The sequence below is a fragment of the Lycium barbarum genome, chromosome 4 (assembly GCF_019175385.1).
Source record: "Lycium barbarum isolate Lr01 chromosome 4, ASM1917538v2, whole genome shotgun sequence".
NCBI classification, from domain to species: domain Eukaryota; kingdom Viridiplantae; phylum Streptophyta; class Magnoliopsida; order Solanales; family Solanaceae; genus Lycium; species Lycium barbarum.
In genome coordinates, this window is record NC_083340.1 from 109,301,908 (window position 1) to 109,373,996 (window position 72,089).

Sequence of the window (72,089 nt, forward strand, 5' to 3'; positions counted from 1 at the left end):
CGGAGCTATAATATCTGGCTGTGCCGGTGCTGCTGCAAACTCTGCCGCCACGTCTGGAACAACCTGAGGCTCAGGGACTCAGCGCGTTGCTGACCCGCAGCAGGAGCCCCGCCCCTAGCAAGTGCTGCTGCTCCCCTGCCTCTACCATGACCACGGGCTCGAGCTTGGCGTCCTCTACAAACTGTGACCCCAATGGATTTTCCTCCACCGCGAGGTCCGACCACAGCGACCGACGCGGGTACCTCATTAGCTGCTGCTGCCGTACGAGTCCTCACCATCAGTGAGATAATAGAAGGAAAAGTCAGATACCAATTTGAATCATCCATATACCAATTAGAATCAAGTAGCACGAAAGAAAGAAAGAAATCGAATTTTTCAAGTGTCTCATAGCCTCTCGAAGATAAGTATAGACGTCTCCGTACCAATCCAAAAGACTCAACTAGACATGTCTATGTACAATGAGATCGACAAAACTAAAGCTCTTATACCAACTTTACCACAACCCAAACAGCCGTGAGTGGCACCCACACAAATTCGCTAGCGGGCGAACCATCTACTTAACCAACCATCCAAACGATTACCACATTACTTAGCCAATTTTAAAACATTCAAGGATATACCAGATATCAAAACCTCCAAATGCCTAGTCATGCCATAAATAAATAAAATCTGCAGAAGTCTAACTATTACAACCCCAAAATCATAAAGTCATCGTATAAGGACTCTAAAACATAACTGTCTAAAGAATGAATAACTGTCTAAAAATAACATATATACTTGAAATGAAATAGACATCTAAAATAGGAAGGATCTTCAGGCAGCCTGGCATGGATAAGAGCTCACCCTCGAATCTGGCAGAAACTAGCCTCACTCTAAATATAAAGTCTCTTAGATGTTTTTGGATCACAATATGCACTCAAAAGAATGCAGCAAGGTAGTATCAATACAAGTACTATGCATTGGTAGATATCATAGGCCGACAAAGATTAGTATCATGAATACAATCACAAAGTCAATAAGATAGACAAATAGGCATAATAGCAAATAACTTAAAGAAACTATGGACAGAAATCATCCAACACCGAAATATCAGCCATCACAGGGATAAGGTAAATCCACACAAGTAGAAATCAACTAGAGTTACTCAAACCATGTAATCACCAAACACAATCATAAATCACAAATTGTCTCAACTCTCACATATCCGTACGCACATGCTAAATGGTAGTGTTTGACCTATTAGCCAGGACCTGCAGCAGACCCATGGTTTCCATGTATCACTCGCTCCGGAACTGACCTCGGATCACGAGCCCATAATTAGGCCACATCCTCACCCCCATCAAATGGGCCTACTTATAATATCTTTCTCATCACAATGTATTTTCGTTCCACCATCATTAAGGAATCTGAACAATTAATAAATCAATATCAGGGAACATAAGTCACCATGTCACAAGTCATATAAAGACTCAAGAATCAATTCATCAATAACATGAATAAGGGATTTCACCAAGTCAACAAGAAAAGTATTTACGAACTCATTCTTTATCATTTCATATCAGTTCTTCACATAATTAAACAATCAATATCAAAATGCAGGAATTACCAACCACACTTTATGTCCGAAGCCGTAATCATGCTTCTCCTATCAATTTCGTATCACATACAATCAACTAATCAAAGTATAACTCAAGTAAACTATAACCTACCTTAATGTCGAACTTTAATAAAGCAGTCACTCCGCAATAGCATTCCCCTTTCGCAAAGCTTCCGCACGTTCAAAGTCTTGAAATATAGCGCTATATGAGTATTCAAATCATCTACTGAAACAATACAACAATTGGGGAAAATAAGCCAACTACATTCTACCCTTTTCAATTGGGTGAACTACCATTAAGTGTGAATTCATCATAAATCAACCCCAAACCATTGTACTATTCCCATTCATAAGTATTATAATCAATACGACCCCTTTACAAGCAGTTTTTGTGCTATAGTTATCATCTTTATGAAACCGTAGGTCTCATTCAACAAGTTCCACAATTAATAGACAAGTTCTCATCCTAGGAAGTGATAATCTATACTTCTAGATAATTAAACAACAATAAAATCAACAACACATTCATTAATCAAGGGTTTCATAAGTTCTAGGTTTTTAGCCTTTTCATTCACCATTAACGAACCTTTAACTAATCCTAGAATCTAACATGATGATGGAATTAACAAAGTCAAGGGTTGAGACTTACCTTTCAAGAGTACTCTAGCCCTAGTTTTAGAATTTCGCCACAACAGTTTCTTGGAAACTATTTTGGGTGTTGTGGGGAATGGGTTCGGAATAAAGAATATAAAATGCGGATTCTGCCTTGTGTCGACTTCTACAGCGGTCAAAGCCTCGTCGCAGCCGTCTCGCAATAGCAGGACAGCTCCCGTTATAGTGGACCTCATTAATGTCCCACTTCCCCGCGACGGTGACCCTTTTCTCGCTGCGACAGACCTATTACCGAGGCCCATCACCCGCTGCAGCGGTTCATTTTAACCAGTAGCTTGGATTTTTGCATCAGTTTTCACCCGAAAATTCCAATGCCAATCCAAGGCCCTATAGACGCTAAACAAACATGCACAGATACAGAAAAACACACTATGGACTCACCCTTAGCCTCGAAATTCCCAACGGAGATCTAATTTTTTAAGCCATCCCCCATAAAAAGTTACAATAGAATAACGTAAGTCTTACGATAATAACATAAAGAAATGCGGAAGTAATGAAAATCAAACCCCGGTATTTGGTCTGGTCATACAAGAGCTCTACCAAATACTACAAGTTTGAATAATACATAAGTCTCAAATGATATCTCCAATAGAAATAAGACATGATAAATTAGAAGAGTCTTCAGGCAGCGATCTCTATCATGCTCACCCTAAATAGACTCTGCAACAACTTCGATAATCAGCCACAAGCGGTAGAAGTAGATCCTACATGGTACTCTACATTCAAAAAAGAATACAACAAGTGTAGGTCTGTACAAACAAAAAGTATTGGTAGATATCATAGGTAGACTAAGACTAGCTAACGTATATAAAGACAATAAAACAAGAAAACAAGTAAATAATAGAGTACAAGTCACCAATATCAATGTATCAACGAAGAAAGTCTCAGCCTAGGTTATAGCATCTAAACCCAACTGTGCCAAGTTCCAAGAGTACAATCCGAGAACACCTCATAACCATAGCATAAAGTCACAATTCAGCCAAACACAAGTATCCAATCACAATCCAAACCACACATAACCAAGAGATACAATCCGATGCAATAATGTATGACGTATGAATGCTATGCATTTTCTCATACACATGTACTCTGATGATGGAGCATCACATCATTGGCAGCACAACCCATGGGGGACCCGCGAAGTGCATGCACTAGTCACTCCGCACACAGCTCAGAGATGACTCAATATCCAATATGTCTCAGAAGATAAGTGTTTCATATCTATCACCCCACACACAGCCCAGAGATGACTCAATATCCAATATGTCCTAGGTAACGGTCACTTCGCACACAGTGCAGAGATGACTCATATCAATATGTCTCAAACATCTGTATTTCATTCTCATTTTCCATCATCAGTACCGTATCAAGGCAATATCAATATATCATGGAAGTGAGTATGAATACAATGCAAATGTAATATCAATAAACCAAGTCAATTTCAAACAGTATCGCACATAGGCACACAAGTAACATCATCAATAAGGCTATACAATATGCCACAACAGATTCACTATCCTTATCTCAATAACAACAAAGTAAGATACCACAATATTATAATCACGATATATAACTAATCACAAATATCCAATATCTCAACATGGCGACGAACCAACAAGTACATAGAACAAATAGGACAACAAAGATAGGGGTGGCTAGCCCCCAAATCATACAACAGGGCCCTACCTAAGGAAATATTCATCCCAACTTCATATCCGAAGGCTTACATGCATTCTCCGACTATATCATCTAAACATATGCTTCGCTAATCGAAGTCTCACCATAAGTTAAACAATAACCTACCTGGAAAGCCGAACAACAAATTTCCAACAGTCAAACCTTAGTCTTTCCCTTCCTTTGTGCTCAAAGTAATGAAAGTCTAGTCATATTTGAATATGGAATTCGAATAAAGAAGAATCATCATTCAAACCTTACTTCTATTCAAGACCCAAATCCCAACCTATGGAATGGGGTTTATGAACTAGAAAGAGAAAATTAAGGATCTATAAGTCTTAACATGAAATTAATACTCTAGGTGATTAATTTCCATCAATTATAAGCTAGAAGAACTCATAAATTACCTAAATTCGGATTCTAGGCAAAACCCCCAATTTTGGGTATAAACCCTACGCCCAATTCCATAAATTAGCCATTAATTAGGAAGGAATCATGCAATAATAGTTTCTAATCAACAATTCCGCGCTAAATGAAGCTAACCTAATCAATAAATAAAAGTTTTATAGTCTATAGCAAAGAACCCATAAATCCTATTTTAATCCTCAAGTTCTTAATGAAACTAGAATGATTTGAGATTTCCTATGATGATTAATGGAATACCGAATAACAATGAAGATGGAAGGACTTACCACAATGATTTTCCCCCAAGAAATGCCTTGAAATGCTCCCAATGGCTCTATTTTCGGAGTGGTATTGACTGAAAGACTTAGGGCTTTTAACACATATTTAATGAACTCAACTGCCCGTCACTCGTTTCCGTGCTCACTCTTAATGAAACGGTTTCAATTACCTACAGCTAAACAAAAGCATTTCCAAACAATAGAGGCAATTGTACTGCACAAAAATATGATCAATGGACTCCGCAGACGAGTTTTGCCACAGCCCCAGCATTTTGATGGAATGTTATAGCCTGTTTTCATTAAGCAATCATCAGTTGAAAGCTTAGAACGTCATAAGCAACACATAAAGAAAGAAATTTTTGAAGACATTCCTTTAACCAAATAGCATATTTATATTGAGATAGTTGAAGATTGCAACATTAAGTGGAGAGTGAAAAACATCCATATGTTGCATCTCAAAAGAATTAATCTAAGGGCCATATTTATCCATTTCATAAAAAATATAAGTTCATTTTTATAAAGAATTTGAGGTTAATATATGTTTACTTTAATTCCACAATCATGAGTGCCGTTGCAATAGAATTGGTCTATAACGATGGGATTTTTAACGTTTGTGAGATTGATATTTTAAAAATTTATAAATCTAGAAAGCCCCATACCACCCTGAAAAGGCATCACCAGACATTTTGGAATAAGTGATAGGTTAATGTTAGATTAAATATAAAATGGTGAATTTTATTTTTCCCTCTTTTTTTGGTTTATTAGTAATCGTTTAAAAGTAAAAAAAACTCTTTCGACTTACGTGTCATGTTTTGTTTCTTACACCATTTTGTGTTCCTTGGAGGGTACAATGTGCTACATTGATATTGTTCACAGTAGCAAAAGTCCCATTAACTCCTAGGCTTTCTACACTGCATTAACAAAGGTGTATAAATTAAAAAGTATTTTTTCAAGCCAATAGTGTGCAATGAAGGAAAACTAAAGCAAAAGAAACTATAAAGGGGAAATGAAATTTATTAAGTGTTACCTTATACCACGTCCCGATCCACATGAAATACCAGTAATATTGATATTACAACATCCCAAATTGATCACAATGCAATCATCACCTATTCTCACATATTTTTTGTTACAAGAATTAATCAACTTAAATCTTACCCAAATTAAAGAATAAAACAAAAGCACACCCTTAAGATATTGCTAACAATTTAAGGAAGTGATTTTTAAAATTAAAATGTTATAATATAGGAAAATTACTTGTTTGAATGGTGGAATCCAAAATGTGAACTTGATGAGAAGTAGAGATGTTAATACCATCAGTGTTGGGACTATCTTCAAGTGCACTTACAGTGATATGGGAGATAGTTACTTTTTTGCTAAATGTGATGCTAGTATGATTTCTTGGACTATCAACAAGGTTTACTCCATTCAATTCAAGATCGTTACAAAAATTAAAGCGTATCACCTACAATTGTCAGTACACCATGAATATAATTAATATGTGGTCGAAGTAAAAAACAAAATGAGTGTTGAAGGTCTTGGCATGAATTTTACTTTTTAAAAAAATCTGAAGCTTGTGAGTGAAAATAATTATTTCACGAGAAAATATTTTATTAGTTTATGAAATGTTGAAACATTATTTATAATTAATTAACCGCCTCAATTATCAATAAGAGAAAAATATAAAAATCGAACTTCGACAGAAGTAAATTAAGTACGAAAATTATTTACTAGAGGTGAGCTAAATCATGTGAGCAATGATCATTTTCAATAATTAAGCAAGGGTTTAAGAAATTGGTCAACCATGATAACCACAGTATAACCTTACAACTTGGAAAAATAAAAATAGACTCACCGTTGGCCTGTCGCAATTCCCATTGACCTAGTAGAATGCAAAAAAGAAAATAAATGTCAAATTCCTTAATATATTTAACTTAAGAAATCTTTTGTTCTCTGTTTTTCTTCTCATAATAATTAGCACTATCATTATTCAATATTAACTATGAAAAGATATTAGAATACAGATTCTTGATATTTTACAATTTGAAACGTGGCCTCTTAATCAATAGATTGCCGTTGTAATATACGAAAATTTTCACCAGTTGTTCTTTTTTTCACATTTATTTAGTAAATGACCCTCTTTTTTTTTTTTTTGAACTTATACAATTTTTAGACCACGATCTAAAGAATCCATTTTGAGCAAACTGAAAATCGTATGAGAAAATAGTATACCATGGTCTAAAATTTTTCAAGAGATATATCTACACATTTAATAAAAGGAATAAAATTTAAATGATAGTCCAAAAAAAAAAGAACATTTGTGTAAATCAGTCTGTAATACTTGGAATAAAACAACCTTATAAAGAGGATTGCGATGTTCCACCAGGAAGCACCTTGGCCGTTCATGTATCTAGTGCCGCAGATGGTGAGACCAGATACGCCACTAAAATAAAGACAACAATTATTTGCACACCCTACCCATTTGGTTTAATTTGTGTATGTCGTTATATTACCTGAAACTAGTTAAAAAAATTGAAACAACATTATTACATTATTTAGTTTAGAAAATAATTATATCAGTTTGATCTCTCACCAATACCTTTCAAAAGAATATTAAAATAAATTCCCCCCACTAGTTATAAGAATATTTATTTCTCCCATTTGTTCAATTTTAGTTTTTCCTAGAATATCTTTAAAAAATTCAAGCTTTTCCTAAAAAACCAAAACAAACAATTTTTTTTTTTGAGAATTTAATTTTTTATTAACAAATATTTTTGTAACGACATGCCCAGTCGTTATTTAATACTTTGCGAACCCGTACTCAATCTAGGCCTACAATCTTAAATAGTAAGCCCCATGGGGTGTTTAAATGACTACTAGTGGAAAAGATCAGTTTCGGAAAGAGTTAAAAATCGTGGGTCCGGGCAGAAGTTGGTCCGCTGTAGTGGTGTCACGACCTAACCCGCCTTGACTGGCACCCACATTAACTCCTAGTGGGTGTACCAACACATAAGTCATATATTCATTCAAGTCCATTTTTATACTAGCAAATTTCATCAATTATTACTCATTCAAGCACAAGATAATCAGAATAAATCATGCCATAAAAATAATGAAGTAAATGCAGAAGTTCTAACTATTAGAAATCCCTAAAATTTGAAAGTCACCGTACAAGGACACTAATCTAAAACATTTTTAAAGAATGAAGTCTGTCTAACAAATAACCACAATGTCTGGAATAGAAATAGACATCAAAAAAGAAGATCTTCGGGCAGCCTGACATGGATAGAAGCTCACCCTAAATCTGTTAGCAGTGGCCTCAAGGTTATATATGAGGACGGTTAGCAGTCTCTGGATCACAATCTGCACTTAAAAGGATGCAGCAAGGTAGTATCAGTACAAACACTATGTACCAGTAGATATCATAGGCCGACTAAGATTAGTATCATGCATATATAATAAATTCAATAAAATAGACAAGTCAGCCAACAACACGAAATCAATTGTTACATCCGGCATCTTCGCATATTCGAAAAATTTGAAGTAACTTGACTTGAAATGAATAAGGCCATATTTGGACCTTACTTGGTATGAATGCGTTGGTGTGGAATTGCGAAAGGAGGCCAAGGGAAAAATTCGAATTTTGGAAACTTGCCTCATGAATTACGAAATGTAGCCTATTGGACTCAAAAAAAAAATAAGAAAAATGAGGCCCAAAGGGAAGGCCCAACCGGCCAACATGGCCCAAGTCCATGGATTCATTAATTTCCATGTGACAATTACAAAATGGATTATATTATATAAGTCATACTTATCCTATAGAAGGTTCAAGAAAACAAATGAAATTGAGAGGAAAAGAAGAAGAGGGTTTCGGGTAAGGGAGAAAGAAAGGAAAGAAAGAAAAGAAAAAAATTCTAGTCCTTCAATCTTGAACAAAAAAATTGAAATTGTTGTGTAATACTACTAAGTGCAAGATTCTCTACAAGGTGGTATAATTACTTTGGCAAGAAAGTAGCTTGGGTGACAAGTGAAGGAGTTGAGAAAAGGTAAGAATTCTACCATTTTTATATCATGGAATATATGTATATATGTTGTAGTGTGTGGGAATGAATGAAAAGCATGAAAATTTTGTGTGTTGGGATGAAGTGCATGTGGCCGTGGGTATGCATATGTTGCATGTATATGATGAGTTGAATTTTTGTTGAAATCTAGTCATTGTTATGGTAGGAATTTTATTAGAAATGAAAGTCGAATGAATTGGTGTAACTTGGAAATTTTAGTGTGTGGCCGTGTGGTGCTATGTCTAGGAGGGAAGGTGAATTAAATTTCACTAGTATGTTAATTGTGATATTGTGAAACGAATGGAAGAATAATGGCTCTTGTTATTATGCAAAAATGGTTGTTAAAGGAAATTATGCAACTTAATTATGGTTTGTGTAAATGTGGAAATGAAAGTATTAAGAGGCAAATTATGGTTGTCATTGATGTAGTTGAAAGATAGACACATATCATGAACATGTTGCTAAAAGATTGGAAGTTGTGGGTGAAATATGCCCTTAGTAGGAAACTTGTATATTGTGTATACTTTACGAATATTGGGTGAAAACGATATGATATGCCTCCGAAGTATGTTGTAATGACCTTGATAAGTGACGAATATGAAAATGGTAAGATTAGTTTGGAAATGTAAGGTCGGAATGAAAGATGTTACGCTATGTCGGAAAGATGGCTAGTTACGCCATATTGTGTGTTGTGTGATGCTTGTTGTTGTTGTGAATGTTGTTGTTGGGTTGCTGTGTTGATACTTTAAGCAGAGCTAAGTCTCGGGGATGTTATGTTTATAGGGGAGGTGCTGCCGAAATTTCGGTAGGCAAATCCTAAATCAAAGTTGGGACTTCAAGCCTTATGAATAGTAACTGGTAAATGTGACCATTTGTAGGTTTTGACGAAACGGGATTTGAGCCTTGGCGATCGTAAAAGGCAAGAAAGGTATGTAAAGCTGTCCCTTTCCTTCCTTTGGCATGTCCTAGTTGTGCTAGGTTTTGATTTGAGCCTCGGGGATCATTCCGTTCATAGGAATCCGAGTTAGATTTTTGGCACTATTTATTCAGTAGAATTGAGCCTTAAAGAGCACACTTGTTGGAAAAAGGGTTAAACCTCCATAACTTGCATAAATGTAACCCGATCGCCCCGAAACTTTCACGGATGACTTCACTAGACCTAATGCACGTAATTTTTGTGCGTCACCCCAACTTGACCCAAGGTGGGCCCACAAGGCCCGAGACCTCTCGTATTGCTCCATTTGACCTAGTTCTGTACGATTGTTAGTCTTTCATGCTAAATTGGATTCATTGAAACTTTGTTGTGGGTTGCTAATGATTTCAACCAAGAATTATTATTTAAACTTACTAATTGTCGGTCTCAAGCTAAAGGGAATATGAATTAGACTTCACAACCACTCCGAAGGGGGGTGCGATATTTTATTATTTAGACTGTTCAAAACCACTCCGAAGGGGGTGCGATATTTTATTATTTAGACTGTTCAAAACCACTCCGAAGGGGGTGCGATATTTTATTATCTAGCCTTTTCCAAAACCACTCCGAAGGGGGTGCGATGGCCTCAGTTCATGTCTGAGCGAGCTATGGCCTCAGCTTATGTCCGAGTGAGCGATGGCCTCAGCTGATCACTGAGTGAGCTATGGCCTCGGCTTATGCCTGAGCGAGCTATGGCCTCAGCTTATGGCTGAGTATGCTAATTTCAAAAAAAAAAAAAAAAAAACCACTCCGAAAGGGGTGCGAGGTTTTGCCACTGCTTTTCATCTACAATCTATTTTAATTTATATATTATATTATATTATTATTATGCCGGACGCGGCTGCCCGATGGGGCTATTATATTATTATTGTGCCGGAAGCAGCTGCCCGATGGGGCTACTATAGTATATTATTGAGCTGGAAGCGGCACGTACGTTACGTCGTATTATTTGCTTGAAAGAAAGTGTTAGACTACATTGCTTATTTGAATGTGTTGGATGGATTGTGTTAATTACTTAAGGACTGTTGAGACCTTGCGTACACGTTTCTGCTTCTATTAGCGAAGACTGCAGGTATTGGGCTGGTTACGACCACTTCTTCCCTAAACTATGTGCTAGTTATGATTTATTATCGCTTTACATACTCAGTACATATCTCGTACTGACCCGCTTTTTACGGGGGCTGCGTTTCATGCCACGCAGGTCTAGGGACGCGACCCGGCGATCCAGCTATTTAGGGGGAGACAGCTTTGGGAAGTCAGACAGCTCCACTAGTTCCGGAGGCTGTTCTTATTTCGGTATAATTTTGTATATATGTCTTGTAAGTCATACTCTTTAGGAGTCTGCGAACAGCGTGGGTGTCATGAGTACTGTTTGGTTTTGTCGGTCGTCATTTTGTCGTACAGAATTGGTGTAAGGTTTTTTGGCTCGCCTGGCCCTATGTCAGGCGCATGCATGTATGTATGTGTGTAACACGCCTTGAGACGTTCTGAATAACGTGTTGACTTTGGTATCGTGTTTACAACTTTCCAAAAAAAATAAAAACGCCATATTGTGGATCAAGTGACGTAAGTTGGGACATCGGGCAGGGTAAGCTCGATCGCTTGTCATGGCCCTAGTTCGGGTCGTGACAGAAGTGGTATCAGAGCAGTTCAGTCCTCGGCATTTTGGCAGACGGTGTCTAGTAGAGTCTTGATTATCGGTGTGTTGTGCACCACACCTATAAGCAGGAGGCTACGAGACATTAATAGGGTGTCATCCTTTCTTTCTTGGAAAAGATCGTGCAGATAGGGCTGTGTCGTAAGTAAAGTCCCTAATCCAATTGTTTGTATAATTTCAGCAATGGCTAGGAAGGGTAAAGCGACGGCAGCACAGAAGGGCAAGGCGGTTGCAGATGAGGCAGCCAGCCAAGCCCCCAGACTTACCAGGGCTCGGACTTACACTGGAATACATATTCGGTCCCAGAGTTCTCCTACTTCCCTATCTCCGGAAGGGCCCAGGGGGGCATCTGATCCAGCCCCAGCTCCAGCACCAGTACCGGTACCTCCAGTTCATCAGCCGGATGCACAGAATCAGGAGATAAGAGAGATGAAGGATGCCATACAATTGCTAACTCAGATACTTATTTCCCAAGCTGGGCGACAGAATAGGGGCCATGAGTATTCGGATAGGGCCGCTAGTGCCAGGGCCTGAGACTTCCTTGCCCTAAACCCCTCAGAATTCAAGGGCACAGACCCCAATGCCGACCCTCAGGAGTTCATAAATGGCATGCAGCGTACTCTGGATATAATGAGGGCATCAGCTACAGAGTCTGTTCAGCTAGCTTCCTACAGGTTACAGGGCATAGCAATTAATTGGTTTCAGTCATGGAAGCTATCGAGAGGCAGGGACACCCCTCCGCCGACTTGGCAGGAATTCTCGGATGCCTTCTTGCGTCATCACATGCCACCTGAGTTAAGGCGGGCAAGAGTTGACAGATTCCTTAACCTACGACAGGGTAACATGTCCATTAGAGAGTACAGTGTGGAGTTTGATTCTCTAGCTAGATATGCCCCTGCTATTGTGCAGAACATGGAAGATAGAATTCACCGGTATGTGATGGGATTAGAACCGGAGTGGCAGGAGGCTTGTATGGCCGTGGCAATGCAGCCGGGAATGGATATAGCTCGTGTTCAGGCCTATCCTCAGGGGTCAGAAGATCGAAAGCGTCAGCGAGAGGCCACCTCAGAGCGGAGCGGTGGCCAGCCCAAGAGGGCCAGGGCAGAGCATCATAGTACAGGCCCCACCAGAGGCAGCAGACCCCAGCACAGCGCACCCTCGCAGTTTCATGGGTCTCAGCGGGGTAAGGAGGCCTTCCCTAGACAGAGACAAAATCCTCCTTATGCGTCAAGTTCTCAGTGGCCTGCGGGGTCAGGGCAGGAGGTGATTCCCCCTCCTCGATGCGCGCGTTGCGGGAGGCGTCACGTAGGACGATGTCGACTAGGTGTATGCTATACTTGCGGGGACCCGAGCCACTATGCTAGAGACTGCCCGCGGGGCAGTGCCATTCCTGGGAATTCGGTAGCAGCATCGTCACCAGCAGTAAGAGCTCCTGAAACGGGACCCAGACATCTTCTGGCCGAGGTAGGGGCAGGGGTGGAGCGCCTAGTTCCAATGCAGGGCCACATCGTATTTATGCTTTAGGTGGGAGGCCGACTCCAGAGACATCGCAGGATGCACCACCAGGTATCTTGTTCTTCAGATAGCCTATTTGTAAATTTAACCTATATATGAGTTGTTTCCTATCACTATGACATGAGGTATTTCGACACCAGTAGAGCATGAGCCTAGCGGCTAATAGAGTGAGTCGAGACGAGAGATTTCGTGGGACCCTTAGCTGAAACCTTAAGGGTGGGAGAGCCCATAGCATAACAAGATCATGGCTATAAATCTGAACAAAGGAAGCAGATAGAGGGGATACCTTGGATGGGATCATAAGAGGACAAACCCAACATTCGAGGACGAATGTTTTAAAGGGGGGGAGGATGTTACATCCGACATCTTCGCATATTCAAAAAATTTGAAGTAACTTGACTTGAAATGAATAAGGCCATATTTGGACCTTACTTGGTATGAATGCGTTGGTGTGGAATTGCGAAAGGAGGCCAAGGGCAAAATTGGAATTTTGGAAACTTGCCTCATGAATTACGAAATGTAGCCTATTGGAGTAATCCAATTGTTTGTATAATTTCAGCAATGGCTAGGAAGGGTAAAGCGACGGCAGCACAGAAGGGCAAGGCGGTTGCAGATGAGGCAGCCAGCCAAGCCCCCAGACTTACCAGGGCTCGGACTTACACTGGAATACATATTCGGTCCCAGAGTTCTCCTACTTCCCTATCTCCGGAAGGGCCCAGGGGGGCATCTGATCCATCCCCAGCTCCAGCACCAGTACCAGTACCTCCAGTTCATCAGCCGGATGCGCAGAATCAGGAGATAAGAGAGATGAAGGATGCCATACAATTGCTAACTCAGATACTTGCTGCCCAAGCTGGGCGACAGGATAGGGGCCATGAGTATTCGGATAGGGCCGCTAGTGCCAGGGCCCGAGACTTCCTTGCCCTAAACCCCCCAGAATTCAAGAGTTGACAGATTCCTTAACCTACGACAGGGTAACATGTCCATTAGAGAGTAAAGTGTGGAGTTTGATTCTCTAGCTAGATATGCCCCTTCTATTGTGCAAAACATGGAAGATAGAATTCACCGGTATGTGATGGGATTAGAACCGGAGTGGCAGGAGGCTTGTATGGCCGTGGCAATGCAGCCGGGAATGGATATAGCTCGTGTTCAGGCCTATCCTCAGGGGTCAGAAGATCGAAAGCGTCAGCGAGAGGCCACCTCAGAGCGGAGCGGTGGCCAGCCCAAGAGGGCCAGGGCAGAGCATCAGAGTACAGGCCCCACCAGAGGCAGCAGACCCCAGCACAGCGCACCCTCGCAGTTTCATGGGTCTCAGCGGGGTAAGGAGGCCTTCCCTAGACAGAGACAAAATCCTCCTTATGCGTCAAGTTCTCAGTGGCCTGCGGGGTCAGGGCAGGAGGTGATGCCCCCTCCTCGATGCGCGAGTTGCGGGAGGCGTCATGTAGGACGATGTCGACTAGGTGTATGCTATACTTGCGGGGACCCGAGCCACTATGCTAGAGACTGCCCGCGGGGCAGTGCCATTCCTGGGAATTCGGTAGCAGCGTCGTCACCTGCAGTAAGAGCCCCTGAGACGGGACCCCAGACATCTTCTGGCCGAGGTAGGGGCAGGGGTGGAGCGCCTAGTTCCAGTGCAGGGCCACATCGTATTGATGCTTAAGGGTGGGAGAGCCCATAGCATAACAAGATCATGGCTATAAATCTGAACAAAGGAAGCAGATAAAGGGGATACCTTGGATGGGATCCTAAGAGGACAAACCCAACATTCGAGGACGAATGTTTTAAAGTGGGGGGAGGATGTTACATCCGACATCTTCGCATATTCAAAAAATTTGAAGTAACTTGACTTGAAATGAATAAGGCCATATTTGGACCTTACTTGGTATGAATGCGTTGGTGTGGAATTGCGAAAGGAGGCCAAGGGCAAAATTGGAATTTTGGAAACTTGCCTCATGAATTACGAAATGTAGCCTATTGGACTAAAAAAACAAATACGAAAAATGAGGCCCAAAGGGAAGGCCCAACCGGCCAACATGACCCAAGTCCATGGATTCATTAATTTCCATGTGACAATTACAAAATGGATTATATTATATAAGTCATACTTATCCTATAGAAGGTTCAAGAAAACAAAAGAAATTGAGAGGAAAAGAAGAAGAGGGTTTCGGGTAAGGAAGAAAGAAAGGAAAGAAAGAAAAGAAAAAAATTCTAGTCCTTCAATCTTGAACAAAAAAATTGAAATTGTTGTGTAATACTACTAAGTGCAAGATTCTCTACAAGGTGGTATAATTACTTTGGCAAGAAAGTAGCTTGGGTGACAATTGAAGGAGTTGAGAAAAGGTAAGAATTCTACCATTTTTATATCATGGAATATATGTATATATGTTGTAGTGTGTGGGAATGAATGAAAAGCATGAAAATTTTGTGTGTTGGGATAAAGTGCATGTGGCCGTGGGTATGCATATGTTGCATGTATATGATGAGTTGAATTTTTGTTGAAATCTAGTCATTGTTATGGTAGGAATTTTATTAGAAATGAAAGTCGAATGAATTGGTGTAAGTTGGAAATTTTAGTGTGTGGCCGTGTGGTGCTATGTCTAGGAGGGAAGGTGAATTAAATTTCACTAGTATGTTAATTGTGATATTGTGAAACGAATGGAAGAATAATGGCTCTTGTTATTATCTAAAAATGATTGTTAAAGGAAATTATGCAACTTAATTATGGTTTGTGTAAATGTGGAAATGAAAGTATTAAGAGGCAAATTATGGTTGTCATTGATGTAGTTGAAAGATAGACACATATCATGAACATGTTGCTAAAAGATTGGAAGTTGTGGGTGAAATATGCCCTTAGTAGGAAACTTGTATATTGTGTATACTTTACGAATATTCGGTGAAAACGATATGATATGCCTCCGAAGTATGTTGTAATGACCGTGATAAGTGACGAATATGAAAATGGTAAGATTAGTTTGGAAATGTAAGGTCGGAATGAAAGATGTTACGCTATGTCGGAAAGATGGCTAGTTACGCCATATTGTGTGTTGTGTGATGCTTGTTGTTGTTGTGAATGTTGTTGTTGGGTTGCTGTGTTGATACTTTAAGCAGAGCTAAGTCTCGGGGATGTTATGTTTATAGGGGAGGTGCTGCCGAAATTTCGGTAGGCAAATCCTAAATCAAAGTTTGGACTTCAAGCCTTATGAATAGTAACTGGTAAATGTGACCATTTGTAGGTTTTGACGAAACGGGATTTGAGCCTTGGCGATCGTAAAAGGCAAGAAAGGTATGTAAAGCTGTCCCTTTCCTTCCTTTGGCATGTCCTAGTTGTGCTAGGTCTTGATTTGAGCCTCGGGGATCATTCCGTTCATAGGAATCCGAGTTAGATTTTTGGCACTATTCATTCAGTAGAATTGAGCCTTAAAGAGCACACTTGTTGGAAAAAGGGTTAAACCTCCATAACTTGCATAAATGTAACCCGATCGCCCCGAAACTTTCACGGATGACTTCACTAGACCTAATGCACGTAATTTTTGTGCGTCACCCCGACTTGACCCAAGGTGGGCCCACAAGGCCCGAGACCTCTCGTATTGCTCCATTTGACCTAGTTCTGTACGATTGTTAGTCTTTCATGCAAAATTGGATTCATTGAAACTTTGTTGTGGGTTGCTAATGATTTCAACCAAGAATTATTATTTAAACTTACTAATTGTCGGTCTCAAGCTAAAGGGAATATGAATTAGACTTCACAACCACTCCGAAGGGGGGTGCGATATTTTATTATTTAGACTGTTCAAAACCACTCCGAAGGGGGTGCGATATTTTATTATCTAGCCTTTTCCAAAACCACTCCGAAGGGGGTGCGATGGCCTCAGTTCATGTCTGAGCGAGCTATGGCCTCAGCTTATGTCCGAGTGAGCGATGGCCTCAGCTGATCACTGAGTGAGCTATGGCCTCAGCTTATGGCTGAGTATGCTAATTTCAAAAAAAAAAAAAAACCACTCCGAAAGGGGTGCGAGGTTTTGCCACTGCTTTTCATCTACAATCTATTTTAATTTATATATTATATTATATTATTATTATGCCGGACGCGGCTGCCCGATGGGGCTATTATATTATTAATATGCCAGAAGCGGCTGCCCGATGGGGCTACTATAGTATATTATTGAACCGGAAGCGGCACGTACGTTACGTCGTATTATTTGCTTGAAAGAAAGTGTTAGACTACATTGCTTATTTCAATGTGTTGGATGGATTGTGTTAATTACTTAAGGACTGTTGAGACCTTGCGTACACGTTTCTGCTTCTATCAGCGAAGACTGCAGGTATTGGGCTGGTTACGACCACTTCTTCCCTAAACTATGTGCTAGTTATGATTTATTATCGCTTTACATACTCAGTACATATCTCGTACTGACCCCCTTTTTACGGGGGCTGCGTTTCATGCCATGCAGGTCCAGGGACGCGACCCGGCGATCCAGCTATTTAGGGGGAGACAGCTTTGGGAAGTCAGACAGCTCCACTAGTTCCGGAGGCTGTTCTTATTTCGGTATAATTTTGTATATATGTCTTGTAAGTCATACTCTTTAGGAGTCTGCAAACAGCGTGGGTGTCATGAGTACTGTTTGGTTTTGTCGGTCGTCATTTTGTCGTACAGAATTGGTGTAAGGTTTTTTGGCTCGCCTGGACCTATGTCAGGCGCATGTATGTATGTATGTGTGTAACACGCCTTGAGACGTTCTGAATAACGTGTTGACTTTGGTATCGTGTTTACAACTTTCCAAAAAAAAAAAAAACGCCATATTGTGGATCAAGTGACGTAAGTTGGGACATCGGGCAGGGTAAGCTCGATCGCTTGTCATGGCGCTAGTTCGGGTCGTGACAGAAGTGGTATCAGAGCAGTTCAGTCCTCGGCATGTTCGCAGACGGTGTCTAGTAGAGTCTTGATTATCGGTGTGTTGTGCACCACACCTATAAGCAGGAGGCTACGAGACATTAATAGGGTGTCATCCTTTCTTTCTTGGTAAAGATCGTGCGGATAGGGCTGTGTCGTAAGTAAAGTCCCTAATCCAATTGTTTGTATAATTTCAGCAATGGCTAGGAAGGGTAAAGTGACGGCAACACTGAAAGGCAAGGCGGTTGCAGATGAGGCAGCCAGCCAAGCCCCCAGACTTACCAGGGCTCGGACTTACACTGGAATACATATTCGGTCCCAGAGTTCTCCTACTTCCCTATCTCCGGAAGGGCCCAGGGGGGCATCTGATCCATCCCCAGCTCCAGCACCAGTACCAGTACCTCCAGTTTATCAGCCGGATGCGCAGAATCAGGAGATAAGAGAGATGAAGGATGCCATACAATTGCTAACTCAGATACTTGCTGCCCAAGCTGGGCGACAGGATAGGGGCCATGAGTATTCGGATAGGGCCGCTAGTGCCAGGGCCCGAGACTTCCTTGCCCTAAACCCCCCAGAATTCAAGGGCACAGACCCCAATGCCGACCCTCAGGAGTTCATAGATGGCATGCAGCGTACTCTGGATATAATGAGGGCATCAGCTACAGAGTCTGTTCAGCTAGCTTCCTACAGGTTACAGGGCATAGCAATTAATTGGTTTCAGTCATGGAAGCTATCGAGAGGTAGGGACACCCCTCCGCCGACTTGGCAGGAATTCTCGGATGCCTTCTTGCGTCATCACATGCCACCTGAGTTAAGGCGGGAAGAGTTGACAGATTCCTTAACCTACGACAGGGTAACATGTCCATTAGAGAGTAAAGTGTGGAGTTTGATTCTCTAGCTAGATATGCCCCTTCTATTGTGCAAAACATGGAAGATAGAATTCACCGGTATGTGATGGGATTAGAGCCGGAGTGGCAGGAGGCTTGTATGGCCGTGGCAATGCAGCCGGGAATGGATATAGCTCGTGTTCAGGCCTATCCTCAGGGGTCAGAAGATCGAAAGCGTCAGCGAGAGGCCACCTCAGAGCGGAGCGGTGGCCAGCCCAAGAGGGCCAGGGCAGAGCATCAGAGTACAGGCCCCACCAGAGGCAGCAGACCCCAGCACAGCGCACCCTCGCAGTTTCATGGGTCTCAGCGGGGTAAGGAGGCCTTCCCTAGACAGAGACAAAATCCTCCTTATGCGTCAAGTTCTCAGTGGCCTGCGGGGTCAGGGCAGGAGGTGATGCCCCCTCCTCGATGCGCGAGTTGCGGGAGGCGTCACGTAGGACGATGTCGACTAGGTGTATGCTATACCTGCGGGGACCCGCGCCACTATGCTAGAGACTGCCCGCGGGGCAGTGCCATTCCTGGGAATTCGGTAGCAGCGTCGTCACCTGCAGTAAGAGCCCCTGAGACGGGACCCCAGACATCTTCTGGCCGAGGTAGGGGCAGGGGTGGAGCGCCTAGTTCCAGTGCAGGGCCACATCGTATTGATGCTTAAGGGTGGGAGAGCCCATAGCATAACAAGATCATGGCTATAAATCTGAACAAAGGAAGCAGATAAAGGGGATACCTTGGATGGGATCCTAAGAGGACAAACCCAACATTCGAGGACGAATGTTTTAAAGTGGGGGGAGGATGTTACATCCGACATCTTCGCATATTCAAAAAATTTGAAGTAACTTGACTTGAAATGAATAAGGCCATATTTGGACCTTACTTGGTATGAATGCGTTGGTGTGGAATTGCGAAAGGAGGCCAAGGGCAAAATTGGAATTTTGGAAACTTGCCTCAAGAATTACGAAATGTAGCCTATTGGACTAAAAAAAAAAAAGAAAAATGAGGCCCAAAGGGAAGGCCCAACCGGCCAACATGACCCAAGTCCATGGATTTATTAATTTCCATGTGACAATTACAAAATGGATTATATTATATAAGTCATACTTATCCTATAGAAGGTTCAAGAAAACAAAAGAAATTGAGAGGAAAAGAAGAAGAGGGTTTCGGGTAAGGGAGAAAGAAAGGAAAGAAAGAAAAGAAAAAAAATTCTAGTCCTTCAATCTTGAACAAAAAAATTGAAATTGTTGTGTAATACTACTAAGTGCAAGATTCTCTACAAGGTGGTATAATTACTTTGGCAAGAAAGTAGCTTGGGTGACAAGTGAAGGAGTTGAGAAAAGGTAAGAATTCTACCATTTTTATATCATGGAATATATGTATATATGTTGTAGTGTGTGGGAATGAATGAAAAGCATGAAAATTTTGTGTGTTGGGATAAAGTGCATGTGGCCGTGGGTATGCATATGTTGCATGTATATGATGAGTTGAATTTTTGTTGAAATCTAGTCATTGTTATGGTAGGAATTTTATTAGAAATGAAAGTCGAATGAATTGGTGTAAGTTGGAAATTTTAGTGTGTGGCCGTGTGGTGCTATGTCTAGGAGGGAAGGTGAATTAAATTTCACTAGTATGTTAATTGTGATATTGTGAAATGAATGGAAGAATAATGGCTCTTGTTATTATGCAAAAATGGTTGTTAAAGGAAATTATGCAACTTAATTATGGTTTGTGTAAATGTGGAAATGAAAGTATTAAGAGGCAAATTATGGTTGTCATTGATGTAGTTGAAAGATAGACACATATCATGAACATGTTGCTAAAAGATTGGAAGTTGTGGGTGAAATATGCCCTTAGTAGGAAACTTGTATATTGTGTATACTTTACGAATATTCGGTGAAAACGATATGATATGCCTCCGAAGTATGTTATAATGACCTTGATAAGTGACGAATATGAAAATGGTAAGATTAGTTTGGAAATGTAAGGTCGGAATGAAAGATGTTACGCCATGTCGGAAAGATGGCTAGTTACGCCATATTGTGTGTTGTGTGATGCTTGTTGTTGTTGTGAATGTTGTTGTTGGGTTGCTGTGTTGATACTTTAAGCAGAGCTAAGTCTCGGGGATGTTATGTTTATAGGGGAGGTGCTGCCGAAATTTCGGTAGGCAAATCCTAAATCAAAGTTGGGACTTCAAGCCTTATGAATAGTAACTGGTAAATGTGACCATTTGTAGGTTTTGACGAAACGGGATTTGAGCCTTGGCGATCGTAAAAGGCAAGAAAGGTATGTAAAGCTGTCCCTTTCCTTCCTTTGGCATGTCCTAGTTGTGCTAGGTCTTGATTTGAGCCTCGGGGATCATTCCGTTCATAGGAATCCGAGTTAGATTTTTGGCACTATTCATTCAGTAGAATTGAGCCTTAAAGAGCACACTTGTTGGAAAAAGGGTTAAACCTCCATAACTTGCATAAATGTAACCCGATCGCCCCGAAACTTTCACGGATGACTTCACTAGACCTAATGCACGTAATTTTTGTGCGTCACCCCGACTTAACCCAAGGTGGGCCCACAAGGCCCGAGACCTCTCGTATTGCTCCATTTGACCTAGTTCTGTACGATTGTTAGTCTTTCATGCTAAATTGGATTCATTGAAACTTTGTTGTGGGTTGCTAATGATTTCAACCAGGAATTATTATTTAAACTTACTAATTGTCGGTCTCAAGCTAAAGGGAATATGAATTAGACTTCACAACCACTCCGAAGGGGGGTGCGATATTTTATTATTTAGACTGTTCAAAACCACTCCGAAGGGGGTGCGATATTTTATTATCTAGCTTTTTTCAAAACCACTCCGAAGGGGGTGCGATATTTTATTATCTAGCTTTTTTCAAAACCACTCCGAAGGGGGTGCGATGGCCTCAGTTCATGTCTGAGCGAGCTATGGCCTCAGCTTATGTCCGAGTGAGCGATGGCCTCAGCTGATCACTGAGTGAGCTATGGCCTCGGCTTATGCCTGAGCGAGCTATGGCCTCAGCTTATGGCTGAGTATGCTAATTTCAAAAAAAAAAAAAAAAACCACTCTGAAAGGGGTGCGAGGTTTTGCCACTGCTTTTCATCTACGATCTATTTTAATTTATATATTATATTATATTATTATTATGCCGGACGCGGCTGCCCGATGGGGCTATTATATTATTAATATGCCAGAAGCAGCTGCCCGATGGGGCTACTATAGTATATTATTGAGCCGGAAGCGGCACGTACGTTACGTCGTATTATTTGCTTGAAAGAAAGTGTTAGACTACATTGCTTATTTGAATGTGTTGGATGGATTGTGTTAATTACTTAAGGACTGTTGAGACCTTGCGTACACGTTTCTGCTTCTATCAGCGAAGACTGCAGGTAGTGGGCTGGTTACGACCACTTCTTCCCTAAACTATGTGCTAGTTATGATTTATTATCGCTTTACATACTCAGTACATATCTCGTACTGACCCCCTTTTTACGGGGGCTGCGTTTCATGCCACGTAGGTCCAGGGACGCGACCCGGCGATCCAGCTATTTAGGGGGAGACAACTTTGGGAAGTCAGACAGCTCCACTAGTTCCGGAGGCTGTTCTTATTTCGGTATAATTTTGTATATATGTCTTGTAAGTCATACTCTTTAGGAGTCTGCGAACAACGTGGGTGTCATGAGTACTGTTTGGTTTTGTCGGTCGTCATTTTGTCGTACAGAATTGGTGTAAGGTTTTTTGGCTTGCCGAGCCATAAACCCACTGCTCCGAAAAGAACATCGGACGCGTTTCACGTCAATGTATCACTCATTTTCGGAGCGAACATCGGACCACGAGCCCATAATCTAGATCATTTCTGTGTGTCCCGTCCCCAACTGGCGGATCGTGCGGGCACCTACCATACTAGTAACTAGTAGGAGAACCCTGACCAACCACCCAAATACTCATCCATTTTATAATAAACACTTTCTTAAAACTCACAAGATTGAAATAAAAACTTCATACAAACTCTTCTAAATACGATAAAACTAAAAAGAATTTTCCGGGATCTAGTCTAGACAGGTACAAGAGCTCCTACTACACAAGAAAGACAAAATAAATGACCCAGCCATTTCCTGGAGTGAGATAAGTGAGGTTGTAGGAGAATGCCTGGAAATCCACCTGAAGAAACGTCAACATAAACCTGCAACATAATTACACCCCAAAAAGGGATGTAGCATGAGTAGTATTAGTACACCACATGTAATTTTAAGCATTATAGGTCGAGTAAGTTTAGTTCACGCAACACAATAATTACATGCTTTCTAATTAATCATAACAGTTCCCTTCCTTTCATCCAACTTATTAAATCTAGTCTCCACGTTTACCCTACCCTCTAATTCTTAACCTTTTATCCATAGATTTTATCCACTCAATTTACTTACTGTGATGTGATGCATCCAGGGAAAGACTTTCCATCTGTAATCCGCTACTATACTTACCCTCATAATAGCCACCACCCTACACAATCTCAACGAAATCATAGAAGATGCATGAGCAATTTAACTGACTGGCAGTACACACTAGCAAAACATATAAATATGAGATGTAGTGCAAAGAAGAATGCGATGCAAGGGCCCAACCACGCTACACATACATGCTAACTGATGTCATTGCTCAGTTGTCATGACACAGAGGGGACCCATGGTGTCCATTTACCAATCGTTCCGGATACTCGTTGGACCCGAGCCACAAACCCTCCGCTCTGGAAAGAATCTCAGACGCGGATCCATATCATATTAATTTCCCATATTCAACCCAAACGGCTATATAACCAGATAACACAACTGCCCCCTACCTAGTTTTTCCTACTTCATGTATTTCCTCATAATACATGCAATGCAATGCAATGATGCAATAATTCAAACAAGTCATGAACCATGCCCTTGATGGGCGTAGTACTAATCATAATTTCCTTCAATCCTCTCAATACAAACCTCTTATTACCAAGAATGACAATCATGCGAATATTTCAATATAGCTGGAAATAAAGACGGAAATCAAATACTCCTAGGGATGTATATTATAAACAACGAAATACCCCTTCCTAGCCATGGTGAATAATCAATTCCCATTCTGTAACGCATACTCCTCAATGATGGTAGCATTCAATGCTCAAATAAATATTCATTTTTACCCTAGCTACTGTTTACACATAGTTTTCGTTAAGTTTTTGAATATATCTATCCAAACTCTATGTCCGAAGACCAAATCATGCAATCTCCCGTCAACTCTAAATGTATATACGATTCAATAATCAAAGTATAACTCAAGTAAATCATAACCTATCTTGTTGAGGAACAGCCAATTGAATCCCCATGAATTGCTCGCCTTCCTAACCTTCACCCGAATCCATGAGAGTTGATTATCGTGGGGGACGATGTGGAGGAAATAGAAACAGTCTCTTTTCTTAGTGTCAAGGGTTTTTCCTTCTTGTGGACACCTAATAGTAGACTTGGAGAGTCTTTTATTAAAAAGGAGGGTAAAATAAACTAAGCGACCAAAAACGCGACCATTGCCCTGCTTCGACCGCTGCGGCGGTCATGTGTGTGTTGTGGCGGTCCCTTGACCGCTATAGCTGTCCATTTCCTTCCCTGGGCTCGCAATTTCTAATTCTATCCGAAATTAATTTTTTCCACTATTAATCCTTAAAACACCCCATAGGGCTTATTATTTACGATCATAGACCTATATTTGGCATGGGTTCGCAAAGTTTAAAATAATGACCGGACGGGTCATTACACCAGATACCAATTAAACTACCGTTCGTCCCCGAACGGTCATGGGGTGAGGTAATAGTCACACCCATTGACCTTACACCATAGGAGGTAGGACTTCGGGGTGTCATCGTGAGAATGAAAAAATTTCAACATAGATGGAAAAACGGTACCACTGCAGTGGTAGATTCGCCGCCGCAGTGGCTATTGGCCAGAAACAAAATATATGGGATGAATTCAGTTCATCCCTTCCCACTTCCCATTCATACCCCCATAAGTGAAAACTCGTCCTCTCTCACGAAATTATTTCCCCCATTCAACTACCTAGTCCCCTCACTTCCCTTCCTACTCCCTTTTAACCACCCTACCCCCTTCCATTTGCTAAAACACAGCACAAAATCTGAGAAGAGAGAAAAACAATTCTCTGCACCCAAGGTTCACTTTTTCTTGCTAAGCTTGCAGATCTTTCGTTATTACAAGGTATGTGCTCTCTTTCACTATCCTATAACTTGTTTAGGGCTTCCTATTTCAAAATTTTCATGCTTGACTAGCTATATTAAAGAAAATTTTGGTTTCTTTGAATATGGTTTTTGATTTATTGGGGTGGGAAGTTTCTTTGATCATGGAGGGTTCTTTCATCGTTCATATTGTTCTAGGAACACTTTATACTGAAGATCTGCTTATAAAAGGGTAGTTTTGTGTTGTGGTGGGGTTGTTTCTAGTGGTGCAATTTTTGATGTTCCTGCTCCAAATTTTGGTACCCATGGTAGTGGGAAAAAGGTCTTATAGGTTGTAAAAGTCATGCATGCTATCATACTACTTGATCCTTGACAAAAATGGGGAAACTATGATGAAAATTTAGGTTTCCTAAAAGTTGGGTTTGGGAGTTTTTCGGGCTGCGGAAGATGGGTCCACTGCGGCGGACCTTCAATCACTACAACGGTCCCGCTGTGGAGACGGCTTGGTCGCTAGCAACGGTCCCTGCTATGGGGAGATGCCCACTTTAACGGAACTCTTCTTGCTATAGCGAGCCCGCTACAACGACAAAACAGCTCCATGGTGATGCCTGGTCCATTGTAGCGGCCCATTTGTCTTTATAGCGGCTTCACTGCAGCGATTATTCCATCTCCGCAGAGAAGCTGCTTGAGGCAGAAACGAATTTTCAAGATTTTTACTGAATCATGCATGGTCTATCACTGCTAAAACTTTGTTCCACAAAATTCTAACTCGGTTTCTCCCTTTTTTAGGCTAGCTCTCTCTCACTCAGTTATGGAGAATTCACAACAACTGCAAGAATAACAACAACTACTACTACAGCAACAACAATAATAAGGACAACAACCACTAGCTCCCCTCACATACGTTAAGTTTGCCTCCCATGCTTGTAAGAGGCATTACAATGGAATAGCAGACTAAGGGCCTGCTCCACGAGCGAGCCTTCATTATGGATCCGGTGGAGGAGCTAGCCCTGGAGTTCTATCAGCTTCTACATCACATAGGTTGGGACCCGCTATTCGATGAGCCGGGGAATGTTAACTGCAACTGGGTCAGGGAATTCTACGCTATGCTCCCTACTGTTGACTGGACTGCCCTAGAGCTGCAGATTACTATTAGAGGGGTCAACATAAAGGTAGGCGCTGAGGCCCTCAATGCATTTCAAAGGCTACCCAATCCTTCACAGGCTGAGCTTCGGACTAAGGACCATGAGGGAAACGGGCCGTGGTTGGTGAGGATGCTGGTGAAGGATTTAAAGAGGAGGAAGTCTGCCTGGGGTGTCACCCGTTCGACCATTAAGAGTCGACACTTCACTACTGAAGCTCGGAGATGGTTGAACCTCGTTGACCAACGGGTTCTCCCTTTGAGAAATATTACAGACGTCACTTACCCTAGACCCTTGTGGTGGCTTGCATCCTAGATGGCGTGCCCTTGAATATGGGGATGTAGGTGATCGAGGAGTGGTAGGGTTTTATAGCTAAGGCTAGCCTGAGTTTGTTGTTTCCCTCCCTGATTACCCATTTTTGCTGTAATGCTGGTGTGACTATAGAGCCTGAGGACCGCTATATGGAGTGTGATGTCGCTTTTGACCCACTAAAGGTCAAGGGAGCACAGGGCAGTGAAAAAATAAAGAGGACTGGCTCGGATGATAGCAATGACGACGATGGCCCACAGGGCGAGAGTGGTCAGTTACAGACCCCGGGTACCTTGGAGCGCATGGAGGCAGATATGACTACGGTAAAGGCGGCCATTCTGGGGTCTGCACGACTTTCCATGGAGGTCGGGTCGTGTAACAATGCTGCTGGTAATGGCTATTTTACTACTGAGCAGATGAAGGGCTATATGGAGGCCCTGACCAAGATAGGCGAGGCTATGGATGCCTTGCAGGGCGCCTATGGATCATTGGTTTAAGCCCATGTAGATCTTTGGGATGACCTGGACAAGGAGAAGAAGAAAAGTTGGGCTAGGGACAAGCTGTTCATAAGAATGTGGAAAGGCATTAAAAGCCTTCTGAAAGCCCGAGTCCCGAAGGCGAAACACCCCAAGGTGACCATCAGGGATGCCACTCAGTTCTCCTTTCTCAGCACGTCTGGGCTTGGCAGTGAGGAATCTAGTGAGTCTGAGGATGGTGGTCACGAGGCGACTAGCCGTGGGTGGCTTAGATATTCCCCCTCCCCTTTTATATCAGCTTAGGTTATCACTTGCCCTAGTAGAGCTTCATGGTCAGACAATTTTCTTATTTTTGGTTATGTTTTGGGATGTTTGGATAATCTTACTTTTGTTTGTTTTTTAGTGCGGGTGCCCTGATTTAAGGGTGCTTGTAAGACAATTCCCTTAGTCGGGCGGATGTTTTATGTTAGTATTTGCTTTGGAATCAGTTTCCTCTTGGTTTGTAGGTGAATCATGCAGGTTGGCAAAGTAGAGGAGGAAAGGATGGGCTACTGGTCTCCTGGTACCGCTGCGACGATCACTTGATCGTTGCGGTGGTACCGCTATGGCCATGGAATTCTCACTATAGCGGACCTTTGCAGAAGTTTGGGTCCGCTATAGCAGCTTGACGCTCGCTGTAGTGGTCCACTCATCGCTGCACCGGTGCTATAGTGCTAGTAGGCAGAAATTTTGCCCACTAGTTCAGGTCGCGTAGGGGCTCGCTCATGTGCATTGGCGCGTAACAACACGGTTTTCACCTAACGAGTACGAATGTGCCATTAACTTGCCTACCTTCCTAAGATAAACACACAATATGTAAATCTTACACTATCAAGGAAATTTTCATTCGTGCACATGATTTGTCACGCCCCAAACTTAGGAGTCGTGACGAGTGCCCTACCTCTTCTGACCAAGCACTCCTACCTTCGCACCTGAAACTCACTAAACATTATAGTGGCCCATATATGACTTTTAACTGAATTATACATTTCTATAATAAAAACATAACTAACTCTGCGCCAAGAACTTCAACCAACGTATACATATATATGCAGTAGATAGCGGTGCAAGCCGGCTAGGCCGCTACATATACTGTATGACAAAAAAGTAAGAGCCAACGAGACTACATAAATTCCTAACCACGTACAACTGTGTTACACCTCGAAAATTTTCGCGTCATATGCATTGTGAGTAAACTAACATAAGCTCGGAGAGGTTATAGGACCCTTATAAGGTTAATGAATACTCTTAACAAGTGTTAAGCAAGCGTCTAAATGTTCTGGGATCAAGCAAATCGATGAAAATAAGTTTGCCAAAAATTTGGAAAAAAAGTTGACAGAATTTTGGGTCAACTTTAGAGGGGTATATCTCCTAGTATATTAGGAGTTTTAAGGTGTTTCAAAAGCCTAAAATGAATCTCGTCAAGTCTATTCCAACGAAACAAACCGCTCGTCGATACAACATCGGAGTAGAGAATTATGGACGTTACAAGCTAGGTTGACAGAGCAGAAACACGCGCTACAGTAACCGACGTGCTACAGTAGCCGCACTGCTACAGTACTGCTGCAATGCCCGAACCGACTTTATCCATCTATAAAAGGGTCAAAACCCTATTTTTTTCCACCAAAAGTCAGATCTAAAGGCTCAGAAACATATAGGGTCATTTTGGTCAAAAACATTGAGGTATTTGAGTGACTTTAGCTAATCAAGGCTCGGGTGGTGCATAGTTGTGACTACATCATCATTTTGCGGTGGAATTTGGCGTGGATTCAAGGAGAACATCGGAGATATTGCTGTTTTAATAGGGCTAAGGTATGAATCTTTCCATATTAATGTTGCCTTATGTTTATTTATGAAAGTAGAGCGATTAAATAAGCGTATAGTTAATTTATCGGATATACATCATATGAGATGTCTTATGGAGTATGTTGATGCGAGTGATGATGTTGGTATTTTTGTTGTTGTTGTTGGTTATTGGTAATTGCGATTTCAGGCTAGGGATATAAACAGGGGAGATGCTGCCGAAATTTCGGCAGATTCTAGAAAGAGTTAGTTTGAGGGCTTAAGACAGGCCTATGAAGATGAGTCTAAGAATAGTATAAATTTTCTTAAATATATATTTACGTGCCTGGGAGACCAAGCATTGAGTAGTTAAAGTTAAGGCGACCAAAAAGGTATGTTAAGGCTTTCCCTTTCTTTCTTTTTGGCTTGATCCTATAATATGAGCGAACAACGAGTACATGAGCTTCCATATTACTCTACTCTTAGAAGCACTAGGAGTACTTCAGTCTTTGATATTCCTATACCCCTCTTATGATTGTCCCTTCTGTTCATGGGGCCTGAGTTTGGTATCCTGATTATGTTAGTTCACATTTAAGCATTCCACTCATTTACATATATGCATATTGACCCGTGACTAGAAGGCGTTATATACACGTATATTATATGTATGTGGGGTATGGGGAAACAGCGAGGCGTTATATATGCATTACCACCTAATCAGCTGGTGTAGTGATGATGATTATGATGCCCAAAGGGACTGCCCGAAGGGGCCTATATGATATATGGATCGGGCCGTATATTCCTCGGCACTATAATATGAGATATGGATCGGGTCGTACGTTCCACAGCACTATGACCGATGCATATCATACTGTCACGCCCCAAAATCCACCCTAGACGTGACCGGCATCTGACGTTATGAAAGATATCTGAAGAACCTAAACAACATAATAATAATAATAATACTTCAACCCGCCAGGTTCAATATTCGCCTCTAATAGTTTATAAAATAAATGCAACATCAAGTTCCTGTTTAATAGTCTCTCCTTATTACATTAAACAATGTTATAAGTAACTGCATATATCAGGATCATAATTGTGAAATAAGATCAGCGGAAGTCTAATATAAGTAAATAGTCATAAATGTGGCAACCACCCATTAAGTCGTACGAGACTTTGACAATCTACCCACAATTCTGACAACTATCTCTGGAGCTTCTAAGAGACACAACCATCATCTAACTTCGGGACGCAGCCCGGAAATCTAGAATAATAAATGAAATAGGAAGTGTCCCATGAACAAGGATGTAGGTTCACCAAATCAACAGCAGCAGCAAGTTCTCTTTAGCGTCGAGAGTATCACGAACCTGCTCTTCTCCGTTACCTAACATACCATAAAAAACAACAATGGTATGCTTGAGTACTTTCGTACTCAGTGAGTGCCTCAGGGACAACAAGTAATATAAAATAAAATATAATAATACATAAAGAAATCAGTTCTGAAAAGGTAGTACAAAAACAGTCATTCCACTTTATGATTCTTAATATCATTTGTTAAACAATTTACAAAGCCATTAATCAATATAAAAACAGGTATTCAGCTTGTGTATCTCAATTAGAATTATCAAAACCGATTATAAAGCCTTTTGTCAAGTTACAACTTTCAATTATGCCTTTCAAATTTATCATGATTGTCAACAACAGTTCCAAGAGAGAATAAAAATATCACACATGCCAATACAGGCCAAAGAATCAATCACATCGAAGGGATGACCGTAAAGGTTCCCTTGTCACAGCGCACCACACCGGAATATGATCCTCGGTGTCTATCCTTCCTCCCAAATAGCTACGCCTGAACCACACTCCGGGTAGCGAACCTGGTAGTGGCCACTCTTCCTCCCGAATGGCTAGGAAATTACCACACTAGGATCCATAGTGGCTACCCTTCCTCCCGAGTAGCTAGGCATAAATACAACGGAATATGAAATCCTCGGTGACCACTCATCCTCCAGAATGGCTAGGCAAAATCACATCAACAGAGTTCATCGCATAAAATCCGAATTACAATTCATCTCAAGGTAGTCACATCACAATTTACCATTAAGGTTTATTATGCCATATCGTAAAGATAAATCATTTTAATGAATGTCTTGAAAACGTTTACACTTCTTTAACCAAGATTTCAATGTCATAACTTCTTTACAAAATATTTTCATGTCCCAATTCATCAATGAGAATGTCATTACCAACTCTTAACCATCATTATTAAGCATCTCTCATAGAGGAAAACATTCATAATATCTTATACATATATAGGGTTTGTTACAATCTAGGTTTAATGTGGGTTTGTCTCCTCACACACATTAACCACTATTTAGACATGAATTATAGTTCAAGAAACATGAAAAGATTACTTTTTCTTTCATTACTCAAAGAATCTTGAATAAAATATATACTTCCAACGATAGGTTCAAAAGTGATTTTCACTCAAAATAAGTTTCCAAAAAGAGAGACATACAAATCATCCTTATAGCCAAAAATGATTTTTTTTAAAAGAGACATACCTTAATGTGTTAAATAAAGTTTAACAATTCACTTTCCTAATGAAGAACACCCAAACCCTAGCTTGAATCACTTTAGGAAGAATTATGCTGCAAATCCTAGGTTTTGATCACAAGAATCATGGTAAGAATCATGGGTTTGATGTTAGAATAGATTAGTAACGTTAAGGGTGTTATTACCTTTGATTTGAAGACTTGGAGGGATGATTTTTGTGCTTAGGGTTTGGAAGGATGAAAAAAAATGGGAACAAAATAAGACCATACCCAATTTAAACCCAAATTCTCTGCCAGAAATGGAGAAAGTACGGCCTACAAGTACGTCCCGTACTTTGAAGTACATCCTGTACTTGTAGCCCGTACTTACGCTGCCAAGACCAGTGAAAAAGGGAAGAAGTACGTCAAAAAGGACGTCCCATACTTTAAAGTATGGCTCGTACTTTCTGGGCGTACTTTGGGCGAATTCTACAGCTTTTGTTCCCTTTAGTAAAACGGATATAACGTTTTTTACATAGCTTTTCTCGGGCTGGGTGAACTACCGTTAGAAAGATATTTCAAAGATCTACAACTTTCATTAAGGAAGTTTTTCCAAATTCACAACATATTTTCATGAAAATCACCCAGAAGATAGACCTACCAAACCTTAGGCGAAGTTAAGAGCCCTTAAGAACTTTAATTGTTGGTTTGACTTCAAAACGACCATCTTCCACCCGAATTCATCAAGAATGGATTCGTATAGGTATAATATAATCTTAACACTAGATTTTTACATATTCACACCTAACCCGAATTTACGGGATGTTACACATACGCCCTCAGAGGCATTTTCAGTAAGCAGAGATATACAGATATGTTCAGATAGTCAGACATATAGATGTATTCAGATAGATGTACTCAGTCAATCAGTTTAGCTTATGATTTTCAGATTTTCTTCACGACTCCTATGTGTATGTTACTCTTCTGCCTTACATACTCAGTACATTATCCGTACTGTCTTCCCTATTGTTCGGGAGGCTGCGTTCATGCCCGGAGGTTCAGATAACCAGGAAGACAAATCGCATCCTGAGGTTGCTTCTTCAGCTGGATAGTGGAGCACTCTTCTCTTACCGTAGTTGCCGTCTCGACCAGATATATGTTTTGATATGTATGGGTAAGGCAGGGGCCCTGTCCCGTCCGTAGCATGTCCAGTATGTCAGTAGAGGCTTATAGACGCTTATATTTAGTCAAACAGTGTGGCCCGCTCAGCACATGTTTGGTTACATAGTTTTATCGGGTAGCCTCTTCTGCTTGTACCCCGATTTAGTTTAGTGATGCATGTATATATATCTTTTGAGGGCAGTGACCCTCCAGTTTATGATATCTATCGGTCAGCAGATCATGTTGTGAGTGCCCTCAGGTGGCCTAGAATGAGCATGAGCAGGTATGTTATGTATGTTTTGTGGCATCTAGGAGGTCAGCTTCTGCGTGTCCGTCATAGCCCTCCGGTTGGGCTGTGACAAAAGTGTTATAAGAGCAGTTTGTCCTAGGGTTGTCTATGATCTGTATCAAGCAGAGTCTTGTCTATGGGTGTGTCGTGCACCACACTTATAGGCAGGAGGCTGTAGGATATTTAGGGTGGTCATCTTTCTTTCTGATCATTGATCGTGCAGTAGAGCCAATGATAGGAAAGCTCGTTCTTGGAACGATTTTTGTTAAATTGTAGAATGTTATTGTAGAAGAGGACAAGTTCAGTTAATGGGAGCGTAAGTAAGGCTCCAAAGGTGGAAATGAGACCTGTATCACCCGTCGACTCAGGATCGAGGATGTCAAGAGGTATAAGAAATAGCATCAGCTATTCCATTGAGACGAACCCGTCGGAGGATGTGGCTCCAGTAGAAGGAGACCCGACTGAGCAATCATATGACAAAGACCTGTTAAAGGGTTCACGAGACTCCTGTGGACGAAGACGCAATTGAGGAAGTACAGAGCTCGGCACATCCAGATTTTCCCTACGTTTCAGCATTCTGTTAGGCCAGCTTCTGATGTTAGTATCACAAAGGTACCGAGTTCCCTATCGTGGGATTTAGTTAACCAGGAGTTACCCACATATCGTGAGGAGTATAAGATAGAGGAATAAGAGAGTCAGTTAAGAAGCAGTGCTTTTAATAAGGACAAAGGGTTTTTATTCCCAAATATATCCGATCTAAGTTCTCCTGCATCTTATTTACAGGTATATATATGGCCCTTTCCGTCAGACCAGTTATGGCTTATATGTAGATGACCTAATCTCAGGATATCATCGATCATTCGTTACTCTGGGGCCTCAGAAAGTTGATAAAGGGTTGTTCTTATGAATAATTATAGTCAGGACATCCTTATTACGGACATGGACTTTGAAGTGACAATTGAAATTTTAAGTCATATAAGTTTATGTACTCTCAGAGAGATTTCTCAGGGATGGATATAGAAGTTGTAGTATGACTAAGAAGATAAGGTGGGACATAAGAATTGTAAGAAATTGAAGAAAGATGAGGTGACATTTCATCCCCTACACTTATTAGCAGTATTAGATTGAAGCACCCTGGGCTTATAGTATATTGGACTTTAAGAGGAAAGAAACAGAAAAAAAAAACCAAGTAAAGGAATAAGGCACCAATGGTAGAAAGTGTAGTAGATACGAGTAGATGAGATTTGCAGATACCTATGGAAAAGGAGTGCAGTATGTGATCAAAGAAAAGGATACTGGATGATTTGCATTAATAGTGTATGTAAATCACGGCTTCATAGACCAGAAAGTAAGGAGCATGATCAGAAAGTGAGTTAATCAGTGAATTTGAGGTCCTTGGCAAGGACTAGATTATAGAATATATATAATTTTGACTAAGGATTACAAGATGGATATAAAGTAGCATGTGGGAGTAATTTTTAAGGACAACGTCTTGAAGTATTGCAAGTTTTGTGATATGTAAAGAACCAAGCCATTGAAAGTCAAGGAGCGAATTATGTGTTCTGCCAAAGGATATGTTCTAATGCAGGATAGCAAATAAGATATTAAGCGGAACATTATAGGAATATCTGTGAGTAGCCTATGAAGTATATAGTATGCCTTCCAAGGTATATGGACCAGAATGATATAGTCTACAAAAGAAATTGGGTGCAGACCTTCAAAGGCACTCAAGTCATGCAAAGTTGTATAAGTACCAAGGAATAAGTTTATCTCTTGTCCTAAGATTGAGAAGATGAATCAGAAACAAGCATGAATACTGTATGATTGGGGTTTATATTATGAAAGCCAATTTATCGATCTTCCAATTCACTTTTATGGTGAATAAGTTTTAGGGATGTCCGAGGGAGACCCCAAGACTTCCTCTAAGTAAAGGATTAGTCTTGCTAAACAAAAGTGTTGTTAAGTGCGCAGCCAATATTTACTTTGCCTTATGCAAATGATCCCTACGAAGTTGAAGAAAATAAAGATTATTTACAGGATCAGTTGAATCAATTCGGTCTATAAGGGAGTAGGATAGCTCCTTGCATATGTACAAGTGATTGTAAGCAGCTAAATAAGATGATAGCTAAGGATGAGCAAGTACAATTAAGGAGTTGACGATTAGTTTTGCTAGCACAGAATGCTTCCTTAAAGATGAACATGGGCTCCAGTTATTCTCAAATAAAGGTCAGAGGAAAGGGGTTCCAAAGACAACTTTCAAGATCAGGTAAGTTACCTCGAGTTTTGAGCAATGTCATTTGGACTGACTAAGGCCCCAGCAGTATTATGGGCTTGATGAGTAAGAGTGTTTAGACTCCTCCGAAACCTATTCGTAATAGTGTTCCTAGAAGATCTTGGGGTTACTCTTGCTCAAAGTCAGAGCATGTTTTTCGTTACGTGCAGACCTATAGTTCTTAGGATCAGGAATTGTCGGCTCAAAAGTTTTTCCAAATCAAACGGTATAGTGCTTCTAAGGTTAAAATTAAGGAGAGTTGAAGCTATAGAGAATTGCCCAAGGATTAGAAAACTTATAGAAGTTGGTGATTTCTTAGACGTAGCAAGTTATTACTGGAATCTTGTGAAGGATTTTTTTTCCTCATTTTGTGCCACTGATAAACTGGCCAAGGAAATAACTAGACTCCAGAGAACTGATAATTGTAAGCCTAAGTTTCCAGAAGATGAGTAACAAGTGAAGTTTTAGCATCAAGTGTAACATTTCTAAATGGATCGGATAGCCATATCACGCATTATGATGATTCAAGCATTGAGCTAATTTATGGATTGATACAGCGTGGTGAGATTATAGCTCATGCCTCAGGATAGCTGTAAAGGTACAAGAAGAATCATTTGACCCATGCTCTTAAGCTAGTTATAGTTATGTGCAGAGGAACGGATATATTAGGGTAGCGTCGATATTAATTATATAAGAACCCTATGAGGTTGTAGCGCACCGTTAAGCAAAGATGGTTAAGTTACGACAAGGTCAATAAATAGAATAATGGAAAGACTCCGATGATTGGGAAGTCAATGGAAGCAAATAAAGTCGCTAATGTTTGAGCCACAGATCTAGAGTAACTCAGTTTATGTTAAGATAAAGAGGAAATGTTGAGGACTTGTGAGTTCAGCAATTCCTCAGTATTAGAATTAATTAGTAAACTTAGATCATGGCACCTATCTGGGGCATAGCCTTATTAAGTAAAGGAAAAATAGTTCGTTGAATTTGATGTCAGCTCATTATAGGATTACGGATCCTCAAGGGAGGAGCTACCTTTATACATCCTACGGACTAGAATTATACTGAAGCAGACTATCCAACGTGATCAGATTGATGACTGATGAAAGGAAAAGCTTATTGCCTCGCTATGCTAGGCAGTTGAGAACAACAAGGACATACATTGATACTACTAAGAAGGGAATAAGGAAAGACATAACAAACTTCATAATGCAACGAAAGTGAGATAATAGGAGTTCAGTAAGTTATAGCAAGTTATTGAAATTCCAATTCGGACATGAGAAAGCATAAGTACAGATGACCATGTTACCGTGGAAGTTTAATTAAGTTAGGGAAATTACCAGTAGGCCTATGGAATTAGCCTATTTCCTGTCCTGATGGACTACTTGTACAGCAAGGGACTACGTAAATCCTATGTTAGGGGGAATAGTATAATGTGTCCATTGCTTATGTATGTCATTCGGATAAGGGAAGCGCATATTATAGCTCACTCCAGAAGGATTTAAAGGCTCTAGATAAGTCTTGCTTAAACTGAGCATACCATGAGATACACAAGTATACACTACAAGTTTGCGTGACAGATTTCAAAAGTAACAGAGACGACCCCTAACGCTTATTGAGATCAATATTTTGGTATTAAGATGAATCTATACAAGGTTGGGACCAGATTTATTTATTAATACATATAGTAGAAGGGTCTAGGATTCCCAGAATCGACAAGAGTTCCCCCGTCTATATCAGACTAAGTACTCTGGGAAGTACCATCTCTGAAGAACACAATGAAATACAGAAAGAAGAGCAAACTTAGCCTTTGATATATTGAGCCTTACAGATTATACGTAAGCCAGTGACTTAAAGCCCTTTTCAGAACTAGAGTCAGCGCCCTAGGATTTATGTGTCAAACCAAAAATTCTTTCAAAATCATACCAGTTAATGATGGTCAAATTACAGAGCAGCTAAATACAGTTACTGCATGAGAAAACTCTAGCTCCATACTTGATAGCCAACTCCAAAGATTGAGGTTAAAAACTAGAAAGTAAAGTTGAAGTCCTTCAAAGAAGTCGAAAAGTGATGCATAAGGCTGAAGATCTCAGAATATGGACTGGAATGGTAGGACCATGTAAAGTTATCGGCGAGAAAATTTCATTTGATTCGTAGATTCTGCGAATGGCCTACAGGTTACCGAGAGGCATGAAACACTGAAAGAGTTGTAAGGTCTCTAATAAATCAACAAGCGACATAGGTGAGTTTTAAGTCTTGTGTAAAGGTTAAGAGGTAAGACAAAGTGAACGATACATCTTGAAGGAATAGCTTATAGAAGAAGGAGTTGAGTTATGACTAAGTGTTCTAATATGCAAAATATAAGAGAAAGAGGATAACCGAAAGGTATTAAAGAAGATGAGTTCGTTGAAATTAACTTCACATTAACATCCCCTATAAAGTTTCTGATAAGGACTTGAGTTAAGACGACATTGAAGGATGAATATTCCTAAGGGGGAAAGGATGTTACACCTTGAAAATTTTCGCGTCATGTGCGTTGTGAGTAAACTAACGTAATCTTGGAGAGGTCATAGGACCTTTATAAGGTTAATGAATAGTCTTAACAAGTGTTAAGAAAGCATCTAAAAGTTCTGGCATCTAGTAAATCGAATAAAATAAGTTCGTCGAAAATTTGAAAAAAAAGTTGACAGAATAATGGGTCAACTTTTGAGGGGTATATCTCCTAGTATATTAGGAGTTTTAAGGTATTTCAAAAGTCTAAAATGAAGCTCATCGAGTCTATTCTCCAACGCAACAAACCACTCATTGATATGACATCCGAGTAGAGCATTATGGACATTACAAGTTAGGCTGACAGAGTATAAATGCGCGCTACAGTAACCGACATGCTACAGTAACTACTACAGTGCACCTTTATCCATCTATAAAAGGGTCAAACCCCTATTTTTTCACCAAAAATCAGATCTAAAGGCTCAGCAACATATAGGGTCATTTTGGTCATAAAATATCGAGGGATTTGAGTGACTTTAGCTAATCAAGGATTGGGTGGTGCATAGTTGTGACTATAGCATCGCTTTGTGGTGGAATTTGGCGTGGATTCAAGGTGAACATCAGAGATATTGTTGTTTTAATAAGACTAAAGTATGAATCTTTCCTTATTAATGCTGCCTTGGGTTTATTTATGAAGCTAGAGAGATTGAATGAGCTATAGTTAATTTATCGGTTAAGAAATCGGATAGACATCATATGAGATGTCTTATGGAGTATGTTCATTCGAGTGATGATGTTAAGTGATGATGTTGTTGATGTTGGTATTGTTGTTGTTGTTGTTGGTTGTTGGTAATTGCGATTTCGGGCTAGGGATATAAACTGGGGAGATGCTACCGAAATTTCTGTAGATTCTAGAATGAATTAGTTTGAGGGCTTAAGATAGGCCTATGAAGATGAGTCTAACAGTAATATAAATTTTCTTGAATATAGATTTATGAGCCTGGGAGGCTAAGCGTTGAGTAGTTAAAGTTAAGGCGACCAAAAAGTTATGTTAAGGCTTTCCCTTTCTTTCTTTTTGGCATGATCCTATGATATGAGCGAAGAACGAGTAAACGAGCTTCCATATTACTCTACTCTTAGAAGCACTAGGACTAATTCAGTCTTTGATGTTCTTGTACCCCTCTTATGATTTCCCCTTCTGTTCATGGGTCCTGAGTTTTGTATCATGATTATGTTAGTTCACATTTATGCATTGAACTCATTTACATATATGCATATTGACCCGTGACCAGAAGGCGTTATATACGTGTATATAATATGTATGTGGGGCATGGGTAAAGGGTGAGGCATTATATACGCATTACCACCTGATCAGCTGGTGTAGTGATGATGATTATGATCCCCAAAGGGTCTGCCCGAAGGGGCCTATATGATATATGGATCGGGCCGTACGTTCCTTGGCACTATGACCTATGCATATCATACGCTCTCAGAGGCATTTTCAGTAAGCAGAGATATACAGATATGTTCAGATAGTCAGACATATAGATGCATTCATACAGATGTACTCAGTCAGTTAGTAGAGCGCACTGACTGCAGCTGAGTGGATATCCTACTGCACTGGGCTGTTGGCCTGACTACCTGAACCTGCGGGCATGAACGCAGCATTCATGACAAAAGAACGTCAGTACGAGTGATGTACTGATTATTTAAGGAAAGAGATAACCTGTACATCTGGATGCCTCTTAAGGCGGAGGTCATGCATACTAGCTTTTTTTTTTCTTCAAAAAATCATTTTCATATATATATATATATATATATATATATATATAAGTGTTAGTGCTGCGGAACATGCAGCCTGATCCATAATTATTAGTGCTGCGAAACATGCAGCATACTAGGTTTTTTTTTTCAAAAAATCATTTTCATATATATATATATAAGTGTTAGTGCTGCGGAACATGTTGCCTGATCCATAAATATTAGTGCTGCGGAACGTGCAGCCCGATCCATATATCATATGTTAGCATCGAGGAACGTACGACCCGATCCATATTTCTTATGTTAGTGCCAAGGAACGTACGGCCCGATCCATATTTCATATGTTAGTGCCGAGGAACGTACGACCCGATCCATAAATATCATATGTTAGTACTGAGGAACGCACGGCCCGATCAATAAATATATTATATTACTGCGGAATGAATGGCCCGATCCATAAATATATTTTAGATGTACATAATGTAAATAGCATGCATGAGAGCCCAAATAAAAGCTATAAATACATCGGAGTGACGTAAGGTCGGTAACCTCCGATTTTGATTATGGAATTATCATCATGCTTATATGTCACCTTGAGAGAACAAAATCATATTATGAGATCAACATCAACAAATATAATACATCATCTAAAAACCAGCTCAGTAATCTCATAATGACATTAAAACCATAACTTTGGAATATCCAGAAATGGGATCCTCATAATCATCATCATGTTCATTATAGAAAACATTCGTCTTTAGTATCATAAGGATTTTGAGAATCATGAACTGCTAGAATTTTTGGGAATAAGGGTATTATGGAAGTCATGCATGCATTCATAGGAAAAGAATTATGCCTTTAGAAAGAAAGAAGATTAGCCTTAACATACCTTTTGGTCTCCTTAACTACTCAACGTTTATCCTTCCAAGCTCGTAAATCTAGCGTTTATCCTTCCAAGCTCGTAAATCTACATATAAACCATTCATACTATTTTTAGGCTCATTGTCACATGCTTATCTTAAGCCTTCAATTTAATCCCATTTAGAATCTGCTGAAATTCAGGCAGCATCTTCCCTATTTATATGCCTAGCCCGAAATCATAATATCAACAACCAACAACAGCAATACCAATACCAACATCATCAACATCATCTTCAATACCAATATGTTCCCTAAACCATCCCACACGATGTTTTCCAAATTTCTCAACTAGCCAACTTGTAATACGATTATTTAATAACTTTATCTCCGTAAATAAATCAAAATTAATATTAATAAGGAGAGATTCATACCATTTTCTCACTAGATCCGCAAGATCTTCAATATTTGCTTTGAATCTAAGCTGAAATCCACTGTAAAACGATACTATAATCACAGTTACACGTTACCCGAGCCTCGATTTAATACTCTACCACTTAAAACCACTCGCAAACCCTCAACTTTATGATATACACTCACCCCTATATGTTTTCTGAGCTATGGGAAATATTTTGGGTGAAAATGAGAGGGGTTTGCCCCTTATATAGGGTGTTTAAGTCGGTTTCCACCAACTTAAAATTTACCCTTCGTGAATCCCTTCTCCCCTTCGCGTTCGCGGCCCTTTGGTCGTGTTCGCGAAGGGTTAATTTCTGCTCTGGTGGCCTAACTTGTAACGTCCATAACTCTATACTCCGATGTCCTATCGATGAGCGGTTTGTTGCGTTGGAAACCAGACTTCATGAACTTCAATTTAGGTTTTTTCATTGCTCCAAAAATCCTCATATACTAAAAGATATTCTTTCTCCAAGTTGGAGCAAAATTTCCCCCTCATATTTTCTCTAAAATCCAACAAACTTAATTTCCTTAATCAACTTGCCCTCCAATCCTTCTGTAGCTTATTATATGAACATAAACCCTCATGACCATAAGGTAAGTGCATATGATCTCGTATATCCTTTGAGGTAACTCTAATGTCCATACTTAAAACAAACAACACCTAACGAATCATAACATTCAAAACTACGAGGTGTAACATTCTCCCCCACCTTTAAAACATTCGTCCTCGAATGTTGTAGTTGGGGGATTACAATGATATCATTAGTTTCTTGAAATGGTTGTCTTTCCTTAGATCCTGATCTTCATACGCTTATAATATGAGCTCATTAGGCTTCTTTCATATTTTCCTATTTCTTGTCACACTTCTCCATTAGTTCCATGTCCTCATGTTTTTTTATGTAAGTAGCCAGTGGTCAGCTGATGTCCCGTTATTGTCCTGTCCCCACTAAGATTATCCTAGCTCATGATTGCGATGGATTACCACCGATCTGGGAGTACCCTTAGCCGTTGTGCCCTTTTTACTTGCTCTTTATTTCTCTACTAGTAAGCAAACTCTTGTTTAGACATAGTACCTTTCCTTGCTTGCTTCTCTGGTACTATTCTAGATTATACCTTTTTGTACTAGTTGAACTTATATATTTACATACCATATCATCTCTTTTTGATTCCTTGGTCGGACTTCTTAATTCCTTAAAATATCATCATAGCTCCACCTATGGCAGTGCCCAGATGATTCGCAATAACATTTCCTTGCTGATGACTTATTATTCTCAATGATTATTTTACTTCATCTTGTCCATCCAATATATCAACAATACCATAGCCAAGATATTTATATTCAAATCATACTCAAACCAGACCAGACTACTTTCCATAGTTAGTCTATAACAACAACCGCAACACCATATCTCATACGCTTGTGTACGATGCTCCCTCGTCATATTATTTTCTCTCATAGCAGAATTATATTCATAACATACTAATAATTACAACTTAGTCCAATTAACCACTCAAAATACCTTCAAATTCATTTTTGAACTTTTCCTCCAATTTCCTCTCCCCAAACCTTAATATGATTACAAAATAAACCCATAAGCATGGAATTAAGATAAAATCTTACTTAATCATAACTTCCTTTCCATACAACCCTTGATTCTCTTGCACCAATGGTCATTTGAGACTTAAATTAGTCTCTATTATTTTTTTAACGCCTTATCCTTTTCCTTACATTTTGCTAGTTGTTTCATCACGACGACTGTTTATATGGTTCTATAACATATGTTCTCACATTTGACATAACTTGCGACTTCTGAGGCACTTTCTAATCCCTGGTAGCACTTTTGTTATCCATAGGCACATTATCTTCCTTTCCTTTGGGATTACTAAACCTCCTGTGAATACTCCTCTTGTTAAAACTTTCGTCTCTTCTTATACTAAGATTTCTCTTTTTAATAATCGAATTTGTCCTTTATACTTATCTTTGGTCAGCCTGCATGCTCTTCTTATTCCTTCTGTTACCTTTCTGGAGTACTCTACTGCATATCTAAATGTAACCCAAATTTTCTCTGGTATGAGTGATTCGAACCATATCCTGGAAGCATAATGTATTTTATTGACAAAAACCCCTTTGTTTTGTTAATTCTTCATCATCTTGTCATGCCTCCTGTTCCTTCTTTGTCCTATGACATACTTTCATTTAATCCATTCATACTTTTCTTTAACACCTCCATGATATATTGGTTCGTCTCGAATTTTGGCTCCTTCGAGTCAGTACATTTCCCTCTTTTGAACTCGGGAATATTGTAGTTCATCTCGGAACTAAATCTGTTCCCCCCCACCCCCTTTTGGGATATTCTTATATACTAGTAACATTCGCGTACTAACCATCTTTGATAGTCATTTGGCTAGCTTTAGCGGTCGTATAATTCTTTTATTCCATATAATACTGGAATTACTTTCTTCGCATGGTTTAACGTATTTCCTTTTTACTAGCTGAACTTTTGTACTAAGTCAAAGGTTTACACATATTGAATACAATTTAGACCACTTCTTCCTTTAGTGATTATTAATCCTCTAGGCTAATGTATTAATGGTGACATCGAAATTCGTCGGGCTCTTTATGAAGTTTCTCCCCATTCAATGCTCCTTCCGCCGTAATCTTCATTCGTAACTACCTTTTTACTAAGATCCTTGAGATTCTGCTCGATGTTAATTCTCGATTTATATCTATACTATACCATTCATTCTCACGATTCCTCTTTTCATTAGCTTAGCTTATTTTTTCTCGTAGTCCTTCTTAAAAATTTTGCATCACAGTCATGCATCATAGTCCTTCTAATTCTCTGCCAATTCTTGTTCTCGTCATGCAATATTAGTAAAGTACACTCTTTTCTTTCTTCCTTCGTCAAAATTTTCATTTTATTTATGCTACTACAACCTGTTCATATTTATACATATCCCTCATACATTCTTCTTATTCCCTTTATGGTCGAATTTACTCCTTATCAAGATTCTTATCTCATATTACCGATGTTTTGTCTTTTGGTCAGACTTGGTAGCTTATTATCCTTCCTTTTTCCCTTGGTGGTTACACAACTTCCTCTTGGCAATTCCCTTAGTCCACTTTTCTTACCTTTGCCCTTATGACCCTTCTTGACTTTCCTTGCTCTTAACTTTATTTTCCTCCTTTAGTTGATTCTACATAACTCTTTGTTCCCGGATAAGTCACCACCTTAACGCTAGCTAGCACCTTAGGAAGAAAGTTTTGAATAGATTTTTGCCATCCTCTAGTGCTCTTCTCCATTTTCCATTTTACAGCATTGGCCCCGAATTCGTGGAATATTTTATTAAAGTAAGAATTCTTTCCATCTCTAGAATCGTCTTTTTTTTGGGGGGGAGGGGGGGGGGGGGGGGCTCTTCCATTCTCTAGGTTAACGTATCAATATGGTTTCATATTTATCCTCTCGGACGTTCCTTGAGAGTCAGAAATCCCTTGACATTTTTCGTAAAATTTAATTATTCCATCTCGGATTACATCCATACCCATCGTTATTATACTTTAACCCTGTTTATCCAGATCTGTTTCCAAGATATTCACATTTGTCCTCTATTACATTTTGCCATACTATATCCTTTCTGCTTACTTACTTTAGAAATTTATCTGAATGGCTCTTCGCCGCTACCACCGCCTGGATCCTTTTCTCAAAAATTCCACTTAACCCTTACAGGCAACATACTTCTCTTACTCACGCTTCTCTTCTCCTCATGACATCATAATCTTCCCACTCTTATATACACATATTCTTCTTTTCCCTATTACTTTTATATCATACTTATCCTACTTTAACATTTAGAGAAAACATTATGAACCTGCCTTGTAGCACTTGCTACTTAACTTCAATACCCAGCTTGATCAATACCTTTTGTACCTCGTAAGATAAATCATAAGGGCACGCATACTATTTAATATGGCCACACATAAGTTATCGTTTACATCACTTGTCAAGGCCTTGCTTACAAAATATCCCCATGCTATTTAGAATTGATCTAAATCTATGGCTTTAATACATCTTCTCTCTCTTTGCCTATTTAGCCAGACTCATATCTCACGATCATTTATAAATTCCATTTTTCCCTTTTTATTACTGCCTGGTCTCTTAGCACCTATCGTTAAAAATAAATTTGAAGTTCTAATGGGAAACCCAAATAAAACTCTGTAATGTCTTTCCCCCATGGCTGGAAAAGTCCTTGACTTCCCTGGTTGGGTAAATACTATCATAACCTCTGAAATTTCGAACATCCAGAAAATTATCGTAGTCACAAATCAACACACGTGACTGCTTTTCATCCCTAGTCCCAGGGTTGCTAATGGTAACAAAGTGTCTTAGTCACAATTACCCATAATTTCTTGGGTGATCAGCTTTCTCAAAATTCTCATTTGTCAACAATTAGATACTATTCCATAATAATCACACATAACATAAGGAGTTTCAATAAGAAGACCCATATACCTGTAGCTAGCTCGTCTTTGTCTTGCTCTGGGAAACTATGAAGTGAAATATCTCTTTCATCATCCTCCCACCATCTACTCATCTACTCATCCTTATCTCCCCTATCATAGTCCAAAGAATATGGATACTCTGGCAACTCCTGATTGACTGAAGGCCAAGACAGAGGGCTAGAACACTCCGTAACACTCACACTCGTGGCTGCTCTGACATAATGCTCAATCATAGGAGAAACTAGGGGAACCAAATCTGGTGCAGCCTCAGGAGCCTCCTGCTCCACAGGTGTCTCACACGAACCCTCAGACAGGTCCGTCTCACAACTATCCTCTGACGGATCCTCCTCCATAGGAGTTACAGGCTCTGGAGGAATCGTCTCAATATCCTCAGAACGATCAATCTCAATGAAGTAACTAAGACTCCTCCTAATCTACCCCGGGGGTGGTGCAGGTCTGGATTCTACCGTGGGGGCCTTCCTTGCACCCCCACTATCGAAAGTGGTCCTCTTCATCTGTATTAATCTGCATAAAAGAGAGTCAGAAAAGATCTTTCCTAGACTTTCGCTCTATCTTACGATCTAATATGAAAAGGAAGGTCAATCATTCCTAAATATCCCGCTGCCTCCTGTTTATAAGTGTGGCGTGCTTCACACCCCTAAACAAGACTCCACTTGACACGGTCTGTAGACAACCCTAGGACAGAACTGCTCTGATACCACTCTGTCACGTCCCAAACTGAGGAGTTGTGACGAGTGCCCGACCTCTTTTGATCAAGTACTCCTACCTTCGTACTTGAAACTCACTGAATATTATGGTGGCCTATATATGACTTTTAACTGAATTATACATTTTTGTGATAACAACATAACAACCTCTACGCCAAGAACTTCAACCAACGTATACATATATGTCCAGTAGATAATAGTGCAAGCCGGCTAGGCCGCTACATATGTTGTATGATAAAAAAATAAGAGCCGATGAGACTACATAACTTCCTAACTACATACAGATGTCTACAGTCCTCTATGAAACATAAACAGTAGAGGAGATGGGACAAGGCCACGTCGTACTCCTATATACAAAAGAAAATGGCATACCAAAAGAAATAACAGCTCCGAACCAAGTGGAGCGCACTGACTACAGCTGAGTGGATATCCTACTGCGCTGGGCTGGCCTGACTACCTGAACCTGCGGGCATGAACGCAGCGTTCATGTTACACCTCGAAAGTTTTGGATTTGTTTCCTTGTGAATAGGCTAGCGTGAGCTAAGGTTATTATGAAATCCTTACGAGATTAAGGGAAGTATTAGATAGCTTAAAGTGCGCACCATAAGATTTCAAACTTGTATGAATATGTGAAATTTAGTTTGTTGAAGGAAGTGAAATATAAGTCCTGTTCGGAAAGGTTTCCGCTATAATTGAGCTAATATTTATTTGCTAATGTCTTGAAGGACTGCTAAATGGCCTATTGTATGGTTAATGAAGTATTATGTAAGTGCCAAGAAGGTTCCACGAAGATTGGAAGTCAAACGAATCAACGAGAGAAAGTTTCGGATCACTGTGAGTTATAAGACCAATTATACGGTCCGTATAACTTTATACGGTCCTTATAAGGTGGGTCCGTATAACATGACCTTTACAGAAAGGGATGTTTCCATGGTGGTGTTATACGGTCCACTTATACGGACCGTATAATATTATACGGACTGTATAAGTGGCCCGTATAAGTCCATCGGGCAATTTTTTAATAGCATAAGTCCATCGGGCAGTTTTTAAATTTTTTGTATAAATAGATGACCCTTGCTCTTTTATTTCATTTATCACATTTCAACAAGTCTTGAGAGCTCCAAACCCTTCTCTAAGCATATTCAACTCCAACCCAAGAGAAAACAAAGATCATGAGGCGAGAATCAAGGTACCCATGTGTTAGAAGTCTTGCTAGGTTTAGTAGACTTCAAGAATAACTTGAGTATTGAAGCTAGGGTATTCACCCGAGGTGATATCTTGCTCCAAGGCCCATTCTTATGAGATAAAAGGTTAGTTTTCATGCTTATTCCATGTTATCATGAATGATTGGTTGTTGAACAACTTGGGTAGGAGAAGAAAGTAGAAAAATGAAGTCTAAATGTAGCTTTTATGATGTTTTTGAGTAGTAAGCTAACTTGTGTCATGATTCTTAGTATGGCATAGGTGTAATCGTTTTATGGAAGGTAGTGATATTGATGAGGAAGCATTGTATGAAAATGTGCCAAGAATAGGTGTGAAGTTTTTAGTATAAGTTAAGCATGAGAATGAATTTTGAAGACTTAATGGAATGCGATTACTTGATTATGATATTATGGATGTTTGGGAGTTGTTTTGTAATACGGTGGAAGTTGACGAAATAGGGGAAATGCTGCCCAATTTTCATTAGATCATGAATTATTCTAGTTTGAATTAAAGAATATCATTAAGGCTTAACCATGGTATGAATCCTTCTAAATGTAGATTTTTCAAGCTTCGGTGGTGAATGTTAAGTAGTTAAGAAGACCAAGAGGTATGTAAGGCTAACCCTTCTTTCATTAAGGCATGATTCCTTTGCTATATACCCTCCCATGAGTTCCATAATGTCTTCCAAATAACTCTATCTCTAAAATTAATAAAGCTCATGATCCTCGATACTTTCACGATGCTATTTCCTCCCTCATATGATAGTTGATCCTCTAAGGATAGATGTAACGAAAATGATGATGGTAATGATGTTGATGATACTTATGGACTCTTATTTATACGTGTCTAAGTATGTATGACTATTATGTAACACCAAGCTTATATGGTCGGGTATGATATCTATTGCGCGCACACCACTGCAGTTGGGTACGAATAACACTGAGCCTTGGTCGGGCCAGGTACGTATACCACCGAGCCTTGACATGGCCGGGTACGTGAAACATCGAACCTTCATAGTCAAGTATGATACTAATATATACATATATGAGTAAGCATTATAAATGGAAGGTTCCTATTAGAAAATGGGTAAGGGAACAGGATGGTTGCCACTAGAGGTACAAATGGCCATTAGGTTATTTCATATGCTTCCATTATGTTGTCGATTATGCTTTACATACTCAGTACATTATCCGTACTGACGTCCTTTTATTTGTGGACGCTGCATCATGCCCGTAGGTGGACAAGGAGATCGACTTGATCCATAGAGTATTTGTTCAAGGACTGCATAGAAGGGCTCCATTGGATCCGGAGCTGCAGCTGTTGGTATTATTCTTTTGTGTACATACATATGGGCATGGTGGGGTTCTGTTCCGTCTATATGATGTTACATACTCTCTTTAGAGGCTCGTAGACAGTTGTGTATGTTTAAATGTCTTTTAGCCTTGTCGGCTTATATTTTGTATATCATTTTGTTAGCCTCGTCGACTTGTCTATATGGATATGGGCATAGTTGTTTATAATGATATGAGTGTGTCGTTTCCCAATGAGATTAGTATTGATGATGTATAGAAATCATGCGTAGGCCATGTAGCTCACCTAGATGTGAATGTGAATGTACGATATGAGGGGCCCGGGTGGGTTAGCACCGGGTACCCGTCATGACCCTCCGGTTGGGTCGTGATAAAAGAGGTATCGGAGTAGTTCTGTCCTAGGGTGTGTCTACGAGCCGTGTCCAGTAGAGTCTTATTTATGCGTGTTTTGCACGCCACACTTATAAACAAGAGGTTGCAGGCATTTTAGGAATGAATGACCTTCTTTCTTCATATTTCGTGCAATAGAGCCATGATATAAGGATTTCCCTTTCCTTAACCATGTATTATGTATTTCAGAAATGCCTGTAAAGAGAAAAGCTACGGCATCCCCAAAGGGCAAGACAATAGCTGAAAAGCGGGCTAAAAGAGTACCCCCAACGGATATAGAGGAAGGTGAGTCTCAGAATGCGGTTCAATCTTAGTCCTCTCACTCAGTGCCTATTTTCGAGGAGCATGAGGTAGCCTCAGCCCCAGCTCCAGCACCCCTAACTCCTCCACCAGATGATTCAGGCCAAGATGTGAAAGAGTCCATTCATTTACTTACTCAGTTAGTTGTCAGTCAGACTCAGCGGCAAGGTACAGGGCAAGGTGATAGGTCTATTAGTGCGAGGGCCCGTGATTTTATTATTTTTAACCCTCCTGAGTTTTTCGGGTCAAAGCCGAATGAGGACCTTCAAAACTTTATTGATGGGATGTTGAGGACACTTCGGTTAATGCATGCTTCAGATATTGAATCAGTAGAGTTAGCATCCTATGGATTGCGGGATGTCGCAGTTCATTGGTATACAGTTTGGATGGCTTCAAGGGGAGTTGATGCACTTCCCCCGGTATGGCAAGAATTTGTGGATTCCTTCCTCCGACATTACTTGCCTCCAGATGTTTGGCGAGCTAGAGCTGATAAGTTCTTGAATCTTAGGCAAGGAAAAATGAGTGCCTTAGAGTATAGTCTCTGCTTCAATTCTTTGGCTAGATATGCTCCGGCCATGGTAGCGGATATGGGTAACTGAGTGCACCGATTTGTGAGAGGCATAAGGCCACATTTGATGGATAAGTACTTGACTGCATCCCTTTAAGACAACATGGATATTTCACGCATTTAAGCCCATGCCTAGAATTTGCAGGAAAGCCAACAATAGCAAAGAGGTGGGCGTAAGCTTGATAGAGGTTATAACAAGAGGGCTAGATCATCGGGTTCGACTAGCCCATTTAAAGGATGGTAAAGACAGCAGTTTTCTAGGCATTCAGGCCAACCTTTAACTAGTGCGCCTCCATATTTTACAGGCCAGATATTTGATAGATCTACTTATTTCGGGGCGAGTCAGAGTTTCAGGGCTTCACGTTCTCATTTCAGAGGCAATTCGGGTCAGGCAAGGCCACCCGTGCCACAGTGTTCTTAGTGAGGGAAGCAACATTAGGGCCACTGTCAATTAGGCTCGGAGGTTTGCTATTCATGCGGTCGTCTAGGTCATATCATGCGTGATTGCCCCTCGAGTGGTGGTAGGGGTAGGATCCCGCCTTCAGTGTTGGCAGCCGGGTCATCATCATCTATACGCCCTTCTGGGCAAGGCTTTCAGACTCCAATTAGTTGCGGTAGAGGTAGAGGAGGATCTCCTAGTTCTAGTGGTCCCCAACAATGTATTTATGCAGCGGCTGGGTGACAGGATCTTGAGTCTTCCCCTGATGTCGTCATAGGTATATTATCAGTACTTTTTCTTGAGGTATATGCTTTAATAGATCTAGGCTCCACACTGTCATATGTTACTCCATACATTGCGGGTCAGTTTGGGGTCAAACCGGAGTCAATCAAACTTTTCGAGGTATCGACACCCATTGGTGAACCGGTGATAGCTAGCCGAGTATGTAAAAATTTTGTAGTTATGATTTGTGCCCACTGTACTATGGTTGATTTACATGAGTTGAAAATGGTGGACTTTGATGTTATAATGGGCATGAATTGTTTGGCTTCTTACTATGCCAATGTTGATTGTAGAATGAAAATGGTTCACTTCCAGTTTCTGGGAGAACCAGTTTTAGAAATGAAAGGAAATACTGCGTCCCCGAAAGGTAGGTTTATTTCCTATCTCAAGGCGAGGAAAATGATTTCGAGATGTTGTATTTACCATCTAGTTCGGGTTCAAGATGTAGAAGCTGAATCGCCAACTCTTCAGTCTGTCCCAGTAGTGAATGAGTTTCCGGATGTATTCCCGGATGAGCTTTTAAGCCTCCCTCCAGAGCGGGAGATTGATTTTGATATTGACATGCTACCGGATACAAAACCCGTATCTATTCCTCCCTATAGGATGGCTCCCGCAGAGTTGAAAGAGTTGAAGGAGCAATTGAAGAACTTTCTTGAGAATGGTTTTATTAGGCCTAGTTCTTACCCGTGGGGAGCACTTGTGTTTTTTGTGAGGAAGAAAGATGGCTCCTTGCGAATGTGTATTGACTATTGGCAGCTAAATAAGGGGACGATCAAGAATAAATATTTTCTTCCAAGGATTTATGATTTATTTGACCAATTACAAAGGGCCAAATGGTTTTCAAAGATAGATTTGAGATTCGGGTATCATCAGGTTCGAGTTAGGGAGAAAGATATTCCTAAGACAGCTTTCAGAACAAGATACGGCCATTTTGAGTTCCCGGTAATGTCGTCCGGGATAACTAATGCACTGACAGTATTTATGGATTTGATGAACAATGTGTTCAGGCCTTTCCTAGATTTGTTCGTGATCGTGTTCATTGATGATATCCGGGTATATTCTCGATCCGAAGCAAAACATGTGGATCATCTGCGTACCGTCCTTAAGGTTCTCCAGACTCGAGAGTTATTTGCAAAATTTTCTAAGTGTGAATTTTGGTTGAATTTGGTGACCTTTTTGGGGCATATTATTTCAGCCGATGGCATTCGAGTAGATACCCAAAAGATTGAGGCCATGAAGACTTGGCTAAGGCCCACAACCCCTATGGAAGTTCGCCGTTTTCTGGGCTCAGTAGGTTATTACAGGAGATTTGTAGAAGGCTTTTCTTCTATTTCTGCACCACTCACGAAGCTGACCCAGAAATCAGCTAAATTTCAATGGACAGATGCTTGTGAATGTAGTTTCCAAGAGCTAAAGGATAGATTAACTTCTACCCCAGTCCTAACACTTCTAGAAGGATCGGAAGGTTATGTTGTCTATTGTGATACTTCAGGCGTTGGGTTAGGCTGTGTGTTAATGCAACATGGTAAGGTGATTGCGTATGCTTCAAGGTAGTTGCAGAAATATGAGAAAAATTATCCGACCTATGATCTTGAATTGGCTGCAGTAATTCATGCATTGAAGATGTGGAGAAATTATTTGTATGGCATCCATGTTGATATTTATACAGATCATAAGAGCCTCCAATATATTTTCAAGCAGAAGGAATTGAATTTACGACAACGGCGATGGTTGAAGTTGTTGAAAGATTACAATGTTAACATCCTATATCATCTCGGGAAGGCGAACATTGTGGCTGATGCTCTTAGCCGTAGAGCCGTGGGAAGTTTATACGATGTTCAGCCAGAGAAAAGAGAGATAGCTCGTGAGCTCCAGCAGTTAGCTAGCCTAGGAGTTCGAGTAGTGGACTCAGGTAGTATCGGAGCTACCATTCAAAATTCAGCGGTCTCGTCGCTAGTAGTTGAAGTGAAAGAGCGTCAATACGAACATCCCATGCTGATTCAATACACTTCCTCAAAAGAAGAAGTTGTCCTTTGAGATTTATGGAGATCGAGTTCTCCGATGTCGAGGCAGGTTGTGTGTTCCTGATGTTGCACGATTACGCCACAAAATATTGAAAGAAGCCCATTGTTCCGGTTATTCTGTTCACCCCAGAGCAACGAAAATGTATCCTGATCTTAATCTATTTATTGGTGAAATGGGATGAAGAAAGAAATAGCGGGATTTGTAGCTCAATGTCCTAACTGTCAGCAAGTGAAGATTGAGCACCAAAAGCCAGGTGGATTGTTGCAAGCTATGGAGATTCCGACTAGGAAATGGGAAGTAATTAACATGGATTTTATTGCAGGCTTACCCCGTTCTCGATGTAAATATGATTCTATATGGGTGTTTGTGGATAGACTCACGAAATTAACTAACTGTCTCCTTAGTTTTTCTTGCCTTTGGCCGGTATCTCCACAAAATACCTGTTGGAGTATTTTGATGTTGTAAGAAAAGTCTTGGGATGTGAGAAACATATTCTTTTCTTGTGTCCCAAGTGAATTCCACCTGTCTCAGAGAATTCTGGAGAACCTTGAAGTGAATTCTGACAGGATCATATACTTTTCCCGTTCGATAAAATTCTTTGTCACTATCCAAGTGAAGAAATCTTGGATCCTTTGGGGCCATCTTGATAGTTTGATATCATCCTGACTGAAAGTTTGGAATCCAGTCCCAACGAATTTTGCTGTTGTTGGTTCTGGCCTTCTTTCTGGAATTGGCTCATCTGTCATCCCGTCCCGATCATCATCTATTTCAGAGATTTCTGGTTCTCTGGGTTGATTCATGAATATTGGCAGGTTATTTTCTTCTGAAGAGTCAACTGAGGAATCTTCGCTTGTCTCAAAGCTTGCTTCTGTAGGATCAATATCATATGAATCTTGGTCACTGGATCCTAGGGTATCATCCTCCTCTATATCCTTTGTGGGTCGGGTCACGTAGAGGTAAGGAATATTATGGGCCGAGATCATCAAGTTTTCCAGCTCGGGTTCTTTTGAACTTTCCCCGAGTTCTTTCTTTCGTTTGGACTGCTTTTGGGCCGCCATAGAGTCTTTCCTTTCCCAAACCATTTTTGCAATGTCAAACTCAGGTTCATTGTTTTGTTTTTAGGCAAATGCCATAGGGTCTCGCTTTATGGATGGGAGCACAGTGAAAGAATGGTCAAGCTTTGGTGGTGAGTATGTTTTTGAGGACATGGGGAAAAAGGCGGGTTTTTATGGGCAGCTTTGTGTTTTTTCCGGTTCAAGGTGACCATATCTCTGTAGCTGTATTTGTTCTTTAAGGTCAGCCATTTCCTTTTGTTGTTGGTTAAGGAAATGGAAAAGGGAAGTGCCTGGTGGACAAATCTCATACTGCATGTTTGTCATTCGCAATTCCAGGGCTTTGATCAGTCCAGCATGTTGAGAAGATGCTTGTTCCACCTTCTTGTCAATTGTCTCCACCCTGCTCATCATCTTATTCTGTGTGTGAGCAACATTTCTGATGGAAGTGCTAATATTAGTTAACACTTTGTTTTGGCAAATGGCATTTTCGGATTGCCAATTGATTGTCGCTTCCACTTCACTTATTGGTGGCTTTTCTCCCGTGGGAAGCACAACATTTTGCCTTGGAATTTTTGGGGCATGGCTTGCACCATCCTTTTCAAAAGGTTGTTGTGGGGGAAATTCAGTGGTGTGACTGGAGCTGGAGGGGTTCGTCATGAATATTTCTGGCTTTGGGATACTTGGGTTTGAAGGTTTGTGATGTAAATTTTGGATAGGGAGAGATGGCCAACTTTGGGGTTTGTACGAAACATGGTGAGAGTGGTCAAAGCTTATAGCGACTGTTTTATCGGGTTTTTTGGAAAAAGTGGGTTCAGAAGATTGAAGAGGTTCAACAGGTTCTCTCAGCTTTTCATAATTCGTGGCCCATGTATCTGGAAGGACTTTGATAAGTTCTTCTCTAGAAAGCTGTTTTGGGATTTGGGTGCACATGGTAGTTCCGTTGGTGGCATCCACTTTTAAGAGCAAAGCATTTTCTCCACCTGGAAGAGAGATATCCATAGCATGATTCTGAATTCGCCAAGTTATTTGGTAGTGTAAAGTAGCCTGAATAGCATTTTTAGCTTGTGGAGCACCTTGAATTTGGACTTGGAGCTTTAAAGCCTCTGTTAGATATGGATCATACAGGGACATGTTAAAATTTGGAAATATAGTGACAAAAACTGTCCCAGCATTTAGAGTGACTTCTGTGGTACCCAAATTCACATGTTGGTACTCGTTATATCTAGTATCAAGAAGGGCAAGGCGAGCTACAACTGGTTGGCCCTTTCGTCCATGATATGTTTATGCAATTCTAATAGCACCAAAATGGAAATGGGTGAAACAATGGGGAAACACCAAGCAAGAAAGCCAAACTACAAGCACAATAGTTTTCTTACATAGTAGGACTGCGCTTCAACATCCCGAAGGACGGCTTGCCACACACCTGACTTCAACAACCCGAAGGATTGCTTGTCAAGTTAGTCGGACAGTTTGAAAGATCGTAGATATGAAAGTTTTTCCTACAAAATGGGCTGGCTTCCTAGCCAAGCTACTCAACTCGGAAATACTTTCGCACTACTACAGACATACTGTCAAAGCTTCGGAAAACTGTTGTACTCATAGCAAGCACAACTTGCCCAATATTTCCTAACCCTATACTAACTTAGGATCAGCCTTTCCATGCCTTTCAAAGAGAAGAACAAGAGAAATTTAGAAGGCAAACATTTTATTGATATCGAAAATTTACAGGGAAATTGTTTGATGATCCTAACTACTACATAGCCTCCTATTTATAGGAGTTGGAGGCTTTCACAAGACTTATCTTACATGGCACACGAGCCCCGCTAGACATGTGAAGGGCCTAAATAAAACAAACCAAATAAAACGAGCCTAATAAGACAGCCTAATAAAACAAGCCTGATAAAACGAGCCTAATAAGACAGCCTAATAAAACAAGCCTGATAAAACGAGCCTGATAAAACGAGCCTAATAAGTTAGCCTAATAAAACAAGCCTGATAAAACGAGAGGAACATTATTTGAAGCATGACAACCATGTGCAAGCATGTGACCGTGGGGTCCGCTTTTTTCTTTCTTGTAAGCACGTCAGTAAGCTATATCCGACGGAGCAGTGCTTGATGGAGTCGACGGCGGAGCTGCGTATCCTTCCTCTATCCACCATTCTGGTCCATGTTTTTGCTTGAATTTTTCTTTGTTTTCCAGACTTCTTTTTCGCGACCTTGTGTAGTAGCATTCTTGAGATGGAAAATTCAACCTTATTTTTGTGATAGCCTGAATGACTTCATCTTTGATTATTTCATACGGCACTCGGTACTCCTTTGCTGCTTCTCGAACTCTTTCCCAATGGGGATGGTTATCAGTGTAATTCCATCGAGCCCATTCTTTCGGCCATATCTCCTTTGGGATGCACTTATTTTGCTGGAAAATAAATCTCTATGCTTTGCTGTATTCATCTTCTAAGGACAAGACAGAGACGAGGAATTCCCACCATAGTGAAATATCTGGTTGAGCATAGACCTTCCCATCAATAATTTTTATCGGTCGATGTAACATGAACACTTTTGCTGCATAGGAGTCTTGGAAACATTGAACCCAATATCTTCGTGGTTTGAACCATTGCAGAAACTTTTTGAGAGCAGGTTCAATCTTGTCAAAACATCGGAACATGTCGCACTTGAATTCCATGAAAATAAAATACTGGTGACACAAGTACCAGAAAAACCATAATAGCTCCTGTGGAAAATCATTGTGCATTGCTATGAATACGTGACAGAATGGGTATTCTGGATTGACTCCGAATGGCTTAAGGATGGATCCTCCATATTTTCCTAAAACTAGGAGCTCATAGATAGTCCTTCTTTCTGTGAGGATGGATGTATCAAACGGGTCCACAAACTTGCCGAAGAATTCTGGTGGATGATCTGCTATTCTTGATGGACTAGCTCCTAATGAGCTTGTAAGCATGAAAATGTTGCTAGTTAGCCTCTTCTGCAGCTTGGCTGGAAATCTCTTTGAAAACTCATCTGGCCTGGATAGGAAATCCGCTAGAATATTATCCTTCCCTTTGAGGTGCTTTACTTGGAATTTGTAAGGGGAGAACCATTGTGCCCATCTGAGAATCTGCAAATTTAGGATATTCTTTGGATTTATGTGGATCATCTTCGGGAAAGCTTTCATATCCATCTCGATAAGAAACTCTGTGTGAATTAAAAAGAAATTAAACATTTTAATCCCATTTTTTACGGCAAGAATTTCTTTGAATGTGGAATGGTAATGTTGTTCAGCATCTTTGAACTTTCCACTGGCATATCCGCATATTTTCCGTTGGCCATCTTCAACTTCAAAAAGTACCGCACTCCAATATTCGTTGCTGGCATCTGTCTACAATATCTTTTTCCCGTTTAATGGAATATGGGGGGCTTTAACCTCTTTTGAGATTTCTTTTATCTTCTGAACCGCTTCATCCTGTCCCTTTCCCCAACCTTGGGCATTATTTTTGAGCATTTTTGTAACTGGAGCAATGTATGTAGAGACATTAGGGATAAAATCTCGAACATAATTAATCACACCTAAAAACTGTTGGAACTACTTCGTTGTAAAATTGGTGTCTGGGAATTTGAGCAGTTCTTGACAAATATGTGGCCCTGGGCTGTATGCTCCATGAACAAAATGCATCCCCAGAAAATAAATTTCCTTCCTAGCAAGAATCATCTTTTTCATTGATAGCATGATTCCATTTTTCTCCACATGGTCAAGGAATTGATGCAGCAACGTGAGGTGTTCTTCCAAAGTGTCACTAAAGAGTAAGATGTCATCAATGTAGACTAGTGATGTATGGAGGATGGGTCGAAATAATTTTATCATAGCCTTTTGGAACAATGAGGGTGCCGTTTTCAACCCAAAGGGCATGACCTTCCATTGAAAGTGGTGATCGGGTATACAAAACGCCGTTTTTGGTCTATCTTCTGGGTGTATTCCCAATTGACAAAACCCCGATTTAAGGTAAAACATGGAAAAGTATTTAGCTTTGGCTAAGTGTGAAAAAAGGGTGAGTTTATTTGGGATAGGGAATTTATCATCTTGGAGGAAATAGTTAAGAGGTTGATAGTTTATGACTTATCTGAGTTTACCTCTTGTTTGTTCTGCGCGTTTATTGACATAGAACACCTCGCATGCCCATTGTGAATTAGAGGGCTCGATAAGTCCAAACTCCAAGAGCTCTTCGCATTCTTTTTTCACAAGCTGAAGATGATCAAGATTCATGCCGGAGTGACTTGCCTTCGTTGGATTAATGCTTTCATTCTTCTTGAAGGGGAGTTTAATGAAAAACTCCTCATTTAGCAATAGAGGCTTTTTGCATTTTCCCATAAACTCCTTGTGAGAATCCGAACATGAATGCTCCACCAACTGCTTTTCTATCTCCTTGTTCTGTTCAGCATCAGTTATTTGGAATAATCGTAAAACCTCTTTATATGGCTTGAATAGTTTCTTGAAGGTTATTCCATGGGCTTTGATCTGGAGCTGATCTTTAAGTTGGCTGAAGATGTCAAATTCGACAATGAGATCTTTTCCGGGTACATCTGATCCAATCAGCTTTGTTCAAAACTTCAACCCTGGGAAGAATTCAATTGTGGTTGGATGCTTTGTGATGACTGTGGTGGTTAGGACTGCAGTCCCAACAGTGTTGAAATCTTTGAAATGTGGAATCCATTGATCCTCAGGAAGGACGGCTGGGTTTATCAATGAACATGCCGCTCCAGTGTCCATGAAGGCAATAACCTGGATTGGTTTATCCTATTTTGATGGATAAACTTTAAGCTGGACCTGCGGGATCACCATGATGCTGTTGTATCTTCTTGAGCCTTTCCCTCTGGTTCTGAAATCTGGTAATATTCATCGCCACATTCTTCGTACACATCTATGGAAAAGAGGGTCTTCTATGTGGGTTCGTCCTCTTATGAGAGTACAGATTCAAGATCGCCATCTTCTTCTAGATGGATACCAGTGTAGTCCTCTATTTCAATAAGAAGCTTGATCGATCTTCTCGATAGGGGACAATTTTTTGCATAATGCCCAATCTTGTTGCAGATGAAGCATCTATAATTGTTTCGGGACTTGCCTGGGCTCTTCCTTCTGAAATATTTCGTTCGCCTCCTGAACTGGGATCTTTCTCGTGAAGGCCTTGGCCATTTGAATCGCTTGAACCTTCCCTTTCGTCTGGGGACATGGCACGAAGAGCTTGACCCAGTAATTAGGTCAGACTTTCCGCAAGCTTTATCAAGGGCTGGATTGTTTCGTATGATCTGCTTTAAAAGAAATCTCTTTGTGCAGATATCATCCAACACTAGAAATATGGCTTGCCTGATGTAGCCAATCGGTGGGATCGTTATTGATTGAAACTTCTCCTCAACGATCGTCATGGTCCGGCTTGCTAACATCTTCGGAAGTGATGAAACAAAGGCTTGCTTGAGACTAGCTTCTCCGCCTAACTCAAAGAACATTTTAGCCATCTTCTGAAAATGTATATCGATGGCATCTCTGTCAAATGCTACGCATTTCATTTCAAAGAACTGTCTCCTAAGTTTTTCTTGCCTTTGGCCGGTATCTCCACAAAATACCTCTTGCAGTATTTCTATGTTGTATTTAGCTTTGGCTAAGTGTGAAAAAAGGGTGAGTTTATTTGGGATAGGGAATTTATCATCTTGGAGGAAATAGTTAAGAGGTTGATAGTTTATGACTAATCTGAGTTTACCTCTTGTTTGTTCTGCGCGTTTATTGACATACAACACCTCGCATGCCCATTGTGAATTAGAGGGCTCGATAAGTCCAAACTCAAAGAGCTCTTCGCATCCTTTTTCGCAAGCTGAAGATGATCAAGATTCATGCCAGAGTGACTTGCCTTCGTTGGATTAATGCCTTTATTCTTCTTGAAGGGGAGTTTAATGAAAAACTCCTCATTTAGCCATAGAGGCTTTTTGCATTTTCCTATAAACTCCTTGTGAGAATCCGCACATGAATGCTCCACCAACTGCTTTTCTATCTCCTTGATCTGTTCAGCATCAGTTATTTGGAATAATCGTAAAACCTCTTTATATGGCTTGAATTGTTTCTTGAAGGTTATTCCATGGGCTTTGATCTGGAGCTGATCTTTAAGTTGGCTGAAGATGTCAAATCCGACAATGAGATCTTTTCCTGGTTCATCTGATCCAATCAGCTTTGTTCGAAATTTCAACCCTGGGAAGAATTCAATTGTGGTTGGATGCTTTGTGATGACTGTGGTGGTTACGACTCCAGTCCCAGCAGTGTTGAAATCATTGAAATGTGAAATCCATTGATCCTCAGGAAGGACGGCTGGGTTCATCAATGAACATGCCGCTCCAGTGTCCATGAAGGCAATAACCTGGATTGGTTTATCCCATTTGGATGGATAAACTTTAAGCTGGACCTGCGGGATCACCATGATGCTGTTGATATCTTCTTGAGCCTTTCCCTCTGGTTCTTAAATCTGGTAATATTCATCGCCACATTCTTCGTACATCTATGGAAAAGAGGGTCTTCTCTGTGGGTTCGTCCTCTAATGAGAGTACAGATTAAAGATCGCCATCTTCTTCTAGATGGATACCAGTGTAGTCCTCTATTTCAATAAGAAGCTTGATCGATCTTCTCGATAGGGGACAATTTTTTGCATAATGCCCAATCTTGTTGCAGATGAAGCATCTATAATTTTTTTGGGACTTGCCTGGGCTCTTCCTCCTGAAATATTTTATTCGCCTCCTGAACTGGGATCCTTCTCGTGAAGGCCTTGGCCATTTAAATCTCCTGAACCTTCCCTTTCGTCTGGGGACATGGCACGAACAGCTTGACCCAGTAATTAGGTCAGACTTTCCGCAAGCTTTATCAAGGGCTGGATTGTTTCTTATGATCTGCTTCAAAACAGATCTCTTTGTGCAGATATCATCCAGCACTAGAAATATGGCTTGCCTAATGTAGCCGATCGGTGGGATCATTATTGATTGAAACTTCTCCTCAACGATCGTCATGGTCCGGCTTGCTAACATCTTCGGAAATGATGAAACAAAGGCTTGCTTGAGACTAGCTTCTCCGCCTAACTCAAAAAACATTTTAGCAATCTTCTGAAAATGGATATCGATGGCATCTCTGTCAAATGCTACGCATTTCATTTCAAAGAACTGTCTCCTTAGTTTTTCTTTCCTTTGGCCGGTATCTCCACAAAAGACCTCTTGCAGTATTTTGATGTTGTAAGCAAAGTCTTGGGATGTGAGAAACATATTCTGGTCTTGCGTCCCAAGTGAATTCCACTAGTCTCAGAGAATTCTGGAGAACCTTGAAGTGAATTCTGACAGGATCAAATACTTTTCCCGTTCGATAAGATTCTTTGTCACCATCCAAGTGAAGAAATCTTGGATCCTTTTGGGCCATCTTGATACTTTGATATCATCCAGACTGAAAGTATGGCATCCAGTCCCAACGAATTTTGCTGTTGTTGGTTCTGGCCTTCTTTCTGGAATTGGCTCATCTGTCATCCCGTCCCGTTCATCATCTACTTCATAGATTTCTGGTTCTCTAGGTTGATTCATGAATATTGGCGGGTTATTTTCTTGTGAAAAGTCAACCGAGGAATCTTCGCTTGTCTCAAAGCTTGCTTCCGTAGGATCAGTATCATATGAATCTTTGTCACTGGATCCTAGAGTATCATCCTCCTCTACATCCTTTGTGGGTCGGGTCACGTACAGGTTAGGAATATTATGGGCCGAGATCATCAAGTTTTCCAGCTCGGGTTCTTTTAAACCTTCTCCGAGTTCTTTCTTTCTTTTGGACTGCCATAGAGTCTTTCCTTTCCCAAACCATTTTTGCAATGTCAAACTCAGGTTCATTGTTTTGTTTTTAGGCAAAAGGCATAGGGTCGCGCTTTGTGGATGGGAGCACAGTGAAAGAATAGTCAAGCTTTGGTGGTGAGTATGTTTGTGAGGACATGGGGAAAAAGGCGGGTTTTGATGGGCAGCTTTGTGTTTTTTGCGGTTCAAGGTGACCATATCTCAGTAGCTGTATTTGTTCTTTAAGGTCAGCCATTTCCTTTTGTTGTTGGTTAAAGAAATAGAAAAGGGAAGTGCCTGGTGGACAAATCTCATACTGCATGTTTGTCATTCGCAATTCCAGGGCTTTGATCAGTCCAGCATGCTGAGAAGATGCTTGTTCCACCTTCTTCTCAATTGTCTCCACCCTGCTCATCATCTTATTCTGTGTGTGAGCAACATTTTTGATGGAAGTGCTAATATTAGTTAACACTTTGTTTTGGCAAATGGCATTTTCGGATTTCCAGTTGATTGTCGCTTCCACTTCACTTGTTGGTGGCTTTTCTCCCGTGGCTTGCCCCATCCTTTTCAAAAGGTTGTTGTGGAGGAAATTCGGTGGTGTGACTGGAGCTGGAGGGGTTCATCATGAATATTTCTGGCTTTGGGATACTTGGGTTTGAAGGTTTGTGACCACGGGGAACATGTCTTTTTAGCAAAAGCAGAGTATGGGTTTATGAGGGGTAGGTCGATGGACTAGCTCTGATACCACGAGTCTGTAGAGTTTGAAGGTTTGTGATGTAAATTTTTGTTAGGGAGAGATGGACAATTTTGGGGTTTGTACGAAACAAGGAATTCATATTTTCCTGGACGGCTCAGTGAACCGATAGATGAGTCTCCTTCTTCATACCTTGTTCGGAATTTACTTTCAGAGTTTCCCCCTTTTTTCTTTGATTTGGCTCTTCTTGTATGGTGTTCATCCCATTCAATTTCATCGTCAAGACATTCTTGACAGTCACATTGGATATCCCATGGGCAGTGTCCCGTGAAAGGACATTTGAACCACCATACTTCATGACCTTCATTATCGAACTGTTTTATCCAGTTATGTTCGCTCAAGACACCGGAGAGACGGTAAGCAAATGTTTCAGGGTCATCTTGGTGTGCTTGGTTATGAGTGGGTTGGTACATCTGGAAAGAGAAGGTTGTTTTGTTAGGTTTTTTAAGGTGAGAGTGGTCAAAGCTTATGGCGACTGTTTTATCGGGTTTTTTGGAAAAAGTGGGTTCAGAAGATTGGAGAGGTTCAACAGGTTCTATTAGCTTTTCATAATTCGTGGCCGATGTATCTGGAAGGACTTTGATAAGTTCTTCTCTAGAAAGTTGTTTTGGGATTTGGGTGCACATGGTAGTTCCGTTGGTGGCATCCACTTTTAAGAGCAGAGCATTTTCTCCACCTAGAAGAGAGATATCCATAGCATGATTCTGAACTTGCCAAGCTATTTGGTAGTGTAAAGTAGCCTGAATAGCATTTTTAGGTTGTGGAGCACCTTGAATTTGGACTTGGAGCTTTAAAGCCTCCGTTAGATATGGATCATACAGGGACATGTTAAAATTTGAAAATATAGTGACAAAAACTGTCCCAACATTTAGAGTGACTTATGTGGTACCCAAATTCGCATGTTACGGAAGCAAGCTTTAAGACAAGCGAAGATTCCTCAGTTGTCTCTTCAGAAGAAAATAACCCGCCAATATTCATGAATCAACCCAGAGACCCAGAAATCTCTGAAGTAGATGATGATCGGGACGGGATGACAGATGAGCCAATTCCAGAAAGAAGGCCAGAACAAACAACAGCGAAATTCGTTGGGACTAGATTCCATACTTTCAGTCTTGATGATATCAAAGTATCAAGATGGCCCCAAAGGATCCAAGATTTCTTCACTTGGATGGTGACAAAGAATCTTATCGAACGGGAAAAGTATATGATCCTGTCAGAATTCACTTCAAGGTTCTCTGGAATTCTCCGAGACTGGTGGAATTCACTTGGGACACAAGGCAAGAATATGTTTCTCACATCCCAAGACTTTGCTTATAACATCAAAATACTCCAAGAGGTATTTTGTGGAGATACCGGCCAAAGTCAAGAAAAACTAAGGAGACAGTTCTTTGAAATGAAATGCGTAGCATTTGCCAGAGATGCCATCGATATCCATTTTTAGAAGATGGCTAAAATGTTCTTTGAGTTAGGCGGAGAAGTAAGACTCAAGCAAGCCTTTGTTTCATCACTTCCGAAGATGTTAGCAAGCCAGACCATGACGATCGTTGAGGAGAAGTTTCAATCAATAACGATCCCACCGATCGGCTACATCAGGCAAGCCATATTTCTAGCGTTGGATGATATCTTCACAAAGAAATCTGTTTTAAAGCAGATCATACGAAACAATCCAGCCCTTGATAAAGCTTGCGGAAAGTCTGACCTAATTACTGGGTCAAGCGGTTCGTGCCATGTCCCCAGACGAAAGGGAAGGTTAAAGCGATTCAAAGGGCCAAGGCCTTCACGAGAAGGATCCCAGTTCAGGAGGCGCACGAAATATTTTAGGAGGAAGAGCCCAGGCAAGTCCCGAAAAAGTGATAGATGCTTCATCTGCAACAAGATTGGGCATTATGCAAAAAATTGTCCCCAATCCAGAAGATCGTTCAAGCTTCTTACTGAAATAGAGGACTACACTGGTATCCATCTAGAAGAAGATGGCGATCTTGAATCTGTACTATCATTAGAGCACTAACCCACAGAGAAGACCCTCTTTTCCATAGATGTGTATGAAGAATATGGCGATGAATATTACCATATTTCAGAACCAGAGGGAAAGGCTCAAGAAGATATCAACAGCATCATGGTGATCCCGCAGGTCCAGCTTAAAGTTTATGCATCCAAATGAGATAAACCAATCCAGGTTATTGCCTTCATGGACACTGGAGCGGCATGTTCGTTGATGAACCCAGCCGTCCATCCTGAGGATCAATGGATTCCACATTTCAAAGATTTCAACACTGCTGGGACTGAAGTCCTAACCACTACAGTCATCACAAAGCATCCAATCACAATTGAATTCTTCCCAGGTTTGAAGTTTCGAACAAAGCTGCTTGGATCAGATGTACCAGGAAAAGATCTCATTGTCAAATTTGACATCTTTAGCCAACTTAAAGATCAACTCCAGATCAAAGCTCATGGAATAACGTTCAAGAAACAATTCAAGCCATATACAGAGGTTTTATGATTATTCCAAATAACTGATGCTGAACATATCAAGGAGATAGAAAAGCAGTTGGTGGAGCATTCATGTGCGGATTCTCACAAGGAGTTTATGGGAAAATGCAAAAAGCCTCTATGGCTAAATGAGGAATTTTTCATTAAACTCCCCTTCAAGAAGAATGAAAGCATTAATCTAATGAAGGCAAGTCACTCCGGCATGAATCCAGATCACCTTCAGCTATCGAAAAAAGAATACGAAGAGCTCTTGGAGTCTGGACTTATCGAGCCCTCTAATTCACAATGGGCATGCGAGGCGTTCTATGTCAATAAACGGGCAGAACAAACAAGAGGTAAACTCAGATTAGTCATAAACTATCAACCTCTTAACTATTTCCTCCAAGATGATAAATTCCCTATCCCAAATAAACTCACCCTTTTTCACACTTAGCCAAAGCTAAATTCTTTTCCAAGTTTGACCTTAAATCGGGGTTTTGGCAATTGGGAATACACCCAGAACATAGACTAAAAACAGGGTTTTGTATACCCAATCACGTCTTTCAATGGAAGGTCATGCCCTTTGGGTTGAAAACGGCACCCTCATTGTTCCAAAAGGCCATGATAAAATTATTTTGACCCATCCTCCATACATCACTAGTCTACATTGATGTCATCTTACTCTTTAGTGACACTATGGAAGAACACCTCACGTTGCTGCAACAATTCCATGACCTAGTAGAGAAAAATGGAATCATGCTCTCACAGAAAAAGATGATTCTTGCTAGGAAGGAAATTGATTTTCTGGGGATGCATTTTGTTCATGGAGCATACAGCCCAGGGCCACATATTTTTCAAGAACTGCTCAAATTCCCAGACACCAATTTTACAACGAAGCAGCTCCAACAGTTTTTAGGTGTGATTATTTGAAGCATGACAACCATGTGCAAGCATGTGACCGTGGGGTCCGCTTTTGTCTTTCTTGTAAGCACGTCAGTAAGCTTTATCCGATGGAGTGGTGCTTGATGGAGTCGACGGCGGAGTTGCGTATCCTTCCTCTATCCACCATTCTGGTCCATGCTTTTGCTTGAATTTTTCTTTGTTTTCCAGACTTATTTTTCCCGACCTTCTGTAGTAGCATTTTTTGTTGGATGGCCTTGTCATCTCTGGATCTATTTTTGCTGAATCTTGAGATGGAAAATCCAACCTTATCTTTGTGATAGCCTGAGTGACTTCATCTTTGATTTTTTCATACGGCACTCGGTACTCCTTTGCTGCTTCTCGAACTCTTTCCCAATGGGGATGGTTATCAGTGTAATTCCATCGAGCCCATTCTTTCGGCCATATCTCCTTTGGGATGCACTTATTTTACTGGAAAATAATTCTCTGTGCTTCGCTGTATTCATCTTCTAAGGACAAGACAGAGACGGGGAATTCCCACCACAGTGAAATATCTGGTTGAGCATAGACCTTCCCATCAATAATTTTTATCGGTCGATGTAACATGAACACTTTTGCTGCATAGGAGTCTTGGAAACATTGAACCCAATATCTTCGTGGTTTGAACCATTGTAGAAACTTTTTGAGAGTAGGGTCAATCTTGTCAAAACATCGGAACATGTCGGACTTGAATTCCATGAAAATATAATACTGGTGACACAAGTATCAGAAAAACCATAATAGCTCCTGTGGAAAATCATTGTGCATGGCTATGAATACGTGACAGAATGGGTATTCTGGATTGACTCAGAATGTCTTAAGGATGGATCCTCCATATTTTCTAAATACTAGGAGCTCATAGAAAGTCCTTCTTTTCTGTGAGAATGGATGGATCAAATGGGTCCACAAACTTGCTGAAGAATTCTGGCGGATGATCTGCTATTCTGGATGGACTAGCTCCTGATGAGCTTGTAAGCATGAAAATGTTGCTAGTTAGCCTCTTCTGCAGCTTGGCTTGAAATCTCTTTGAAAACTCATCTGGCCTGGATAGGAAATCCGCTAGAATATTGTCTTTCCCTTTGAGGTGCTTTACTTGGAATTTGTAAGGGGAGAACCATTGTGCCCATCTGAGAATCTACGGATTTGGGATAATCTTTTTGATTTATGTAGATCATTTTCGGGAAAGCTTTCATATCCATCTCGATAAGAAACTCTGTGTGAATTAAAAAGAAACTAAACTTTTTAATCCCATTTTTTACGGCAAGAATTTCTTTGAATGTGGAATGGTAATGTTGTTCAACAGCTTTGAACTTTCCATTAGCATATCCGCATATTTTCCGTCGGCCATCTTCAACTTCAAAAAGTACCGCACTCCAACATTCGTTGCTGGCATCTGTCTGCAATATCTTTATCCCGTCTGATGGAATATGGAGGGCTTTAACCTCTTTTGAGATTTCTTTTAACTTCTGAACTACTTCATCCTGTTCCTTTCCCACACCTTGGGCATTCTTCTTGAGCATTTTTGTAAGTGGAGCAATGTATGTAGAGACATTAGGGATAAAATCTCTAACGTAATTAATCACACCTAAAACCTGTTGGAGCTGCTTCGTTGTAAAATTGGTGTCTGGGAATTTGAGCAGTTCTTGACAAGTATGTGGCCCTGGGCTGTATGCTCCCTGAACAAAATCCATCCCCAGAAAATCAATTTCCTTCCTAGCAAAAATCATCTTTTTCTGTGAGAGCATGATTCCATTTTTCTCCACTAGGTCATGGAATTGTTGCAGTAACGTGAGGTGTTCTTCCATAGTGTCACTAAAGAGTAAGATGTCATCAATGTAGACTAGTGATGTATGGAGGATGGGTTGAAATAATTTTATCATGGCCTTTTAGAACAATGAGGGTGTCGTTTTCAACCCAAAGGGCATGACCTTCCATTGAAAGTGGTGCTCGGGTATAAAAAACCCTATTTTTGGTCTATCTTCTGGGTGTATTCCCAATTGCCAAAACCCCGATTTAAGGTCAAACTTGGAAATGTATTTAGCTTTGGCTAAGTGTGAAAAAAGGGTGAGTTTATTTGGGATAGGGAATTCATCATCTTGGAGGAAATAGTTAAGAGGTTTATAGTTTATGACTAATCTGAGTTTAACTCATGTTTGTTCTGCCCGTTTTTTGACATAGAACGCCTCGCATGCCCATTGTGAATTAGAGGGCTCGATAAGTCCAAACTCCAAGAGCTCTTCGCATTCTCTTTTCGCAAGCTAAAGATGATCCGGATTCATGCCGGAGTGACTTGCCTTCGTTGGAGCTGATCTTTAAGTTGGCTGAAGATGTCAAATTCGACAATGAGATCTTTTCCGGGTACATCTGATCCAATCAGCTTTGTTCGAAACTTCAACCCTGGGAAGAATTCAATTGTGATTGGATGCTTTGTGATGACTGTGGTGGTTAGGACTCCAGTCCCAGCAGTGTTGAAATCTTTGAAATGTAGAATCCATTGATCCTCAGGAAGGACGGTTGGGTTCATCAATGAACATGCCGCTCTAGTGTCCATGAAGGCAATAACCTGGATTGGTTTATCCCATTTGGATGGATAAACTTTAAGCTGGACCTGCGGGATCACCATGATGCTATTGATATCTTCTTGAGCCTTTCCCTCTGGTTCTGAAATCTGGTAATATTCATCGCCATATTCTTCGTACAGATCTATGAAAAAGAGGGTCTTCTCTGTGGGTTCGTTCTCTAATGAGAGTACAGATTCAAGATCGCCATCTTCATCTAGACAAATACTAGTATAGTCCTCTATTTCAGTAAGATGCTTGATCGACCTTCTGGATTGGGGACAATTTTTTGCATAATGCCCAATCTTGTTGCAGATGAAGCTTCTATCATTTTTTCGGGACTTGCCTGGGCTCTTCCTCCTGAAATATTTCGTGCGCCTCCTGAACTGGGATCCTTCTCGTGAAGGCCTTTGCCATTTGAATCGCTTGAACCTTCCCTTTCGTCTGGGGACATGGCACGAATAGCTTGACCCAGTAATTAGGTCACACTTTTCGGAAGCTTTATCAAGGGCTGGATTGTTTCGTATGATCTGCTTCAAAACAGATCTCTTAGTGCAGATATCATCCAACGCTAGAAATATGGCTTGCCTGATGTAGCCGATTGGTGGGATAGTTATTGATTGAAACTTCTCCTCAACGATCGTCATGGTCCGGCTTGCTAACATCTTTGGAAGTGATGAAACAAAGGCTTGCTTGAAACTAGCTTCACCGCCTAACTCAAAGAAAATTTTAGCCATCTTCTGAAAATGGATATCAATGGAATTTCTGTCAAATGCTACGCATTTCATTTCAAAGAACTGTCTCCTTAGTTTTTCTTGCCTTTGGCTGGTATCTCCACAAAATACCTCTTGGAGTATTTTGATGTTGTAAGCAAAGTCTTGGGATGTGAGAAACATATTTTTCTCTTGTGTCCCAAGTGAACTCCACCAGTCTCGGAGAATTTTGGAGAACCTTGAAGTGAATTCTTATAGGATCATATACTTTTCTCGTTCGATAAGATTCTTTGTCACCATCCAAGTGAAAAAATCTTGGATCCTTTTGGGCCATCTTGATACTTTGATATCATCCAGACTGAAAGTATGAAATCCAGTCCCAACGAATTTTGCTGTTGTTGGTTCTGGCCATCTTTCTGGAATTGGCTCATCTGTCATCCCGTCCCGTTCATCATCTACTTCATAGATTTCTGGTTCTCTAGGTTGATTCATGAATATTGGCGGGTTATTTTCTTCTGAAGAGTCAACCGAGGAATCTTCGCTTGTCTCGTAGCTTGCTTCCGTAGGATCAGTATCATATGAATCTTGGTCACTGGATCCTAGGGTATCTTCCTCCTCTACATCCTTTATGGGTTGGGTCACGTAGAGGTTAGGAATATTATGGGCCGAGATCATCAATTTTTCCAGCTCGGGTTCTTTTGAACCTACTCCAAGTTCTTTCTTTCATTTGGACAGCTTTTGGGCCGCCATAGAGTCTTTCCTTTCCCAAACCATTTTTGCAATGTCAAACCCAGGTTCATTGTTTTGTTTTTGGGCAAAAGGCATAGGGTCTCTCTTTGTGGATGGGAGCACAGTGAAAGAATGGTCAAGCTTTAGTGGTGAGTATGTTTGTGAGGACATAGGGAAAAAGGTGGGTTTTGATGGGCAGCTTTGTGTTTTTTGCGGTTCAAGGTTACCATATTTCAGTAGCTGTATTTGTTCTTTAAGGTCAGCCATTTCCTTTTGTTGTTGGTTAAAGAAATGGAAAAGGGAAGTGCCTGGTGGACAAATCTCATACTGCATGTTTGTCATTCGGAATTCTAGGGCTTTGATCAGTCTAGCATGCTGGGAAGATGCTTGTTCCACCTTCTTCTCAATTGTCTCCACCCTGCTCATCATCTTATTCTGTGTGTGAGCAACATTTCTGATGGAAGTGCTAATATTAGTTAACACTTTGTTTTGGCAAATGGCATTTTCGGATTGCCAATTGATTGTCGCTTCCAATTCACTTGTTGGTGGCTTTTCTCCCATGGGCCGCACAACATGTTGCCTTGGAATTTTTGGGGCATGGCTTTCACCATCCTTTTCAAAAAGTTGTTGTGGAAGAAATTCAGTGGTGTGACTGGAGCTGGAGGGGTTCATCATGAATATTTCTGGCTTTGGGATACTTGGGTTTGAAGGTTTGTGATGTAAATTTTGGTTAGGGAAAGATGGCCAACTTTGGGTTTTGTACGAAACAAGGAATTCATATTTTCCTGGACGGTTCAGTGAACCGATAGATGAGTCTCCTTCTTCATACCTTGTTCGGAACTTTCTTTCAGAGTTTCCCCCTTTTTTCTTTGATTTGGCTCTTCTTGTATGGTGTTCATCCCATTCAATTTCATCGTCAAGACATTTTGGACAGTAACATTGGATATCCCATGGATAGTGTCCCGTGAAAGGACATTTGAACCACCATACTTCATGACCTTCATTATCGAACTTCTTTATCCAGTCATGTTCGCTCATGATACCGGGGAGATGGTAAGCGAATGTTTCAGGGTCATCTTGGTGTGCTTGGTTATGAGTGGGTTGGTACATCTGGAAAGAGAAGGTTGTTTTGTTGGGTTTTTTAAGGTGAGAGTGGTCAAAGCTTATGGCGACTGTTTTATCGGGTTTTTTGGAAAAAGTGGGTTCAGAAGATTGGAGAGGTTCAACAGGTTCTCTTAGCCTTGTAAGTCCTTAGCAAAAATAAATATGTCTCCTACTCTGTATAAAACCTTTTCTTGCAAATATGATTACCTTTATGAAGTTGATATTTTACCTGATGGAAACATAGTGTCTCCCACCGACCTACCCCTCATAAACCCATACTTTGCTTTTGCTAAAAAGACATGTTCCCCGTGGTCACAAATCCATTCCCTAGTCCAACCAAAGCCCAAAGAAGCTAAAGAATATGTTGGTGCCTCAAAACTTGACCAGCACCCTATTCTAGCAACTCAGGAGGAACAATTCATCACTCTGCAGATTCCAGATGATTTTCCTAGACAGTGGAAACATCATGGTTTCACCCATGTCCATTTTGGTGCTATTAGAATTGCATTAACATATCATGGACGAAAGGGCCAACCAGTTGTAGCTCGCCTTGCCCTTCTTGATACCAGATATAACGAGTACCAACATGCGAATTTGGGTACCACAGAAGTCACTCTAAATGCTGGGATAGTTTTTGTCACTATATTTCCAAATTTTAACATGTCCCTGTATGATCCATATCTAACGGAGGCTTTAAAGATCCAAGTCCAAATTCAAGGTGCTCCACAAGCTAAAAATGTTATTCAGGCTACTTTGCACTACCAAATAGCTTGGCGAGTTCAGAATCATGCTATGGATATCTCTCTTCCTGGTGGAGAAAATGCTCTGCTCTTAAAAGTGGATGCCACCAACGGAACTACCATGTGCACCCAAATCCCAAAATAGCTTTCTAGAGAAGAACTTATCAAAGTCATTCCAGATACATGGGTCAGGAATTATGAAATGCTGAGAGAACCTGTAGAACCTCTCCAATCTTCTGAACCCACTTTTTCCAAAAAACCCGATAAAACAGTCGCCATAAGCTTTGACCACTCTCACATTAAAAAACTCAACAAAAGAACCTTCTCTTTCCAGATGTACCAACCCAGTCATAACCAAGCACACTAAGATGACCCTGAATCATTCGCTTACCATCTCCCAAGTATCATGAGCGAACATGACTGGATAAAGAAGTTCGATAATGAAGGTCATGAAGTATGTAGGTTCAAATGTCCTTTCACGGGACACTGCCCATGGGATATCCAATGTGACTGTCAAGAATGTCTTAAAGATGAAATTGAATGGGATGAACACCATACAAGAAGAGCCAAATCAAAGAAAAAGGGGGGAAACTCTGAAATAAAGTTCCGAACAAGGTATGACGAAGGAGACTCATCTATCGGTTCACTGAGCCGTCCAGGATAATATGAATTCCTTGTTTCGTACAAACCCCAAAATTGACCATCTCTCCCTAACCAAAATTTACATCACAAACCTTCAAACCCAAGTATCGCAAAGCCAGAAATATTCATGATGAACCCCTCCAGCTCCAGTCACACCACTGAATTTCCTCCAAAACAACCTTTTTAAAAGGATGGTTCAAGCCATGCCCCAAATATTCCAAGGCAAAATGTTGTGCTCCTCACGGGCGAAAAGCCACCAACAAGTGAAGTGGAAGCAACAATCAATTGGCAATCCGAAAATGCAATTTCCAAAACAAAGTGTTAACTAATATTAGCACTTCCATCAGAAATGTTGCTCACACACAGAATAAGATGATGAGAAGGGTGGAGACAATTGAGAAGAAGGTGGAACA

At 40.6% G+C, this 72,089-nt stretch overlaps 2 protein-coding genes and 1 pseudogene across 2 annotated transcripts; 2 read left to right on the top strand and 1 right to left on the bottom strand.

The window, feature by feature from the left end:
• Nucleotides 1-4,856: 4,856 nt before the first annotated feature.
• LOC132637656 (probable polygalacturonase At3g15720) lies at nucleotides 4,857-8,145 on the bottom strand (annotated as a pseudogene).
• Nucleotides 8,146-13,880: 5,735 nt separating this feature from the next.
• On the top strand, nucleotides 13,881-14,492 carry LOC132637658 (uncharacterized). Its single transcript, XM_060354718.1, has one exon. It carries the CDS (start codon nucleotides 13,881-13,883, stop codon nucleotides 14,490-14,492), a length of 612 nt encoding a protein of 203 aa, XP_060210701.1.
• Nucleotides 14,493-18,650: 4,158 nt separating this feature from the next.
• Nucleotides 18,651-19,262, top strand: LOC132637659 (uncharacterized). Its single transcript, XM_060354719.1, has one exon. It carries the CDS (start codon nucleotides 18,651-18,653, stop codon nucleotides 19,260-19,262), a length of 612 nt encoding a protein of 203 aa, XP_060210702.1.
• Nucleotides 19,263-72,089: the final 52,827 nt, after the last annotated feature.

Excerpts from the sequence above, each read along its gene's own strand:
- LOC132637659 (XM_060354719.1), top strand. The coding sequence starts at position 18,651 with ATGGAAGATAGAATTCACCGGTATGTGATGGGATTAGAGCCGGAGTGG.
- LOC132637658 (XM_060354718.1), top strand. The coding sequence starts at position 13,881 with ATGGAAGATAGAATTCACCGGTATGTGATGGGATTAGAACCGGAGTGG.